General features: G+C 36.6%; 3 protein-coding genes across 3 annotated transcripts; 2 read left to right on the forward strand and 1 right to left on the reverse strand.

The window, feature by feature from the left end:
• The first annotated feature begins 23,675 nt into the window (after positions 1-23,675).
• LOC104242254 (phosphoenolpyruvate carboxylase-like) lies at positions 23,676-31,223 on the forward strand. Its single transcript, XM_009797282.2, has 10 exons — positions 23,676-24,173; positions 25,671-26,062; positions 26,237-26,321; positions 27,163-27,385; positions 27,860-27,963; positions 28,071-28,158; positions 28,344-28,498; positions 28,996-29,994; positions 30,291-30,677; positions 30,803-31,223. The coding sequence occupies exons 1-10, from the start codon at positions 24,009-24,011 to the stop codon at positions 31,097-31,099; spliced, it is 2,895 nt and encodes a 964-aa protein (XP_009795584.1). The 5' UTR covers positions 23,676-24,008; the 3' UTR covers positions 31,100-31,223.
• A 2,464-nt stretch (positions 31,224-33,687) lies between these two features.
• LOC138873067 (uncharacterized) lies at positions 33,688-36,597 on the forward strand. Its single transcript, XM_070151501.1, has 3 exons — positions 33,688-33,977; positions 34,068-34,150; positions 36,371-36,597. Exons 1-3 carry the CDS (start codon positions 33,688-33,690, stop codon positions 36,595-36,597), a joined length of 600 nt encoding a protein of 199 aa, XP_070007602.1.
• An 8,571-nt stretch (positions 36,598-45,168) lies between these two features.
• On the reverse strand, positions 45,169-54,237 carry LOC104242255 (protein CONSERVED ONLY IN THE GREEN LINEAGE 160, chloroplastic-like). Its single transcript, XM_009797284.2, has 10 exons — positions 53,700-54,237; positions 52,612-52,661; positions 52,456-52,531; positions 52,271-52,366; positions 52,083-52,163; positions 51,893-51,984; positions 47,658-47,753; positions 46,314-46,382; positions 45,604-45,786; positions 45,169-45,453 (listed from the first exon to the last, which is right to left on the reverse strand). The coding sequence occupies exons 1-9, from the start codon at positions 54,042-54,044 to the stop codon at positions 45,648-45,650; spliced, it is 1,044 nt and encodes a 347-aa protein (XP_009795586.1). The 5' UTR covers positions 54,045-54,237; the 3' UTR covers positions 45,169-45,453; positions 45,604-45,647.
• Between the last annotated feature and the right edge of the window lie 17,852 nt (positions 54,238-72,089).

A 72,089-nucleotide genomic window follows, 5' to 3' on the forward strand; every position in this document is an offset into this window, starting at 1 on the left:
TTAACATTTAGAGGGACACACGTTTGCATGATTGGGGCCATTAATTTTGCAAAACTCTTGCTTTTATGGCGATGATGACGGACTTCCCGATTCTTGTTCAATAGTATTTCTCTTAAATAAAAGCCTTGTCCTTGTCCTTGTTTTTCTTTTTTCTCTTTTCCGTTCTGGAGCTTTAGCCTTTTAGTTGAAACGTACTTTTGTCTCCCCTACTTTGATTTTTGATATAAAACATGCTGTGCAAGTGGAAATTTTGATGGTTGTCATGCTCCATTGTCCTTTTTGTGTTCCCTTTTCAAATTTTATTTTGTTACAATTACAGCTAAAGAAAATCGACACACAAAATATCTCGTATTCATACATAGTCATAAAATCTCTAGTAAAAAGGCAAAATTAACTCATGAAGTAAGCACGGGGTCTTTCCTTCTAAGCATTTTACGAGGAATTTGGAAGATGAGTCAACTTTGCACTTGCCTTGCATGTCCTTAGAAGAGCTCTTCAATCACTTGCGCTAGAATTTTCACATTTATTTAGTACAAACTTTTTTATTTCTCATATAGTAAAAAGGGGGACAAATACCTTGTGACACTACGGTATGAGTTCTGGTCTCATTTTCTTAAAAAAACAATTTGTACCGTAGACTTCTTGATTCTTTACTGAATAATAGCTCAAGCTCTAGTGCTATATATATATATATATATATATATATATATATAGTCTAAGTGAGAGATTGTTGGGATATACTATTAACCATGCGGTTTAGACATAATATTATATTTTATTCTTTATGGAACAATTATTTATTTAATTTATTCAATTCAATAAAGTACTATTTTAAATAGATCATTTGTTACATGCGTGTCATTTTAGTTATATAGTAGACAATTTAGTGTATGGAGTTTTAGCTCATGCACAGAAGATTAAATTGTTGGTTCTCATAATTAATAAACTATGTTCACAATCAAAGATATTGCTAGACAAAATATCTTGATGATTGTAGCACAAGATTATCGTATAATTTGTCTTGATTATGGGAGTAATTTTACTCCAACTTCTTGTGCTAGTATACTCAGTGTATATTGAACGGACCAAGTAGAGAAAAGATGTTTTTGTACTGAATATATAAAACATTTTCTCTAATTCATTAAATGAGCTTATACTCCTAATCTTGATATAATTATTATGATCAATGTAATTTATTTATTATTTTGATTTATCAAAAGGTACGACTCTATTTAGAGTTAGTATATGCCTAATAGATTGGACAATAGCGAATAACATTTGTGAATAATAATTAGTTGATAGAATCCATGACTCGGGTTTGGGTTTGATGATACCCCTTTATGTAAGCTTATAAGTTTTCATGTGAAAACCCGGCCGGTGGATTTTGTATCCGTCACATGAAATAGTTTAAACAGGGTTATAAAGGATTTAATTAGTTAAATGAATTAAATTTTCAGTGATTTAATTTAATTAACTGGTATTTGAAATATTAATTTGGGGAGTTAAAATAAGTGTTAATGAATTTTCGAAATTCATATTGAGGAGTTCAATTGCAGTTTTTTTAGTGGAATAAATTACAATTAATTATAGTAAGAATAAATTGCAATTAATTATAGTAAGAATTAATTCATGCCAATTTCGAATTAATACTATAATTAGTAACCTCTTATTATTTTTGTGGTCTCTGCTATACCTAGTAAAAACTTGGACAGACTTGGGTAAAAAGTAGCTTTGGAGAAAAGTTATCCTTTTGAGTTATCCTTTGGAGAAAACGTGCAGAATCCTACACGTTTTTGATCCCCTATTGTGGCTTAATTTCGGGTCTATTAAAGGAAGACTAGTTTCACCTAATAACTCACCTTTCAGTTGTATTGTTCTTGCCCACCCAATAGCAAAATCGTCCAAGGTTTTACTAGGCAAATAGCAGAAGACTGCAGCCTTGGATTTTTGCTGCTTGGAAGGTTTGTGCAACTACTTCAAGAGGTTAGTGCTTCTAATCTCGTTATTATTACGTTGTCTAGTTCACATGTATTTGATGTCTGAATTGTATGTTTGCTTCCGCTGCGCATGTTCTAACAATATAAAGGCCCAAGCTTTCACTACATGGGCTAGGAATGGGTTGAGCTTCAATTTAGCCCAATATGTGCAGCTAATAGTTCGAGTGGTGCCAAGTATTTGTGTAGAAATCAGATATCCGCTCTAAAGGGCTGCTATTTAGGAATTAGCAAGTAATTCATGAATTTTTAGTTTTTCAGTTCAATTTTTTCAGGACAAAAGTGTCATGAATTGTCCTAAAATTAAAAAAATTGTTTAAAATTTCAGGACAAAACAAGTATTGGCTAATAACTAAATAGTATCCCTGAGAATGACTATCTGGGCACTTGCCCCCGTATTTATTCCTTTATAACGTATACTATGTAGGTGGTTAATTTCAGGTTATAGCCCAATTTTGCAATCCAAGTGATGACCCAAATAGCAGCTAACAAGCTTCTAATTGGAGAGTGGAAGCAAAAAATTATGTAGTAATGGTCGTATTTTGTAGGAGTTGAATTTTTTTAATAATTAATTACTTCATGTATCCATTGGATATAAATCAATAAATATCAACTGGGTAACTCCATTATGTTTCCTTAAATTTAAAAACCTCCTAATCAATTAATACGTATTTTTTGAAAATTTCGATTTTATTTATTTAAACTGGATAGATACACGAGCGAGCAATAGGACTCAAAAATTATATTTGGAATCATGAGGTTCTTTTCTGGATTCATTTTTGAAGAATAAACTTATGCTATATGCTATCGGATTATTGTCATTGATTAACTTTGCATCTTTTTTTAATCCAATTATCATGCTGTTCAAAGCCAAATCATGACCTGCTAATAATCTTTATTTATACTGCTAAAAGGATGCTTAAAGGATAACATTTATATGGTGTTAATACATGAACGTAAAATTGCTTTAATTTTTTTTAATAGCTAGATGCTAAAGGAATAATTATTCTTTGACTTTGTTTACGAGATGCCATTCTTTAAATGGAAAAGAGAAAATATTAAAGCAAATAAATTTTAGGATAAGAAATGCGGATCACCTGAAGAACATTACTAATGAAATGGAGATGCTTTCTGTCGTTTCCAAAGGTCGAAAAACAAAAGAAAGAGGTTATGATCCCAAAGAATTAAGGAAGATCGTACTTAATAAGTACAGCAACCACTTTAGCAGGTGAAGGAAGAATCATACAATTGGGAGAAACCACTAATAAAATGTTAATCATTCTTGCTTAATCAAATTAAATAAATTAAGAAGAATTATTCTAAAGAGCCACACGCCCAATAAACTAAAAATAGCCGACGAATGTATAATATATGTGTAATCCATACATGTATAATATATGTGTGTGTGTATAACCGTATATAACCAATGTATAATCCATGTATGCAGGTAAGAATAGTAAACAGTAAATCCAGACAGTTATTCGTGTAAAGATTCTATCAATTAATTAGTATTCTAAATGCAAATTAAGATGTAATGTAACAAGTATTAGGCAGCCGCTAATACTTGTATTAAGGGTAAACTGTCTATAGCACCAGGGGCGGACCCACGTGGAGTCAAGTGAGTTCATATGAACCCGCTTCATCGGAAAATAACACTGTATATATAGGTATATTTTTGCTGTTTTCAGACAAGTAAAGGTATAAATATAATTTTGAACCCACTTAAAACAAGTAAAATGCCTAGCCTGTTGGTAAAGAGGGTTCAAATTTTCCACATGGTCCTGAGTTCGAAACTAGCTAGTCACATATGACCTCTTATGTTTTTTTTTTAACCCGCTTGATAAAAATCCTGGGTACGCCACTGTATAGCACACCCCTTAGAGTGCGATTCTTATAATATATGATGCTTTATGTAAAGAGCTACTTTTTTTTGTAACAAGTATTCAAGGTAGAATGCTTATGAACCGGATGCCTCTTCCAGCATCTTTTTTTTTCCAGTTTAGCTAATATGGAAAAGTTCACTAAAAAGTTCACTAATATGGAAGAGAAATTCTTTATTAGAATGTTAAAAAAAGTATAGTGACAAGATTTTAAAGCCACATAGATGTTACGATACAAATATAATGACTATTTAATATCACAAGTTTCAAAAGTTATCATTCTTTTTTTTAACATATCATACAAATTGAAATGAATGTAGTAATATTCGTAAGTTCACATTTTTTCTGATTTCATATCATGTATAAAACCTTTTACATTATATTGTTGCATTCCATTGCATGGCATGTAAAAACAAGTGTTACTTCATCACATTCACGCGAGAACATTTTTGGGATTTTATTGTTGAGCGGTCAACTTCTTTTATCATGTGTAATATGATAGAAAAATATTTTTGATATCTCAAAAAGAATATTCTAAAACTAGGTCTGGATTTATTTTCTTACTATTATATTAATGGATCTTTATTATAATAATTATTTTAAATATATTTGTAACAGAAATTAGTTTAATGTTGAATTTAATTTGGGACAAATAATCTGGCCAATGAATGTGAAACGTTTCAATTTTTTAAGAGCCTTAGTGGCCTTAATTCTTGAACGGTTATGCCAACAATCTGAAGCTTACGTTTTTGTATTCAATTTGGATTATAACGTTTGTATATGTTTAATTTTAACGTTCTTGAAGCTTACGTTTCTGAAGCTTTAAAAGGTCTTTATGGCTTGGACAATTTGATATCAGAAAGTGCAGAGGATGCACTATATGTATATATATATATATATATATATATATATATATATATATAAACGTCTTTGCTTTTACTTTAATAAGAGTGTCTGTAAAGTAAAAAATTTCTTTCTTATTTTGTTTTGAGCTGGGTTGAGTTCTTAATCTTTGTTGTTTCTGCTCCTAGTTATACTAGAAGAGCTTGTTGAATCCTGGAGATACGCTCAATAATATTCATCTCAGTTTGGGCGAAATATCCTTAAGGACAGTGTCTTTGACACGCCTCAAACTAAATCTTTTGTTCTCCATAATCATCTTATTTTACAACAATCTTAAGGATATTTACACGTTGTTATTATGGAGAATAACGCTACTAATATTGTTGTTGTTGCTGCTACACCTACCGCGCCTACTGTTTCTATTGTTGTTCCCTCGCTAATTACATGTGCCAAACCTTTTCCCGATGTTTCAAAAATTGTGTTTTTTGGTGGAGATAATTTTTACTGTAAGCACGCTATTATTGACAAAGGAAAAGAAATTGCTACTAGAAGCAGCCTTGTGGAGGACAACAACCGTCGGAGAAAATCAAGTAACAGGTATGATAAAAGAGATGGTTATAAGCCTAAAATCAACAATCAAACCTTCAAGGAAAAAGGCAACTGCTTTGTGTGTGGCAAACCTGGCCACTATGTTGCTCAATGCCGAAAAAGGGTTGGGAATGACAATCTCACTAAGGCTAAAGTAAATTTGACTGAAGCCACCTTGTGGCCAATGTGAAAGATTGGGTATTAGATTCCGGTGCCACTAGGCACATATGTGCTAACGAAAAAGACTTTGTGTCTTACATCCAAGTTGAGGAGGGAGAAGAAGTTGTCTATCTTGGTGATTCAAGAACTACTCAAGTTCTTGGAAAAGGCAAAATTCTTCTCAAACTCACATCTGGCAATACTTTGGCATTGAATGACGTGTTGCATGTTCCTAGTATCCGAGCCAATTTGGTCTTTGTGAGATTATTAGGAAAAATGGGGGTGAAGGTTTCTTTTGAATCTGATAAGGTCTTGTTGACCAAGAATAATAGTTTTGTTGGCAAGGGTTATTATAACCATGACTTGTTTGTACTCAATGTTATCAATGAAAATGCACTTCTGCTTACCTGATTGATTCTTTTAATTTATGGCATGCTAGATTAGGACATATTAGTTTATCTTATATTAAAAAAATGCATTCTGAAGGTCTTATTTCAAATATTAATTTTTCGAATATTGATAAGTGTGAAGTTTGTGCAGAAGCTAAACAAACTAAGAAATCATGTGCTTCAGTATTTAGAGAATCTGAATTGTTAAGTTTAATTCATACTGATTTAGGAGACTTGAAACAAACTATGACTAGAGGAGGGAAAAATATTATGTGACTTTTATAAACGATTTTTCTAGATATACAAAAATTTATTTGTTGAGAAATAAAGATGAAGCTTTTGATAAGTTTTTAATTTATAAATCTGAAGTAGAAAATCAATTGGATAAGAAAATCAAAAGAGTTAGATCTGATAGAGGTGGTGGATTTATTTTGTTGAATGATTATTGTGAGAAAGAAGGTATAATTCACGAGATAACTCCGTCATATTCTCCACAATCAAATGGTGTAGCGGAAAGAAAAAATAGGACTTTAAAAGAAATGATAAATAGCATGAATGTTAGTTCTGGTGCTCCGGATAATCTTTGGGGTGAAGCCATTTTATTGGCTTGTCATTTACAAAATAAAATTCCTTATAAAAAACGGGTAAAACTTCTTATGAGTTGTGGAAAAGGTATCCACCTAATTTGAAATATTTGAAAGTGTAAGGGTGACTTGCTAAAGTTATATTGCCTGATCCTAAGAAAAGAAAAATAGGATCTAAAACATCTGATTATATGTTTATTAGGTATGCTGAAAGCAGTGCAGCATATAGATTTTTAGTAGTCAAAAGTGATGTACTTGAAAACAATACTATTGTTGAAAACAAAAATGTTGAATTTTTTGAAAATATTTTTCCTTTAAAATTTGAGAAAATTTTTGATGCTCATATTATTCCAAGTGATAATATTTCACATGTTCCAATTATTCAAAATGATTTTAAAAGTAAGGATTTAAGAAGAAGCAAAAGACTAAGGAAAGAAAAATCTTTTGGTAACGATTTTTATACGTATCTTGTGGATAATGATCCTTTAACATATTCTGAAGCTATTTCTTCATCCGATGCCTCATTTTGGAAAGAAGCTATTGATGTAGAATTAAATTCAATTTTACAAAATAAAACTTAGATTTTAGTTGATTTACCTCCGAGGGCTAAACCTATTGGTTGTAAATGGATTTTTAAGAAGAAACTCAATCTGGATGGTTCCATTGATAAATACAAAGCTAGACTTGTTGCAAAAGGTTTTACCCAAAAGCAAAATGTTGATTATTTTGACACTTATGCTCCTGTAACTAGAATTTCCTCGATTCGTGTTTTACTTGCCTTGGCTTCTACTTATAAACTTTATATTCACCAAATGGATGTTAAAACTGCATTTTTAAATGGTGATTTGGAAGAGGAAATTTACATGGAGCAACCTGAGGGTTGTATAGTGTCTGGCCAAGAAAACAAAGTATGTAAATTGCTAAAATCTTTGTATGGTCTAAAGCAAGCACCTAAACAGTGGCATAAAAAATTTGATCAAGTATTGATTAATGATGGTTTTTCATCAATTGAATTAGATAAATGTGTTTATACAAAATGTATAGATGGTACATGTGTTATTATTTGCCTTTATGTGGATGACATACTTATTTTTAGTTCTAGCCTTGATTTGGTACATAAAACCAAATTTTTCTTGTCTTCTAATTTTGAGATGAAAGACATGGGAGAAGCTAGTGTTATTTTAGGCATAAAAATTATAAGAGATGACAATAGTTTAATGCTTACTCAAGAACATTATGTTGAAAGAATTCCTAAAAAATGATAATTTTGATGTGGTACTTGTAAGCACTCCTTATGATGCTAGTAATCAATTAAAAAAAGAGAGATGTTATAGATCAAAATAAATATGCTTAAATTATTGGTAGTCGTGCATTTGATGAATTTCACTAGACCTGATATTGCATATGCTGTGTGTAGATTGATTAGATATACTCAAAATCCGAGTCATGATCATTTGATTGCATTAGTAAGAGTAATGAAATATTTGAGAGGTACCATGAACTATGGTGTTAAATATAGTGGATTTTCCACTGTACTAGAAGGATACAGTGATGCTAACTGGATCTCTGATTCAGATGAGACAAAATCCACTAGTGGTTATGTGTTCACCCTCAGTAGGGGTGATGTGGCACGGAAATCAGCTAAACAAACAATAATAGCTAGATCTACCATGGAATCAGAGTTTGTGGCATTGGAATTAGCTGGCAATGAGGCCGAGTGGTTAAAGAACCTTTTGGCAAGTATTCCACTAGGAATAAAGCCGACATCTTCTGTGCCGATGCATTGTGATTGCCAAGCTGCAATAGTCATTGCTAAAAATAAATCCTTTAATGGGAAGAGTAGACATATCCGATTGAGACATAATGTGATAAAACAACTGCTGAAAGATGAAATTTTTTGCATAGATTATGTAAAGTCAGAAGTGAATTTGGCTAATCCTCTGACTAAACCTTTTGGGAAGAAAATTAATATCTGAAACATCGATGGGAACGTGACTTTTGCCAATTTGAGTTATATCAACTATGATGGTAACCCAACTTATGTGATTGGAGATCCCCATGAAGCAGGTTCATATGGGTAATAACAAGTCATTAGTTGATCAAATGTGCACTATTAATTATATTCCTTCCTATGGTGTGTGTATATACAGTACAAGACTGCAAGGAATGTGAGGCTGAGTTATTAAACTCTTAATCTAATCTATAGCCAAATTTTAAGTGGTGTATTGCGCTGCAGAATACACTTGATGGATGGACCTATACGAGTGTGGAGTGGGGCCGCTCCTATGAAATTTATGGCAAAAAGTTTTTAGAGCACTCATGAAAACCAGGCGTGCACATGGCCTATTAGCGCAAAACCGCGACAAACAACAAAGTGTGTGCGGGTATAATGTGATAGGTAAGACACTAAACTTATAAAAGAATTCTTGGTTCATAGAAGTTCTAAACTTCGCCAATTGTTCTGTAAGTTTAATCTTATTTTATTTAGATCTGGTTCATAGTCCAAGAGACACCAGATTCGACGCATTATGCTCATTTGTGAAAACCCAACAAGTTATTTATTTTTATTATTTTTTAATATTCTTTTTGAGATATGTGGGGGATTGATAGAAAAATATTTTTGATATCTCAAAAAGAAATATTCTAAAACTAGGTCTGGATTTATTTTCTTACTATTATATTAATGGATCTTTATTATAGTAATTATTTTAAATATATTTGGAACAGAAATTAATTTAATGTTGAATTTAATTTAGGACAAATAATCTGACCAATGAATGTGAAACGTTTCAATTTTTTAAGAGCCTTAATGGCCTTAATTCTTGAACAGTTATGCCAACAATATGAAGCTTACGTTTTTATATTCAATTTGGATTATAACGTTTGTATATGTTTAATTTTAACGTTCTTGAAGCTTACGTTTCTAAACTTACGTTTCTGAAGCTTTAAAAGGTCTTTATGGCTTGGACAATTTGATATCAGAAAGTGCATTTCCATTGCACTATGGGGTCGTTTGGTAGGGCGTATAAGAATAATGTAAATAAGGTGCATTAGTAATGCAGGGGTTAGTAATGCATAGGTTAGTAATGCAAGCATTAGTTATACAGAGATTATTTTTTATGCATTATTTGGTGTGGTGTATTAAAAATTAAAATGCATTGCATAATTTTTAAGAAATTTAATTGTTTACAAAAATGCCCTCCATATTCTTTAACTTAAGGGACTTTAAGGATAATTTTGTGTTTAACCATGCTAATGCATGCATTAATAGCTTTTGTATAGCTAATGTCATGATTTTATATGCATTAGCTATACATAGGATAATACCAAATAGAGTGTATAACTAATGCTTGTATTAGTTATACATAGGTTAAAAAAGTGTACCAAACAAAGTATTACTAATACACAAAGTTAATGCATGCATTATTTTCTCTAACACACTCTACCAAACGACCTATATATATATATATATATATATATATATATATATATATATATATATATATATATATACGTATTTGGTTTTACTTTAATAAGAGTGTCTGTGAAGTAAAAAATTTCTTTCTTATTTTGTTTTGAGTTGGGTTTAGTTCTTAATCTTTATTCTTTCTGCTCCTAGCTATACTAGAAGAGCTTGTTGAATCCTGGGGGATACGCTCAATAATATTCATCTCAGTGTGGGCGAAATATCCTTAAGGACCTCAAGCTAAATCTTTTGTTCTCCATAATCATCTTATTTTACAACATAATATACTTATGTTAAGTTTTATATTTTGCCTTTTTCTTGACTGAGCTCCAGTGGCGGAGGCAGGATCTCCACGAAGGGGTTCAAATTTTTTTTTTTATATCTAGTGGGAATTGAACTCATGACCTTATGTAGATTTTGAACCCCCTTGACCACTAAACTACACTTTTAAATTGTGTTAAGGGGGTTCAAAACTTAATATATAGAGGTAAAAAACAGATTTTATCTTATATATACAGTGTATTTTTTCGGCGAAGGGGGTTCGGATAAACCCCCTTGCGCCCCTAAATCCGCCCCTGCTGAGCTCCCGTCAAGATGAACATGGTTGTGTTGGGAAAGGTTGTTTTCGTTCATTCAAATGGCAAATTAATGTGAATTGATAACAAACTGTTGCAAATTCGATTTTTTATTTCCCAAACTTTGTTTGCAAGTTTGAAAATATTGAACATGCCAAATTGGTGCTGAAATTTGAGCTCATTTAGAGCACAAAATTTGGTACAATTCGAATCCAATTTCTTCTCTGAATAAAATCATATCTACCATTTTGTTTGCATAGTATGTTGCCAAAAGAAGTGTCATTTGCCCCTTCATGTAATTAGAAGTTGCCATAGCCCCAAAAAAAAGTGGAGAGATTGACTTTTCATAACTTTGTAAGGACAAATCATACTCCTACTTGCATGGTCAGTAAAGACAAGTACTTTTTCAGCTTTCTTCTTTGCTTCATATTTGTGATCTTAGCTTCTCTGTCACTCAGCTATTTATGGCCATATTTTCCTTTGCTGGGAGGGGGTGGGGTTGGGGGAGAGGAATGAGGGGTCCGGAACTAAAATGTGGTTCTTTTGGACTCAAAGTACACAAATAAGTGGTAAACAAAATTACATTTTTATGTATAGTGCCACAATATCTAGCGCTATACATTAACGGTAACCACACTGTTAATGTATAGCGCCAGATATTGTGGCGCTATACTGCAAAAGTTGACATGGCGCAGGTATAGCGCCACAATAACTGGCGCTATACCCCTTTTTTAAAATTCCATCCGTCTTCTTCATCGTTTCTTCCTCCATTATTTAACCCCTCTTCTCTTCTTGGTCCCCCTATACCCGCTGCTGCCCTTCATTTTTAAAAAAAAAATTGGGTCCCCCGGCACATAAAACTTGAAGAACGTAGGTCCCACATTCGAGTAGAGCTTCGTGTTATTGTTGATTCACACTTCCGAAGTCAAAATTTCAATCTTTTTGCTTTCCGAAAATTCTAAATCGAGGTATTTCGATTTATTTTAAGTTGAAACATTTATAATAATGCATATTATTTGATTTGTATGTGTTCTATTTCGGTTTGTGTTTTCTTTTTCGAAACTAGCATGTTAAATTTATCCGGATTTAATATTAGTATTTTCGAAAAAAATATAAATTTGTAAAATAAATTTGTCTGTTAATATCCTGATTTACATATATGTGTTTTCATGCCGTTTTGTGTTTTATTTGCAATTAAATTTATTTGTTGTTTATGTTTAGTTTAGATTATTTTTTAGCGTAGTAAATCTAGACCTTTTTAGCATAGTAAAACGTAGACCCTTTTAGCGTAGTAAAATTTAGAGCCTTGTAGCGTAATAATGTGTAGTATTTTAGCTTAGAATTCCTTTTGTTTAAGTATCTTATACTGGTTCTTGAAAATGCAAACTTTGTACAATTAAGTTAATAATTGTATCAACACACATAATTAGTAATTTGTACAATTAAGTTATCAAAAATATGAATTTAATATAAAAAGACATATAATTATTAATGATAGTTTGGTACCATTGGGTCTCAAAATATCGAGCCCGGAACCTATAGGTATATATATAATTTATACAATTAAGTTATTAGAAATATGAATTTAAATTATAAAAAAAATACATAATTATTAATGATAGTTTGGTGTCATTGGGCCTCAAAATATCGAGCCCGGAACCCATAGGTGTATATATATATATAATTTATACAATTAAGTTATTAAAAAAATATGAATTTACAGTTGACAATATGGACGCTACTATATATCCCGGCCCTCGGACGTCGGATCTATTAGCCATACAGCCCCAGCATAAATCCGAGTATATATGGAACGGACAGTTGCTTACGCAGACTTTCCGGGCTAGGAGAGTGGATCTATTGTGGGAGTTTTTGAGTCCTCCCCGCGTTCTACATCCCCACGTGGTCCATTACCTGAAGGAGATGAGATTATACAAGATTATTAGGATTGGCCGCATACAGCTCGACTATGCTTTGATCACGGCCTTGATTGAGCGGTGGCGATCGGAGACACACACTTTTCATCTGCCCATCGGCGAGGCCACCATCACACTCCAGGACGCTGAGATTTTATACGGCCTGTCCGCTGATGGCTTGCCAGTTTTACTGCCTGTGACGATGGGATATTATTCGCGCCAGGCATATTGGGATATGTTGCACATGTTCACGGGTTTCATGCCGGAGGACGAGGAGGTAGCGTCTGGGGTCAGTTGTATGCAGTTGGTCCCCATTAGAGACCACCTGGTGCAGATCCACCATACTATCACCGACGAGTCAGCGGAGGTGAATGTACAGCAATATACGAGGCTATTGTTGCTCCTTCTATTTGGGGGGGTCTTATTCCCGAACACTTCGAGGAACCTAGTGAGCCTCCGTTTTCTACATCATATTACCCGGTTCGAGGATACAGCCAGCTACAGCTGGGGTGGTGCTATCATCTCATTTTTGTACAAGCAGATGTGTCGGGCTTGCATCGGCACACAGAGAGACGTTGGTGGCTTTCTGCCGCTTCTACAGGTGACAACATATTCAAATAATATGTCAATTAGTTACAATTCTACCAAGTTATAGTTAATCTTATACTTTACGTCAACTTTGTATGTTAGGTTTGGGTTTGGGAGCAATTTTTGCAGTTTCGGCCATCTCTACCACAGCTACCGGCTAATGTAGAAATTCTGAATCTCCCTCTAGCACATAGGTGGGTTATGCGTCGTAGACTTGCACGAGAGTATGATGCCCATCATAATCTCCCCCTCTGCAGGGATGTGTTGGATTTGCTGGAGGACGCACAGGTGAATATCTAACTAAACTTACCTATTGTTGATTAACTTAGTGTTGTGCATTCTAACGGTTTGTGTTCTTATTTGATAGTTCATCTGGACGTCGTACAACGATGTGGTGATAGGTACCCTGCCAGCGTACTGCACGTTCGGCTGACATATTTGGAGGGCTTCTGTCCCGCTCACATGCCTCGATATTGTCGAGCATCATGCCTCCGAGCGGGTATTTCGTCAGTTTGGCCTGCCACATCCTATACCTGATCCGCCTGCATGGCATGCTTTACATTATGAGAGGGATGATCGGTCCAGGGCGGACGACACATTTATGGCATGGCTTAACGACCAGTTGGGTATTTGGGACAGGCGAGGGGACTTGACCCCACCTCCGTAGCACTTTCCTATTGAACGCTATATGGCATGGTACCGCACTGTTTCCCGACTTTTTATTGGGAACCCAGTTCATCAGGTACACGGTCGGTACGTCCCATACGCCGGGAGACACGAGGCCCTGGTATGTTTTCTGTTATTATTAATTATATAGCTGTAATTTAGTGTCAAATACGTAGTTTATATTTTTTTACTTTGTGCAGGCGATTGGATTGCATATCGTCTATCGTATGGGGAAACAGATGCATTATGTCCACGATCATGTGGTCATACAGGAGTATAGTCGTCGATTCATGGATGTGGCTGCCTAGACACTGCAGCGAGCCCGATCGGATCAGCATTTGGCACACGAGGCTTATTATATGGACCCAACCACGTACCAGCGAGGTCGTGGTATCCAACAAACTAGTGGTGCCCAACAAGCTGGTGGTGCTGGACGACGTGGTCGTGGGCGGAGAGAAGGTGGTCCCCAGCAAGGGACGTTGAGGCTCCTGCTGATGATGTTGCTGCTGATATGGCAGGTGGCATGCATGAGACCGACATGTCACCTTGGAATTTATCCTCCTCCAGTGCCTTCGCAGGTGATCCCATCGGGTCAATTATTGATCATGGGCTCGGATATTCAAGGAGCGCATTGGGGTAGATACTTCCCAGACCCGTATACCACTGATGAGGATCGACCGACCTGAGATTTTACTAGTGGGCGCCGATTGAGTTATGGCTCCTCATCACATGCGTAGGTATGAGTTTATTAGTATTGAATTTGAATTTGTTTTAATTGTAACTTATTTTATTTTTTTAACTTTATTAATTTCCTTTTTAAGGCTTCATGCGATGCTGCGACAGATGACTACATTCAGGATCCAGACACGATTATGGTAAGACAATATAAATTGTTGTGACTTGTTATCTATTTTTCTATACTAAGTTTCATATTATTATGTAGCCTTCTACTGGACCTGACAACACCACTGATACATGTCATCCTGCACCGCATCCGGTGATAAGGAGACGACTTGATGATGATGATCCTGATAGCGTACCCGAGCAGGAGGGGATGCACCTCAGGCCAGCGGCTGCATTGAGACACACCAGATGCGGGACACATTGATTCGACCTTGCTTTTTTTTTATTTGTTGTAAATAATATTTTTGTATACATTAAAAACAATATTTAATCGAATATGCCCATTACTTTATTTAGTTCTCCATTCGTTTGATAGTTTCATATAACAACACAAACACTTAAACTTAACTTCCACTTCAATTAAAATAAAATTGAGTACAACACAAGCACTTAAACTTAACACAAGCACTTAAACTTAACTTCCACTTCAATTAAAATAAAATTTAGTACAACAAACAAGGAAAATATTACAACAGCACAAACACAAGCACAAACACAAACATAGCAGGCCAACATAATAAAAATACATGAAATATGAAAAATACACTAAACACATACATGCCAATGTTTAGCCCCGGTTGCCATTTAATCTCCGCTCCAACCACTTAAATCGTTCTTCCAATTGTTCTTTTTCTTCTTCTACCTCTTTCAGTTTCGCTTTCACCTCCGCAAGTTCCAGTTTATATTTTTTTATATTTCTTTTGTGCTTCACAATTCCATTGTGTTTTCCATTTTTCTTCTCCCACCTCCTTTAGTTTCGCCCTCAAGTCTGCAATTATTCTATTGCTTTCTTTTTCATGTTCCCGTTGTCTTAAACACATATTATGAAGAAACTGCAGTTGTTCTCTATAACATTCCTGATAACATGGTTCATCAACCCATTCCTCAAAATCACAAATAGGTTTGTCAGGAACCTTGTAAAACTGGTTCATACAGTGCCAGTAGCGGCGTCCAACTTCACCACCGTCCCAACAATTTTGCATCAAGCATGCTTTTCCACAGTTGCACTTTGGTGGACGAAAAGGTTGAGCCATTTGTGAAATGTTTGCTTTTAGTAAAAAAACCTTACTTTTAATGAAATATTTGTTTTTAGTAAATTTTGAGCACACAAAATAACTACAATGAGCTCGTTATTTATAGGCGAGACAACACACACATAACGTACTATCTAATGGCGCTATATTTTGCGTGTTAAATATCCTGATGTTGATAAGACAACTTTATGTCAGCTGGTCAGCTTTTTCAGTTCGACAAGACAACACACACATAACGTACTATTTAATGGCGCTATATTTTGCGTGTTAAATATCATGATGTTGACAAGACAACTTTATGTTAGCTGGTCAGCTTTTTCAGTTCGACAAGATAACACACACATAATAAATATACAGATAATTTTATTAAATTATTATTTAAATAGGTAAAATGGGAAAGTACAAATCATAATTAACAAGCATAATTTTATTTCATAAATCTTGCAACATAGACATAACAACTAATTATTACAACATCAACTCATGGGTAGTTAGGTACACTAGAAGAACACCCACCCCGAGCTTGATTACTGTTGCCACTCAAAGGACATTTTCTATGGTCGTGTCCTGTTTGCGAGCATATACCACATTTGCGTGCATAAACGGTGTCACTAACATCCATTTGGTTTCGTATACGCGTTCTCTTCTGCACCTGTCTTTTACGCAAATAGGACTTGTTACACACTATTTTAAATGGTTCCGAAGGCCAATAATGCTCAGCACTCACTAGCTGCAACTGACCACTATATGTGTTTAGGTACTTGGAAACACTATATTACTGATCAACATAGTTGTTCTCCGTATAACCAACACGTTGAAAACACTTGATGGCATGTGAGCAAGGCATGTGGTAGATAGACCATTTCCCACAGGAGGATAACCTTGCAGATTCATTTACAGTATGTACATTATTACCCCGATTATTATGGATAGCAGTGCGAACTTCAAAAACACCACTTTCGTTATCATACTGCAAAAATGAATGCTAATGTGCTCGCCGTCTGTATTTCTCAAATCTCTTCATAGGCACTGGCATAAATTCAACAACTCTCTCCATCAATTCTGTTGCATCTGCAGACCGTTCAACAAACCTCTCCGCCATCTGCTTGAACGATATCCACACCATGGCTGTGACGGGAAATCCTCTTGCCGAGTTCAATAACCCGTTGAAGGACTCTGACACATTTGTAGTAAGAATTCCCCATCATCTGCCACCGTCCGCATGCAACGTCCACTTTTCTGGGTCATGTCGCATTAACCAATGATAGGCTGCCTCATCTTCTTGCCTGATAGAATCCATATGCCTCTGGAATTTATGTTGTTGGTGGTCTGTTGCTGCCATCCACATCAAATCATGTAGATCCTTATTGGGATGTGCCTTATGGAAATTGGCCTTCAAGTGCCTCACACAGTAACGGTGGTATGCATAAGGTTCTTCCATGCAGGCAAGTTCTCCACAGAACATGATATACCACCGTGCCGATCAGATATTAGACAAATACCTGAACGCTGTTTCACAACGTGCTCATTTAGGTGGTTCAAAAATAGCGTCCACATCTCTGTGCTTTCATTGGCACAAACAGCAAAAGCTAGAGGAAATATCTGTCCATTAGCATCTACTGCCACGACTATCAATAGCTTGATATTGTACTTTCCATAGACATGAGTTCCGTCTATGGATATTACGGGCCGGCAATGCGAAAAACCATCAATTGCTAGCTTAAACGCCCAGAACACGTAATTGAATATGTATTCTAGTGTTCCCGGACTCTGCTCAAGCTTCCATTCAACAACTGTCCCGGGGTTAAAGTGTTGCAGTGCGGCCATGTACTTTGGCAGAGATGCAAATGACTTATCCCAATTACCGTAGACAATTTCAAACGCTCGTTTGCGCCTGAGAAATGCCTTTCTTTTCATAATGGTATGGCCATATTCCTGGTGGACTAATGTAATGCACTATTTGATTGTATACTTTATGGACGCTTCGAGGTGCAGAATAAGTACAAGAGAAATCAAGTCAATATCCAAGTTGAAGTGATTCCCGTTGAATGTTTCCATTTCGCATGTGTGGGTGGGAATGTATTTACCCACTTTCCACATACCTGTCTTCTTCTTGGTCGCATGCAACATCCAATTACATGGCCAAAACCACTTGCGGCAAACAACCTTGTATACCATCGGACTTGACTCCCATACCTGCATCTCACGACACTCTTTTACGTTGTGCATTTTACAAGCCCTGCTTAAGCGCGTTTTATCAGGAAAAAGCATCCCCTTTGCAAGCACCGTTGGTCTAGACTCATCCCACATTGCTGTCCGGATTTCATCAAAATCCCTTGTGAGAGCTTCCACATCTGGCACAGTTGGCAAGTTATCAATGTAAGGAATCTCCCTTGAATGAAACAACACTTCGGACTCGTACACTCTTCGTCTAGGGGGTCTCTCTTCAAATCAGGTCCTTCCTCCTCATCTTGCTCATCACCATCCTCATGAGGAAAGGGTGTCTCATCTTCGGATTCATCGGCATTGTTATCGTAATCACTGTTCTGTTCCTCACTCTGTGCATCTGCCAGATCCCGATGTAATACGTTGTTTTAGGTCAATTGAGTGAGTACGGGTGGTTCAACTTGCTCGTTTTCACTGCACAACCAACAAAAAATATAAGCTACTGAATTAATAAATGCTTTCCATATGGCTATATCACTTCACTTACAAGTCGTAATATGATGAAATTCCATGATGGACGTTTTCAATTAGGTGATGACTACCGGATGGGGCACTTATAAAATTCATATCTGGCCGGTACCCCCTATTAAATATATGAGCTTTAATACAAATTCAATACGCCAAAAATATACATAATTAACACAAATGAAAATTGAAGTTTACCACTCGTCTTGTGAATTATGGAAAGCAGGGTATAAATTATTTTCTCGCTGCTCATTCGCCGGCGGTGATAAGTTTAAATCAAGGAAAACTCTTTCATCCGGAACCTGTCCGGCAAAAACTGCTCCAAAATAACCTCCCGATGACTGGGAGTTATCTCTACTACTCACAACCTCGTTTTTTGGAACGTCTTCGACCTTCACGTACATCTCCAACATTGTGATTACAAGAAATTCCCGGTATTCGTCTGGAGTCCTTAGAAAATCACTCAAAGTTTCATCATCGTCGATGTTAAACTCTGAGTAAAAAGCAACCCCTTGCGGAGTGACGGAATACGGATATTTTCCGGTTACTTTAAGTATCACTGAACGTTTCCTCACACTTATTTTCTTGCATAACAACGATATCAATTTATCGTACTCCATTGTAAGTGAAAATTTAACATGACACTGAGCAGATAAACTGTAGCCCACGGAGTTATTCTCCATCACAACCTCACCCCCCCAATATAATGAAACTCTTATTCTATGCTCTTCAGACATAATAAAAAAATATTGGAGAATTTAACAACAATAAACGTTTCAACAAGAGTTAAAATTTTTTTTGAATGAATTTCTATACAATCCTAACCTCTTTATATAGGGAATGGCTAGCAGATTTTTTTTTTATATATATATAGCGCCCAAAAAGTTGTCACTATACGCTTTTGAATCATTGAAGCCAGGAATTATTGGTGGGGCCAGGAAAAAGGAGTATAGCGCCAAAATACCAGGCGCTATATATAAAAATTTGTGTCTAGCGCCAGTTATTGTGGCGCTATACCTGTGCCGTGTCAGCTTTTGCAGTATAGCGCCCCAATATCTGGCGCTATACATTAACGGTGCAGTTACCGTTAATGTACAGCGCCAGGTATTGTGGCACTATACATAAAAATGTAACTTTCTTTTCTTGATTGGATTTGTCTGGACTTTGAACCAAACTTCGAAAGTAGAGAACATTTGTAGGGTGGACTGGTCCAACCTATTAATTTGGTCTGCTTAATAACTAGACACATATTGCTTGTTTGGTACGCAAGATAAGGGATAATTAATTTTGAAATGAATTTATCTCATATTTAATTAAGATAAAATTATTATATAACTAATTCCGAGATTGTAGTGTTATTTTTATCTCTATGGGAGGGTGAGATAACAATCCTGATGGTAGGATAGAAATCCCTATTTTAGTCATAGTTTGCACTCTAATCACTGCATTTTACTTGTACCTGAGCTTAAATAATGATGATTTGCGCTTATTAAGTGTTTTATGCCTTGCAGGAAATGATTCCAAGTTATTAAGATAATTTGGAGCTAATTTGAACAAGTTGGAGCTTTGAAGTCCGAGTAAAAGCGCAAGAAATTAAGCTGGGATTACGTTCGTGGGTCGAGGACCCAAGTCTGGATATCAAAAAATGAGAAAATAAAAACTACTCTGAGAAAATTGCACTATCGCACCGCGCCATGTGTAGCGGGGCGCAGGGCGCTAGTGCAAAATTCCTGCAAAGTATAAAAATCAACTCTCTGAACTTCTCCACTGGCGCACCGCGTGGGGCGGTGCACCATTCGCCACGCATGTGAAAATTTTACAGAGTATTTCTCCTACTTCGGCTTGGAAAGGATAGTTTCGTCCAGACCCATTCCTACATGGTATAAATACCAAAAACACAATTTTTTAGAGGACTTTTGACCTGGGAAGCTCTGGGAGAGCTTGGAGGCTACAAGAAACATGATTTCATCATCTTTCTATCAATTAAATATGGGAGGTTGGATTGTAACGTTAGATTGATACTTTTTTATTCTTTAACTCTTTTTGTGATGACTTCCTCCATAGTTTACCTTAGGGTTTGACGTGATTTAGTGACTTGGTTATTATTTATGGATTTGATTACTGCTTAATTGCTTGAATTTATTGGAAGAGCTTTAACTCTAGTTGTGATTTTATTCATTACCTTGTTTAATCGGAAGAGAAGCATAATATTGAATATTGTTGTAATGCATGCCTTAATTTATTTTGGTACTTTTTTAAAGTAATGGAAAGAGCTTTGTGATCTACCTCTTAAGTTAAGATTGAGAAATATTCGAGAGAAGTTTGTTTTAGACCATTCTTACTAATATAGATTCTTGCAAGTTTCACCGCACTTCACATTAGTTTATTTGAAAGATTTAGATTTAATTGAGAGAGGAGTCTGAATCGGAAGCATAAGCTAATTACCTATTGAATTCGTGAGAATCAATAGAACTTCAAGAGTGAAATATAACAGTATCATATCCAGAATAACAACCATGCACCTATCATGTCAAAACCCTTATTTTCTCATATTGATAAGGACCCAACTCTGCTAATCTCTAATTCTTTGCAGTCAATTGTTAATTGCTTTACTTTAGTAGTAAATCGTAGTTCGTAATCATTCCAAATCAAGTTTTGATCGTCCTGAATAATGTTAAACCAGAAATTACTAGAGCATTGTTTAAATCCAATCCTTGTGGAGACGATAATTAAACTATACTATCTTTGGTTAGCGAGCGTCAATTTCATGTTGTGTTTTGTGCTCGTCAAATTCCGAAATAATTAATTTTAAAATAACTTGTTTACCGATCAAACAATCCCATATAATATTACAAATTAGAATGAAGGTTTGATTTATGAATTAGAATTAAGATTCAGAGAATAGCAAGCTTCTTTTCATCAAAATAAGATGTAATATTAGAATGTTTAATAGAGAAACTGATTTGATAACAATAAAATAAGTTCCTAGGTGAAGTTGTACCCAAATCTGTTATACGTACAATAGATCAGTTGAAAAATAAGTCAGAATATGTCGCGCAAGTTATTTAAAATATATCAAAATTGTAAGTACTAGAAACTAGAACACCGACCAAACATGTGGTTGTTAAAACACGAATAAGACCTAACTATTGGCAAAAATTAAGACTCTGATTGTAAGGGTTGGGCACAAGCAATTAATGTCGCATAATATCAACATAACATAGCTAAACCAGTCATAAATAACCGATTGCTTGGACTATTTGTCCACAACTCGTCTTGTTCCAAAAATTCGTACAATTCGATTTTTATTTGGTGTTGAGTAATGGGAAAAGTGTAAGAGCTCAACCAACCACTATTAGTGATTTACCGAGAAAAAATTTATTTGTTCCATAAATAAATTATTAAAATTATAACCCAGGAAAATAAGAATAAGAAGCTTTATGGCCTTCTAAGAGCTGTGATCCTTCCACTTTTAATCAGAAGTTTTTGATTCGAGATTAAAACAATTCTAATAAAGTGCATTTTTCTATTTATTGAACCTTGTGCAGTATGAATTTGGATTAGTCGGGACCCTAATATGAATATCAATCATTGAATTAAATAAGAAAGTGTCTCATTAATTGATGTATGTATGCTTTCTTAAATGATTTTACATGGTCATTGAGTAGACCAAAACGTCTTTGATTGACACTGTCTGAAATAGAACTTTGTATAATAGTTTAGAACGTTTGTGACCAATGGCCTGTTTGATCAAGCTTTTCCAAAGTCAAAAGAAAAAAATATTTTCTCCGGTTCAAAATAAGTGATTTTTTAGTTGTTTTCACACATATTAAGAAATTTATTTTTTAACATTAATTAGCAATGAAATTGATCATACTAATCTTTACTATCTCTTCACATAAACACTCCTAATACATACTCCAACATTAATTACTCCAAAGGCAATGTAGGAAAAAATAATTAATTCATTCTTAAAATCTAAAAAAATCACTTATTGTGGACCACAAGAAAAAAACCAAAAAATACTTATTATGGACCGGAGGGAGTACTTTCTTTTTTCCAAAGTTGATGTGTTTGGCCAAGCTTTTAGAAGAAAAAAAAGTACTTTTGAGTAGAACCAGAAATAGTTTTGGAGAAGTAGAAAAAAGTAGTTTCTCTCCGAAAGCACTTTTTTTTTTAAAAATATACTTCGAAACAGTTTTTAAAAGCTTGACCAAACACTAAACAGTTTGTTTGGATGGTTGTTCCCCATTGTATGGTATTGTATTGTTATCCCAAAACAATGTTTGTTTTGATTGTTTCATTAAAATTGGTTGTATTGTATTGTTAAATCCATTGTCCCGGAAAAATTAAAAGTCTCATTTTTTTAAACAACCGATTTGGTATGGTGGGATTGTTTCCTATTTTTCTTTCCAATTATGCCCTAACTTATTACTCCATAATTCCATTTTACCCTTTAAAATTTTTTCATTTTAACTCCAAATCTCCAACCTATAACCTACTTTATTTGTTTCCAAAACTTTTGCCGTGAACGTTAAAGGTATTTTACCGCCTTCTATTTGATTTTTTCTCCTAATTTGCTTTTAACTCAATTCTAATTAGTTGTGTTCCTTTGTTTTGCCTTCTTTTATCTCACTCCTTTATTCTAGTTTCTTAAGGTGTTTTGCCTTCTTCTATTTTGTTTTTTAAAATTCTTTTTATGTATAATTTTTGATAAATTTAATATTTAAACAATTGAGGGTATTTTAGTAAACTTATCAGTTACCGTACAGTACGATACACTCAAATCAAACAACAAAATATTATTTAACAATAACAAACAATACAATCTATCCAAATTGTATTCATAAAACGATACGATACAATACAATATTATATAATACAATACATTATAAAACGATAAGGAATTACTGTTAAGAAATATTTTTCACTAAAAGTATTTTTGAAAAAAGTACTTTGGAGAAAAAGCACTTATCAAAATAAGCTGATTTTTGCAGCTTGGCCAAAGACTATTAAATATTGAATTACAAAGTTCAATTAGTCAAACATTTTACAAAGAATATATAGTGCTAAGTATCAAATAAAATAAATAAAAAGAAGATTATATTATGCCAATAACTTTGGAACCCAATCCAAGACCTTTTCACATGCATATAACTAAACAAATGATATATAAATATAAATATAAAGAAAAAGAATTTGGAATAAAAACTTTTACACTAAGATAAAACCAGATAAATGCGAATTAAATTACATAAAAAGATTCTTTTTCTTCCATGGAATATTCCACAGTTTATCTGAAAATTCCTTCATTTCAATTTTCAACCCAAAAATTTACCATAATTAGACAAAAGACACCAGTAATGCGATAGTAAGACTTTGATTTCTAGTTGAACTAAACTTTCCACTCTGTTCTTCACAAACCTTCTTCTATAAAGCTACCAAATCCCAAATACTCTGCAACTTTGCTTCAAAATCCCTTCTTCTTTTTCTCTCTCTCCTATTTCTTCTAGATGTTTCCTTCACAGGCATCACGTGATACCTATAATAATTGAATTTTTCTTTTTCCTACTACAATAATTTTGTTGAATGTTTTCAGTTAATGGTTAAAACTGTCAAAGGCCCCTAGTTTTCTCCGTGATTGTGGGTGTAAGAATCCGTAGAATTCTCGTGTTAACTTTTTTCTTTTTCTTTTAACTTATATAAAGAGTGTGTTTTTTGAGGAGGAGAGGATGAGTAGGAAAATTGAGAAGATGGCATCAATAGATGCACAACTGAGGCTATTGGCACCAGCAAAAGTGTCAGAGGATGATAAACTTGTGGAGTATGATGCTTTATTGCTTGACCGTTTTCTTGATATTTTGCAGGATTTGCATGGCGAGGATATTCGTGAAACGGTAATTTTTTTTACTTTTTGATTAGTTTAATTTTGTGTTTATTAACTTCTGTTGAACTTCTTAACTGTATTTTCTTCTAATTGTTATGTGGTGTGAGTGGAAAAGACTGGTAATTTGTTCATAATTTGTGGTTTGAATGCACTATGCCAGAATGCCAATTACACATTATGCTTAGTTTAATTTAATTTTGTGTTTAATCAACTTCCGTTAAACTCTTTTACTTCGTTTGTTTTGATGATTAACTGGTGTGAGTGGAATAGACTGATACTTTGTTCATAATTTGTGGTTTGAATGCACTATGCTGATTACACATATTGTTTTGCTGGTAGTTAGTTTAATTTTTTGTTTGTCAGATAGATTGATAATTTATTCACATCTTACATTGTGCGTAGTTTTGTTATTCCGTAGTTTTTAGGTGTTTTCAAACTCTTAAACTCTGTTGCTGCATTTATTCTGATGTTTGTGTGGTGTGATTAGTAAAGAATGGTACTTTGGTCATAATATTTTGATTTATTACTGTTAAACTTCTTTTATGCTTAATTTTTGTGCTTTTTGATGTTAATGTGGTGTGTGTGGAAAAGATTTGTACTTTACTTGTATTGTAGTATGGATGCACGTACTAGGCTAATTTCCATTATCTTTGTTTTGTTAGTCCGTAGACTAGTTTACAGCATATAAAAAGTTTTGAGCTGGGTGTTCTTTCAAAATCAAACTTATGTTTTTTTACTGTTTTGGGATGAGGTGGTGGATTCAGATAGACTGGTAATGCGTCGCTAGGCCAATTTTCGTGCCGTTGTTAATTTGTTAATCATTAGTTTTATAGAGCGTATACGAAGTTTTGAGTTGAGTGTTCTTCCCAATCCAAACTTATCTTTCTTGTTTACTTCTTAGGGGGGAGCGACCCCCCAGGCAAAAACACCCATAGCCTACGCGAGTTGCTCCTTAATCTGCATACAACCAATAAAAAGGATGGAATGGATTGTGAGGGCGATGGAGCTACTTTTAGTTTGACTAAGACATAGAGTGCTGTTTTGAATTAGTTCTGTCATGGTGAAATTCTCCTTACTCATTAAGGAGAAGCCTCTATTATCCCTTGAATCAGGGACTACATTCTTTTTCAATATGTGCAAAGTATCTTTCCTTGTGAAAAGAAGGGAAAATTTTACTTCTATCCACCTTGTTCCTTATCTATTATGATCTGATTTGGCACTGTCTGTTCTTCTATTAAGTTAGTTTTAGCTTTTGTAAACTAACCCGTTCCTAAGGGACTAGCTTTGGGCCTTGGGTAGTGCTCACGTTTCCTTTAATATTTTATTCTATCAAAGAATATTTAGCTGGGATAAATGTTAGTCCATGTTTGACTTTCGAGTGTTGAATGCTGTTTTTATCTTTGCAAGGGCGCATGATATTGAGGGTTCTGTTGTCTTAATTGTTACAATGTGTTTGCGATTGCTGGTAGAAGTGTTTGGAACTTACTTCTGTGCCACATTGTGCTAGGTTCAAGAGTGTTATGAACTTTCTGCTGAATACGAAGGGAAGCATGACCCTCAGAAGTTGGAAGAACTTGGGAGAATGCTTACCAGTTTGGATGCTGGAGATTCCATTGTAGTTACTAAAGCTTTCTCTAACATGCTTAACTTGGCAAACCTTGCCGAAGAGGTTCAGATAGCATACAGACGAAGAAGCAAGCTAAAAAAGCGTGATTTTTCGGATGAGGCTTCTGCACTAACTGAATCAGACATTGAAGAGACCCTTAGGAAGCTTGTTGGACAGCTAAACAAATCCCCCCAAGAAGTTTTTGATGCTTTGAAGAACCAGACTGTTGATTTGGTGCTAACAGCACATCCTACTCAGTCTGTTCGTAGGTCTTTGCTTCAGAAGCATGCAAGGTTTGTTTGTTAGAATTGCTGAAGTTAACTAAAAATGAGTGCCGAAATAAAAGCATGTCCTGCTCAATCTGTTCGGTTCATCTATATTTTCATCTAGAGAGCAGCTCTTGTTTTTTCAATTTATTTGTACTTAACTAGACAAGAGAAGATTCTCATTTCTCACTTGCTCTCCAGGGTTCGTGATTGTTTGACACAGTTGTATGCAAAAGATATTACTCCTGATGATAAGCAGGAGCTAGACGAGGCTCTACAAAGAGAGGTATGAGGTTCAAAATGTTGGTTTTGTTGTAGTCTTCCTCTCTTTTTTATGATGTCGATTCCCCCCATTTCATCTCGGCTGTAATTTTAAGTTTCAAGAAAAGCTTAATTGTTTGGCATATGAAGTAGTGTACAGAAATGTTGTTTAGTGAACTTGTACCGAGCTAAAATGGATGTGAGGAATGCTTGCACAGATACACTTTCAAGAACGAGCTTTAGTGAATTTCTGCTAGTTGTAGAGTATTCTCTTAGTGTTTTTTCACTCCCCTGATGCATAAATATTGATATTGGAGTTTTTTCTTCTTTCCTTCTTCATGTAAGGCAAAGATGATATATAATGCTGATGACAAACCTCGGATAGGCAGATTAGTTGTATACAGTGAAAAATATAGGTCCAATTGTTAAGGAAGCTAGTCCTTTCAGGGACCATATCTTAGCTTTTAAATGGGAAGAAACAGATTCACCTCCATACAGGTGTTTAAGCTGCCAGATTACCTTTTTTTTGTGCGTTGCAAAGGTTGTAAGCTGTTAGATACACATAAAAGCAAAGTTCCTTAGAGGGGGAAAAACTAAGAAGAACTAATGTACCTCTATTAGTATTAAGAAGGCTAGCTGGCAGGTATTTAGTTTAAAACAGATGAATAAATAAGGAGAATACACTAAAGTCCGTTAACCAGATGTCAGAGCTATTTGATTTCTAGATTTTTACAACTTATTTTTTGCCCCTTTCACATGATTTTGGGTATTAAGCATTGCCGGAATACCCATAAGTCCTCACTCCTCTGCATAAAGAATATTAATAACTTTAAATTCCTGTGACTCTGCTCTTTCGCTGCATACAGATTCAAGCAGCCTTTCGCACAGATGAAATCAGGAGGACTCCACCAACTCCACAAGATGAGATGAGGGCAGGGATGAGTTACTTCCATGAGACAATATGGAAAGGGGTGCCGAAATTCCTACGCCGTGTTGACACTGCTTTGAAGAATATTGGAATAAATGAGCGTGTTCCCTACAATGCCCCTCTCATTCAGTTTTCCTCTTGGATGGGCGGTGATCGAGATGGTATGGTCTTTCTTTACAAGTAGCGTTGTCTTCTTTTTTTGTTCTCTCTTTGAGTCAGAGTAAGCACATATTAATAGGAACTAATTCTGATGCAAGCGGAATTTATAGTTGATTAAGATGGTTCAGTTTATAGAAATGCTCAAAGGTCAATGAATTCGGTGTATCCTTGTATAAATCCATGGCTCATATGTTGCAAATCTAACCTTTGAGGGACAAAAAGATGATGTTTGTTTAGGTGAGGTGTTCTCAACTCATTCACGATCGCATATTATCTGCAAATCATAGCTAGATGGTAAAATGGTACTTTTAAAGCTTTACAGTACGCATTAGCTTAGAACAGTAGAAGCATCTTCCTTTTGATTCTCGAGTGACATGAGAAAATATTCTCCCTGAAGCTCAATATAATCGCATGCCAAGTTTGAATAAGGTTTGAATTTATTTGTAAAGGCACCGTGATTTTTGATTTGCATGCAGGCAACCCTAGAGTAACCCCTGAAGTGACAAGAGATGTGTGCTTGTTGGCTAGAATGATGGCTGCAAAATTGTATTTCTCTCAGATTGAGGATCTTATGTTTGAGGTGACAAATTGGTTCACTGGATATTGTTGCTTGCACTTTACCCTGATCCTGTAACAGTGACTTAACTAACAATTTTTATCTGTCCCTTTTTATTTTGCCTATGACAGCTTTCAATGTGGCGATGCAATGATGAACTCCGTGCGCGTGCAGATGAGCTTCATAGGACTTCCAAAAGAGATACGAAGCACTACATTGGTATTCACCTCTGTTCTTTGGTCTGCTACCAGACTTGTTTTCTGGAAGTGTATTGCATCTCACATATTATTCTCTTCCACATTTCCTTTCTCCTTTCATGATTGTTGTTGCTAATATTCAATAGTCTCTGTCCCTCTTACCCCTTCAATTACTAACTGCTCTTTTTGCTTAATTTACTAAAACAGAGTTTTGGAAGCAAATTCCACCGAATGAGCCCTACCGTGTTCTTCTTGCTGATGTGAGAGATAAGTTATACAATACACGGGAACGCGCGCGTCAGTTACTAACCAATGGGTACTCTGATGTTTCTGAGGAGTCAACATTCACAAATGTTGAACAGGTATTTTTCAGAAACTCTTTTTATTTCTGACCACCTCTTCTGCAATAATGTAGAACTTGTTAGCTCAACTTCCAAATTTACCAATGCTGAAGAAATATCCTATCTATTTCCAATATGTGTGTCAATGATACTTTCTATGTGTGACTTTTAGTATTTTTAATTGAAGGTGGATTTGGCTAAGTATCAAACTGAGACAATTTGTGCGCTAAATGTTTTCTGTAAGATAATACGCAAATGAAATCAAGCGAACTTTTGAAATTGTTGTTTGACAATATTCATCTTGCTTTTAAGACAAAGTTCTAGCATATGCTACAACACCGAATTTGTGAGCCAAGTCCTACAGGTTATTTTGCGATTTTGTTAGAATTAACCAAAATAGCATGGTTCTCATTTCTTAGATGTTTAGACATAATTCTTGGTATTCAGATCTGCTAATATGCATGCCTATTTCTCTATCATTTGAATATGTGAAAAATATGGTTGTCCTTGTCCTGCAGTTCCTGGAACCTCTGGAGCTGTGCTACAGATCTCTATGCGCTTGCGGTGACAGACCAATTGCAGATGGCAGCCTTCTTGATTTTCTAAGGCAAGTTTCCACCTTTGGTCTCTCGCTTGTGAGACTTGATATCCGGCAAGAGTCAGATAGGCACACTGACGTTCTAGATGCTATAACAAGGCACCTGGGTATTGGATCCTATAAAGAATGGTCTGAAGAGCAGAGACAAGAATGGCTCTTATCTGAACTAAGTGGAAAGCGTCCACTGTTTGGACCTGATCTCCCTAAAACTGATGAAATCGCTGATGTTTTGGATACCTTTAGTGTCATTGCTGAACTTCCCGCCGATAATTTTGGTGCTTATATTATTTCAATGGCCACGGCACCCTCTGATGTGCTTGCCGTTGAGCTTTTGCAGCGTGAATGTCATGTAAAAAGTCCATTGAGGGTTGTTCCATTATTTGAAAAGCTTGCTGATCTTGAGTCTGCACCTGCTGCCGTTGCTCGGTTGTTCTCCATAGATTGGTACAGAAACCGTATCGATGGGAAACAAGAAGTTATGATTGGGTATTCTGATTCGGGTAAGGATGCTGGCCGGCTATCTGCAGCTTGGCAATTGTACAAGGCTCAAGAGGAACTTGTAAACGTGGCGAAAGAATTTGGAGTAAAGCTAACAATGTTTCATGGCCGAGGAGGGACTGTTGGACGGGGAGGCGGTCCCACCCACCTTGCCATTTTGTCACAGCCTCCGGACACAATCCATGGTTCACTTCGTGTGACTGTTCAAGGTGAAGTTATTGAACAATCGTTTGGGGAGGAGCACCTGTGCTTCAGAACTCTTCAGCGTTTCACAGCAGCTACACTTGAGCATGGAATGAACCCCCCTGTGGCTCCAAAGCCAGAGTGGCGTGCCCTATTGGATGTGATGTCTGTTGTTGCTACGGAAGAGTATCGGTCTTTGGTGTTCCAGGATCCACGATTTGTTGAATACTTCCGCCTTGTAAGTATATTCAAGATACTTCATAAGTTGAGTTGAACTGCTTTTAGATGACTCTTAATGGATCATTTAAAAAGAGGTAAAAGCAAAGAACATTTAGAAACCAACATATACAAAGAATTGAAGGACATGAACAATAGTTGTTATAGGTGAAAGCGGCCAGTTTCTAATATATAATTAGTCAAAACAGACATGGATGGCATTTACATTTCAGACATTGATGACTTATTTGCCTTCAGCCCTATGCATAATGTGCCTATGAAACTAAACTTTCTATTTTCCGTTTGTCAAAAATACAGGCAACCCCAGAATTAGAATATGGTCGCATGAATATTGGAAGTCGCCCGGCAAAAAGGAAGCCAAGTGGTGGGATCGAATCTCTTCGAGCAATTCCATGGATCTTCGCATGGACTCAGACAAGGTTTCATCTCCCAGTCTGGCTTGGCTTTGGGGCCGCATTCAAGCATGTTATTGAGAAGGATATAAGAAATCTGCAAATGCTCAAGGATATGTACAATGGATGGCCTTTCTTTAGAGTGACACTTGACTTGATCGAAATGGTTTTTGCTAAGGGAGACCCTGGTATTGCTGCATTGTATGATAAGCTTTTAGTATCCGAAGATCTATGGCCGCTTGGAGAGCGCTTGAGGTCCAAATATGAAGAAACAAAGAGCTTTCTCCTTCAGGTACTGAAAACGTTTCTTAATTGATTCACCAGAAAGTCTACTATGCTTATTAGTGACTTTTGGATTCTTGAAATCTCATCAAAAGCTAGGCTTGATATTTTATTCAATGCTGCTACTTTTATTAGGTTGCTGGGCATAAGGATCTTTTGGAAGGAGATCCATACTTGAGGCAAAGACTCAAACTTCGCGATTCTTACATTACCACCCTCAATGTTTGCCAAGCATACACATTGAAGCGAATTCGAGATCCCAGCTACAATGTGAAGGTGAGGCCACATCTAGATAAGGAGATTATGGAATCGAGTAAACCGGCTGCTGAGTTAGTGAAGCTGAATCCTATGAGTGAGTATGCTCCTGGATTGGAAGACACACTTATTTTGACGATGAAAGGTATTGCTGCTGGAATGCAGAACACTGGTTAAGGCTAAGGCTTCATCGAATTATGTATGTAGAATAAGTTATGCTGTTTAACTATATAAATATTTCTGTTAAAGAAGAATAATGATGTGATGTTTCTGAAAAATTGAGTGTCTTGTTTATGATTCACTATTTTGAATGTTATGCATGGAGTGTAAAATAGAATGGAGAAGTAATTAGAATGTTCTGTAACTTCTCTTTCTGGCTAGCTTACTGCAATTTAAGCCTCAATTAATCAACAACGATTTAATTGCAACAAAGTATTTCTGGAGTAAAAGAATTTGGGATTGTCCATCTTTTCCTTAAAGATTTTGACGAGATGATTTTCAATGTGATGTTGAATTTCAAAAGGTAACAACAAACAGTCCAGTATAATTTTACATGTGGGTTCTAGTGAGGGTGGTGTGTACGCAGCTGCACATTACCTCTACTTCTAAAATAGAAAAATTGTTTTCGATAGATTCCGGCATAAAAAAATCCCAAAAAGTAGCCCAATATAATTCCACATGTGAGTTTTAGTGAGGGTGGTGTGTACGTAGGCATTATCTCTACCTCAACGATAGAAAAACTGTTTTCGATAGACCCGCCTTAAGAAAATTTCAAAAAGTAACAAATATTGAATATTTTCATACTATTGATCATTAATATATCATTACTTTTCACTTCATCAAAAAAAAAAATATATATCATTACTTTTCCAGTTTTCCTTGTTCCACTAAAACAGGATACGATATGCGAAATTCACATAAATCAAAATTTAAACTTTAAGAAAAATCTGAAGAAATTTCGGTGGTAAGAACTAAGAACTAGAATTTTAGTTTTCTTTGGTCAAGATTACATTTTCTTTTTTCCAAACTCTTTCTGACTGAGCTTGCGGTTCTTTTAAAAACATTGCACGGTATATCTAGATAACAACTTGTCATTTACTCTCGTTCGTCAATAGTTTGTTTTATTCTGCCATCAAATTTTCAATTTTACCTAAATATAAGGATAAGAAAGAAAGTACATTCTCACCTAGCAATATTGAAAGGGTCATGTCTTTCTCTAATAAAGTAGGACTTCGTTACATTGTTGATCTGCATGTGTAAAAAGGAAGAAGTTTATTGGATTTTAAGTATATGATATGCTTAAAATAGGGTGAATGGAAAATGGAGGGAAATAAAATTTTTAAGTTTCCCCCATTGGCAAAGGGACATTGTCCCATATTGGAAGAGGAAGAGGTTTTTTATGGGTATATAAGCAATTGTTCTTCCTCTAGCTCTTAAAGAATTGAGAAGAAGACAAGCCTCGCGCTGTCGTCGTCGCTCGGCTCGGATTCGGTCAATTGATTGATTAATTTTTTGGACCAAATTTATTTGTTAATAGTAAAATATTAACAGAAATGTTATTAAATATTTGTTTTAATAACAGAATCCAATCTGTTTTTCAGTTGTGTAACTGAAAAATAAACTACCCTCTTCAAATCTTTATTGCTGAGTAAATAGCCATTTATGTCTTCTTCTGCATACTTTTAACATCAAACAAAGCAACAATAAGTGTGATTTGCTATCGAACTTTGTGTTCGCTGAAACACTGGGAAATGAAGTACCACTATACCAGTGTGTAATTCATTTTATCATGGGAGGAAATAATCCATAACCTTGGGTGCTAGGAGGGGATTAAATTCCTTAAGAAAACATTGTGAATTTAGTGGGCTTGAATTGGTTTTTGTTATTTCGTTTACATTTCTGTTTATGTTATTTTATTTTCTCCAGAATTATTTTACAAATACAGATTACTAACAAGCTTAAGGAATTTACTATATTTTCTGTATTTGTACTCACTGTTTCTGGAGAGTAAAACCTTTGTGGTTTTGTACTCTATTGGAGATTAAAATCTACGTGATTTTAAAGTTTGTGTCATTCTTTTACAGAAATGACTAATGATAATGTGAACCAAGTTATTCCAATGGTGACTGCCAATGCCTCAACGAGCCTAACAACACCGACAACATTGGCACCGGCGGAGAAACCCAAAAAAAATTTCGGGATTGATTTCAAGCACTAGCAGCAAAAGATGTTCTTCTACTTGACTACTCTAAGTCTCCAGAAGTTCATCAAGGAAGATGTTCCTGTACTGTCCGATGAAACTCCAGAGACTGAACTCTTTCTCGTGATTGAGGCGTGGAAACATTCAGGTTTTTGTGCAAGAATTATATTCTAAGCAGGCTGGAGGATGCTTTGTATAACGTCTATAGTGGCGTGGAAACGTCAAAAGAACTGTGGATTGCGCTTGAAAAGAAATACAAAACAAAACTGAAGATGTCGGGTTGAAGAAGTTCGTTGCTGCAAAATTTTTGGATTACAAAATGGTAGATAGCAAGTCTGTTATTACCCAAGTCCAGAAATTGCAAGTGATTATTCACGATCTCCTTGCTGAAGGTATAAGTAGAATTAATACTAGTGTTGGTAGTATTAATTTTATTATGTTTACTAACAGAATTTTCATTGAAGGTCTTGTCATCAATGAAGCATTCCAAGTAGGAGCGATGATTGAGAAGTTGCCTCCGTTGTGGAAGGACTTCAAAAAATATTTGAAACACAAACGCAAGGAGATGTCCCTTGAAGATCTCATTGTTCGGTTGAGAATCGAAGAGGACAATAAAGTTGCTGACAAGAGAGACAGTGGAAACTCAACAATAATGAGAGCAAATATTGTTGAAGAGAACAAAAAGAGGAAGAAGACTTCTGGACCGAAATACAACCCAAGCAAGAAGCGGTTCAGTGGAAATTACTACAACTGTGGAAAAACCGGATACAAATCTACAGAGTGTCGTGCTCCGAAGAAAGACAAGAAGAAGGGTCAAGCAAACATGGTTGAAAAGCATGATAATGTTGATGACTTGTGTGTCATGCTTTCCGAATGCAACTTGGTGGGCAATCCTAAAGAGTGGTGGATTGATTCTGGAGCCACTCGCCATGTTTGTGCTGTTAGAGAAGCTTTTGCTACTTATGCTCCTGTTAGACCCGATGAGACACTTTCTATGGGAAATGCTGCAAAGGCCAAGATTGAAGGATGTGGGAAGATATTTCTTAAAATGACTTCCGGCAAAGTGGTGACTTTGAACAACGTCATTCATGTTCCCGAGATTAGGAAGAATTTAGTCTCTGCTAGACTTCTTGTTAAGAATGGTTTTAAATGTGTATTTGTATCCGATAAGGTTGTAATAAGTAAGAACGAGATGTTAGGAAAAGGTTACCTCACCGAGGGCTTTTTCAAGCTGAACGTAATGATTGTTGAAAATAATAATAAAATTTCAGCTTCGTCTTACTTACTTGAGTCAAATAAATTATGGCATATACATTTGGGTCATGTCAATTATAAAACCTTGTAAAAAATGATTAATTTGGAAGTATTGCCTAAGTTTGAATGTGACAAATCAAAATGTCAAATATGTGTGGAATCTAAGTATGTTAAACATCCTTATAAGTCAGTTGAAAGGAACTCAAATCCTTTAGACTTAATTCACACAGATATTTGTGACATGAAGTCAATACCATCTCGCGGTGGAAAGAAGTATTTCATAACTTTTATTGATGATAGTACTCGATATTGCTATATTTTCTTACTTAATAGTAAAGATGAAGCAATAGACGCATTCAAGCAATACAAAAATGAAGTTGAAACGCAACTTAACAAGAAAATTAAAATGATAAGAAGTGATATGGGTGGTGAATATGAATCTCCTTTTGAACAAATATGTTTAGAATATAGAATTATTCATCAAACAACGGCCTCTTACACGCCCCAATCCAATGGGATTACAGAAAGAAAGAATCGTTCATTAAAGGAGATGATGAACGCATTATTGATAAGTTCTGGTTTACCACAGAACTTGTAGGGGGAAGCCGTTCTTACGGCTAGCCGAATACTAAATCGAGTACCCCATAGCAAAACACAATCCATTCCATATGAAAAATGGAAAGGAAGAAAGTCCAACTTGAATTATTTTAAAGTATGGGGGTGTTTGGAAAAAGTGCAAGTTCCTAAACCGAAAAGGGTAAAAAATAGGACCGAAAACCGTTGATTGTGTTTTCATAGGATATGCGACTTATAGTAAAGCATATTGATTTCTGGTTCATAAATCAGAAAATCCCGATATTCATAATAATACGGTTATAGAATCAGATAATGTTGAGTTCTTTGAAAATATATATATGTATAAAAAGGAATGTGAGTCGATTGGTGAAGGATCTAAACGACCCCGGGAAGAAACAAAAGAAAGTACACTTAATTAGGATCCAAGACGTAGTAAACGTCAAAAACGTCTACTTCATTTGGACTAGATTTTGTGATTTTCTTATTGGAAAATGAGCCTCAAACATTTAAAGAAGCTATGTCTTCTTCGGAATCATTATTTTGGAAAGAGGCAGTCAATAGTGAAATAGAATCCATACTGAACAACCATACATGGGAATTGGTTGATCTTCCTCCTGAAAATAAATCTTTGGGTTCTAAATGGATCTTTAAGAGGAAAATGAAAGATGATTACACTATTGACAAATTTAAGGTAAAACTTGTGGTCAAAGGGCATAGACAACGAGAAGGTCTTGACTATTTCGATACATACTCTCCAGTTATAAGAATTACGTCCATGCGAACGTTAATAGTGTTAGCTGCAGTTTATGGTCTTGAAATTCATCAAATGGATGTTAAGACATCCTTCTTAAATGGAGAGTTAGAGGAAGAAATTTACATGGAACAACCTAAAGGGTTTGTGGTTCCAGGTAAAGAAAAGAAGGCATGTAGACTTGTTAAGGCCCTTTACGGACTAAAACAAACATCCAAACAATGACATGCAAAATTTGACCAAACAATATTGTCAAATGGTTTTAAAATAAATGAATGTGATACATGTGTATACATTAAAAATGTTCCAAATCACATAGTCATTGTTTGTTTATATGTGGATGACATGCTGATAATGAGTAATGATATTGCCAACATAAATGCGACTAAGCGCATGTTAACTAGCAAGTTTGATATGAAAGACTTGGGAGTTGATGATTTAATTCTGGGAATTAAGATTCATAAGACTTCTCAAGGTCTGCCATCGTCACAATCTCATTATATTAAGACAATACTTGAAAAATTCAAGCACGTGGGCTTTAAAGTTACAAAGACTCCAATTGACGTGAATCTTGCATTAGCAAAGAACAAAAACCAAAGCATATCACAATTGGATTATGCTCGTGTGTTGGGTTGCTTAATGTACATCATGAATTGTACATGACCAGATATAGCTTGTGCTATAAGTAAATTGAGTCGATATACAAGCAATCCAGGTCAATCTCATTGGATGGCCATGAAACAAGTTTTGGGGTATTTAGTACATCCCCAGGACTTTGCTTTGCACTACAGTAAATATCCTGCGGTCATTGAGGGATACTGTGATGCTAATTGGATCACCGGATCAACTGATTCCAAGTCCACAAGTGGATATGTATTCACTATTGATGGATGAGCGGTATCTTCGAAGTCGTCCAAACAAACTTGTATTGCCCGCTCTACAATGGAGGCTGAATTCATAGCCTTAGATAAAGCCGGTGAAGAAGCTGAATGACTCCGAAATTTCTTGGAAGATATTCCATTTTGGCCCAAACCATTGGCACCAATATGCATACATTGCAATAGTCAAGTGGCAATTGGAAGGGCTGGGAGCGTTATGTATAACGGTAAATCTCGTCATACACGACGAAGACATAAAACCGTTAGGCAATTACTCTCTTGAGGAATTATCACGATTGATTATATAAAGTCAAGTGATAATGTGTCAGATCCACTTACAAAAGGCCTAACTAAAGAGGTAGTTGAGAAATCATCAAGGGGAATGGGACTATGGCCGAGAACAAGTCATAGTGGCGGTAACTCTACCTAGAAGACTGGAGATCCCAAGATCTAGGTTCAAGGAGATCAAACAAAGTCATTAATGACGGTTCAACATTGTCAACTAAACTTTTGGTCCGTTCTGGTGATGAGACAATGTTCAAGTACCAAGGATAAAACATTAAGGCTTTTTAATGATTTCTAAATTTGATACGAGGTATATCAAATAGTATATTTACGGGATGACACGTTTAGGAATCACCTATGTAAGTGTGAAGTGTTAGCCGCTTCAAGGAGAACTTTGTAAGGTCAGTTCTCTACGTACTTATGAAACCAGGCGGTGTTCATGGCTGAAACGAACACAACAATGAGAACCAAAGGCGGTTAAGGGTTGGTTGTGTGACTTATGGTTGTCTAGGTATACACCAAAGTTCGACGGTTCAAAGATATCAAATCTACCGATTGACCGAGTATATCCGACATAAGTTCACTACGAAAAGTTCAAAGGGAAACCTACTTATTCAGATGCAATTAATCCTTGCGAATCACATAGTTTTTCATGCATATTTCCGTGATATATCCATTCCCCATTCATGTGGAGGATTATTGAGATTTTAAGTATATGATATGATTAAAATAGGGTGAATGAGAAATGGAGGGAAATGAAATGTTTAAGTGAAATTTTAAGTTTTCCCCCTTGGCAAAGGGACATTGTCCCATATTGGAAGAGGAAGAGGTTTTTTATGGGTATATAAGAAAATTGATCTTCTTCTAGCTCTTAAAAGTTGAGAAGAAGGCAAGCCTCGCGCCGTTGTTGTCGCTCGCTCGGCTCGGCTTCGGCTTTGGTTTCGGATTCGGATTCGAATAATATTAAATCCAATCCATTTTTCAGTTGTGTAACTGAAAATTAAACTACCCTCTTCAAGTTTCCCTCTTTATTGTTGAGTAAATAGCCATTTATGTTATGGCATTTATGTTGTGGCCGTTTTGCATAAACAGCCATTCTGAAGAGTTGCACCTCTTCAGATTTCAGCCCAACTTTGGCTATAAATACAAGACTATTCTACTCAGAATTTTCATACGGTTTTCTGAGTTTCTCCTCCTTCTTCTGCATACTTTTAATATCAAACAAATAAACAGTAAGTGTAATTTGCTATCGAACTTTGTGGTCGCTGAAACACTGGGGTTTGAAGTACCACTACACTAGTGTGTAATTCGTTCTATTCTAGGAGAAAATAATCCATAACCTTGGGTACTAGGAGGGGATTAAATTCCTTAAGGAAACACTGTGAATTTAGTGGGCTCGAATTGGTTTTTGTTATTTCGTTTACATTTCTGTTTATGTTATTTTATTTTCTCCAGAATTATTTTACAAATGCAAACTACTAACAAAGTTTTATTTTGTGCCTCACACAACTGACGTTAGTTGTGTGGGGCCTCTTTTTATCTCACAAATTCGTGGACCCACCTTACACCTTTGGGTCCACAAAATTCTGGGTCCATAAAATTGTGAGATAAAAAAGAAGCTTCACATAACTAGTGTCAGTTGTGTGAGACACGAAGTAAAAAATTTCGTATTTTACACAGGCAAATCAACAATGTAACGAAGTCCTTTATTAGAGAAAGACATGACCTTTTCAATATTTCTAGGAGAGAATGTACTTTCTTTCTTATCCTTATATTGGGTAAAATTGAAAATTTGATGGCAGAATAGAACAAACTATTGATGAACAAGAATAAATAACAAGTTGTTATCTAGATATATCGTGCAATGTTATTTGATTTATTACGGGTTTTAAGTTCCGCTATTTATTATGCTAGTAGTAATAGAATAAAACATGATAGTGACAGTTGACATATTACTTAATTAGTTTGACAGAGAAATATCGCATCAAAAGCTTTAAGTTTGAATAGTTAAATGAATTTTAATCTCCAAAAACTAAAGAAAGAACGGCAATTTTTATATTACTAGTGGAATGATATCACATTTTTAGAAAATTCTATGATGGAAAAAGTGTCATTTAAATAGAACAGATGAAGTATTTAACGATGGAATATAAAGCAACGGTTTCCACCAGGTTCTTTTAGAATTCGTGTCTTAGCTTCCGTAGTGCAAATTAAAATCAACATATTAATGAAAAATTGTATGACGCTACGAGTTGCAAATTTCTAGAATTAAGAAGACTACATAGGAAAAAACTGGGGACGTTAGAACTTTTATGAATTGACATTGTTACATTAGTTCTATAACACATCGTATTCTGTGATAAGGGTGCTTGGACTATTGTTTGACTAGCATTTTTGAAAAGGTGGTAGAAAATGAAACATAATTATGAAGCTCCAGAATTTTACTATTTTAGAAAATATCCATTACAGAACTCTTGATAATTGTTCACTAATTTGCCATTATCACATCAACTATTGTTAACCATATTGAGCAACAACCCATCAGTAGGTTGAAGGCCCAAGTAGCTAAGCCCAACTTATAACTCAATTTTTATTTGATACTTTAGTCAAGTTACATTACTTAGATAGCCATTGTACTATTGCATAGATAGTCACCTCAAGTGTAAATATATAAACAAAAAAGTGCTGAATAATAAAGTTGAACAGTCATTTCATTTTATTTTCTTCTAATATTTCTCTTTCTAACTTCCAGTTCTTTCTCTTCTCTCATACAATGGTAGGGTTTTCCTTCCATGGAAATTCCACCATAACTGGGTCGAATTATATCATAACATGGTATCAGAGCGGGAATTAAGCTTCAGACCTATCATCTCGTCAGTCCGGCATTACCCTCACAGCTGATTTGAGGATTTTTCTTCGACAAAGTCTGAGCCCTAATTTCTGAGTTTATCCATCAATTTTCAGCCTTAGATATGGTTTTCTTTGCTTCGATTGTGTGACACTGGTTCACTTTGTTGTGAATTTTGATTACACTGCTTCGTACTATGAGATTGGCTCCGACACCGGTTTAAGATTTTTGCACCTCACCTGCATCAAAAGCTATTTTTTTCGGAAATTCTTCAACCTCTTGAAGAAGATTAGTAACATCTACTCTCACTTTCTGAGTTTGCATGTCCCAATTCCTTAGGTATAAAGTTTTCTTTTTGTGGCATTTCTGTACTTTGCGGTAGAACTCTGCAAAAATGGCAATTGATAGTGATACTGCGAATTCTACTACCTCATCCGAAGGATTTGCACCTTTTACTGTAGATCCTTCACATCCTTTTTACATACACTCTTCTGATAGCCCTGGTACTTATTTAGTCTCTCCACCTTTCGATAGAACTGATTTTGTATCTTGGCGTAAGAGCATCCTAGTTTCCTTATATGCCAAAAACAAATTAGGACTCATCAATGGTAGACATGCTAGACCTTCTGTTGACTCACCATATTATCCTCATTGGGAGAAATGCAATGATATGGTGATCGCTTGGATTACCAATTCATTATCCAGGAACATTACTACCTATATTTTGGAATATGACACTGCTAGAGAAATCTGGTTAGATATCAATGAGAGATATGGGCAGTCCCATGAGTCCAAGTTCATTTAGATTCAAAAATAAATTGGCTTGATGTCTCAAGACAGTTCTGATATAGCTACCTATTTTACTCGAAAGCACAATCTATGGGATGAACTACATACAACATATGTAGGTCATGTGTGCTCTTGTGGAGCTTTGCCCAAGTTCCTAGAAGAATTAAAACTCTATTAGTTTTTAAGTGGACTAAATGAGTCATATTCTTCTGTAAAGAGCAACATTCTACTCATGTCCCCTGTTCCCTCCGTTAGTAAGACATACTCCATGTTATAACATGATGAAAAACAGAGGGAGTCTTCATCTTCATCATTCCCATTAGCCTTCTCCAATGATTTTGCATCATTTTCTGTCAATTCTGCACCTGTGGAGGTTAGATAAATTTTAATCAGAGGGTTAACTTTAAGGCAAAGAAGCCAAGGCATTCTATCTCATGCAAGTACTGCAAGAAGACTGGGCATACAGTTGAGAAATACTACAAGTTACATGGTTTTCCTCCTGATTTTAGATTCACCAAATCTAAAAGATCTGCCTCTTGTGTTCAAGCTGACAATCACATTCCTTCAACTTCTGGTTTCCATCCTACTGAACATTCAGCCCATGGGATTACTCAGGAGCAATATCAGCACCTCACAACACTCTTGCAGCAAACACATGTTTCTTCTGGTCCTCAAGGTGATATGTCATCCAAGGAAAATATTGGTTATGCAAATTTTGCAGGTTTGTTCAGCTTATTTAGTAGTACTGTTTTACTTTTGATGGCTATCATGTCTGTGCATCCACTCGGTTAAGTGTTGGTTCTTAGATATTAGACTCAGGGGCTACTAACCATATGACACCCTACAAACATCTTCACAATGGACAATCATTGCCCAAACCATTCTAAATCACTTTGCCTAATGGATATAAAGTTAAAGTTATATCAACTGGTTCCTTGTATCTTTGGACTGATATAACTTTGCATAATGTCTTGCTTGTTCCCTATTTTTAGTTGAATTTGAATTTCATTTATCAACTCATCTGTCAACTCCATTGTTATGCAATACTTACCAATTCTAATTGTTTCTTATAGGGCCCTTCTCTGAAGAGGCCACTGAAAATTAGTAAAAGCTGCACATGGGCTATATTTTCTTCACACTGAAGCTACTGATTCATCTTATAAATCTAGTTCAGAAAATACACATAATGTTTTTTTACCTTTTGACAGTACATGTAATGTTTCTGCTTCTGTTAACAATCCACTTCCCCTTAGTCCTTCTTGTATCCTATCAGTCGCAATAAACAAAGCAGACTTGTTTTGGCACCAAAATTTGGGGCATATGCCTTTTCACAGAATGAAATCAATTCCTTTTCTTTCTAATAATTTCTTCTAAGCAATCATTTTTGTGTCCTATTTGCCCTATGGCCAGGCAACAAAGATTGCCTTTTAATGATAATTCTACTCATTCTTCAGCACCTTTTCAATTAGTACATATTGACATTTGGGGGCTTTACCACACAAATACATATAATGAATTCAGATACTTCTTAACCTTCTTATATGACTATACTAGAGTAACATAGACTTACTCTCATGTAAAGGAAATGCCTTATCTATTCTTAAGGCTTTCACCTTCATGGTTAAGACTCACTTTCATACATCAGTTCAATCTTTTAGATCTGACAATGCTTTTTAACTTGGGAGTAGTTCTGAAGCAAAATCCTTTTTAAATTCACAAGGTATTCTACACCAAACCACAATTTCCCACACTCATCAACAAAATGGTGTTGTTGAAAAGAAACATAAATATTTACTTGAAACTTTTAGTGCTTTGCTATTCCAATCTAATCTACCTACAAAGTTTAGGGTGATTGTGTCCTTACTTCCACCAATCTTATAAATAGATTCCCTTCAACTATTTTGAATAACATTTCACCCTATGAGAAATTGTATGGATATCCTCCATCATATGATCATCTTAAGTATTTTGGTTGTCTATGTAAGGCCACTTCTCCCAAGGTTGGAAGGGACAAATTTCAGTCTAAGGCACTCTCCTGCTTATTTCTTGGGTATCCTTGTGGCAAGAAAGGTTATAAGTTGTTCAATTTGTCCAATTCCTCAATTTTCTACTCCAAGGATGTTGTGTTTCATGAGCACATATTCCTTTATTCTTCTTCTTCTCATTCCTCCTCCACTCCTATATTTCTAGCTCCCTCTTCTGATTTTGTCCCTATTTCTACTCCTCATTCTCCTCCTTTATCCTCCCTGCCCAACTCTCAGCCTACTCCTTAGTCCCTTTCTTTATCTCCCTCTACTTCATCTCCTGCCCCTTCTATTCCTTCTCTCTTACCTGCTGTCTCATCTCTTGTCCCTGCCCCCCACCCTTCTAATCCTCCACCCCTTCCTCCTGTTCCACCTCCCAGACATTCTACCAGAACTTGTCACCCTCTTACATGCCTTAAGGACTATGTATGTTCTTCTATTGTTCCTTCTGCCCCTGCTTCTGCTATTCCACTTTCCACTGCTGATCTGCACTCACATGAGCCTCAGTATTATCATCAGGCTGCTTCCTCTCCTGCTTGGCAAGAGGCCATGGTTAAGGAATTTTAGGCTCTTGAAGCCAATCACACTTGGGACATTGTTCCACTCCCACCTAACAAGAAACTCATTCATTGTAAATGAGTATATAAGATAAAACAAAAATCTGATGGAACAATTGAGAGATACAAGACTAGGTTGGTCATTCGAGGTGACACACAAAAGGAGGGTATAGACTATACAGAAACCTTTTCTCCTGTTGTCAAATTTACAACCATCAAATGGCTTCTTTCCCTTGCTGCTAAAAGACAATGGACTGTGTATCAATTGGATGTCAATAATGCATTTTTTCATGGGGATCTCCATGAGGAAGTGTATATGAAGATCCCCCCGGGTCTGCAGGTTTCTCTACTCTGTTCTTCTTCTACTCCTCCTTTGGTTTGCAAGCTCAAAAAGTCCCTATATGGTCTTAAGCAAGCCTCAAGACAGTGGTTTTCCAAACTGTCTGAAGCTTTGTCTACCAAAGGCTACATTTCTAGCAAGAATGACTACTCTCTCTTCACCAAATCTGCTGGAGACTCACTCACTGTATTGGCTGTTTATGTTGATGACATCCTCCTAGTTGGGTGATATTTCTGAGCTAGACAGTGTGAAGGCTTTCTTGGATGATCAATTCAAGATCAAGGATTTGGGCACCATTCACTATTTTTTGGGTTTGGAGGTTTCTCACACTGCCAGGGCTTTCTTGTCAGCCAGACTAAGTTCACCAATGATTTGCTCTATGAATTCAATTGCCAGAACTTCAGTCCTGTTAATACACCACTGGATTCTTCTCTCAAGCTCACTGCTGACATGGGAGAGGCTCTTTCTGACCCTAGTGGTTATAGGAGGCTGAATTTTCTTCAGCACACTGGACCAGATATTGCTTCTTTAGTCCAACACCTGAGTTAGTTCTTGCAAGTTCCTTAGATTCCTCACATGATGGCTGCTCTCCATGTTTTGAGGTAATTGTCCAATGCTCCAGATTTGGGCATACTTCTGCCTTGTTCTTCTGATTTGGATCTCAAGATTTTTTCTGATTCTGACTAGGCAGCTTGTGCTCAGTCTAGGAGATCTGTTTCTGGGTACTAACATTACCCTTGTTGGTTGTCCTGTTTCCTGGAAAAGCAAAAAGCAGCCAACTATTTCTTTGTCCTCTGCTGAGGCAGAATATTGAGCCTTAAGGAAAGTCGTTGCTGAGATCTCTTGGTTGGTCAGAATTTTGGGTGATCTTGGCTTATCTATCACCAGCCCTGCCCCTATTTTTTTGCGACAGTCAGGCTGCCTTGCATATTGCCAAAAACCCTGTGTTTCATGAACGTACTAAACACATTGACATAGATTGCCATTATGTTCGGGACAGCCTTCAAGCTGGTTTAATCTCTCTTTATTTTGTCCCTAGTTCTGCTCAACTGGCAAGTATCATGACCAAGGCCCTTCCTAGATATCTCCACCATTTGATTCTTGGCAAGCTTGATGTTGCATCACCCTCAAGCTTTGGAGGGGGGGGGGGGTTAACCATATTGAGCAACATCCCATCAGTAGGTTGAAGGCCCAAGTAGCTAAGCCCAACTTGTAACTCAATTTATATTTGATACTTTAGCCAAGTTACATTACTTAAATAGCTATTGTACCATTACATAGATAGTCACCTCAAGTGTAAACATATAAACAAAGAAATGCTCAATAATAAAGTTGAACAATCATTTCATTTCATTTCACTTTCTTCCGATATTTTTCTCTCTAACTTCCAGTTCCTTCTCTTCTCTCATACGATGGTAGGGTTTTCCTTCCATGGAAATCCCACCATAACTGGGTTGATTTGTATCATAACTATGAGTCAGAAAATATGGTTGAAAGAATTTACACAGAGAAATCACGATATTCTCAATCTTGTATTGTACCCATTATGCGACAAATTGAGAACACAAGTTATAACATTGGGCAATTCCCAGATATTTCAATATTTTGGTGTTTAATATGCCAATTGGAGTTTCATTAGAAATGAAGGGTATATAAAATATGTTATGATAATGAAAAGGTCATTCTTTAAGCAAACTTTTGATGAAGGATATGGATAAATAATTTCACAAAGTTCAAAGACAAATTTGGACATAAACTTGTGAATATGAATTTGGCCATTATCACCTTAAAGTTTCTTTTCTTCAGATATTTCAATTAACACTCAGAAAATATAGCTGAAAGAATTTACACGAGGAAATCACGATTTTCCCATTGTTCTATCTATTCTGTGACAAATTGAGAACTCATTCGACTTCCCCCACAATTTCAATTGTTTGGTGTTCCAATCGCGGTATGGAGAGATAAACCAATATAGACGTTCTAGCTGATCTTTTGAATCCATGTTTAAAGATCTTCGTGAAGTTTGCCTCTGCAACAAGAAATATAGAGTATGAGAGCAAAATATGCTGGCAAAAAAGATGGAATGTGAGAAAATTTAAAGGCATTTTGTTCAATGTAGATTCCTAGTAATTTGAAATAAAGATAAAGAATGAAAATGGACAGTCGAATCGAATCATACCTACTATTTTCATCAGAAGTGGATGTAAATCATAGAAACTAGAGCTAAGCTTGTGTTTTATTTCGAACAATTGTTACACCTTCCTCGATTGCTTGGACAAAAGTTGCAATCTTGTAAGTGAAAAATCCAACTAGCATGGGTATCAACTCGAGGTGCATGAATCCATACTCGGGGACTAGGATCCTGCAAAGAAACAAATATAGCAATTTGAAAGACCAGATGCTTAAGCGACTCTCCACAATGTAAAAACATTAATACTTGCTCTACAACAACGTAAGAGAAGTCATTAAGGTATCCTTTAGTTTGCAAAGGCAGTAGGAAAAGGGAAGTGCGGATAAAGTTAACTCTCCTACATTTTTATCCATTGAATGAGCAGAAAAATTGTGGGAAAATGGGTTTAAAATATTCAATGGGAATGACTCTTCCAACTTGAGTCATGCAAATACGGTAGGAGGTTTAAAAGAAACTGGTTTTTCTTGTGTAATCTTCTCTGAAACAAACAAGTGGAAGAAATATGTTTTCCTTAACTGAAATTTTCTGAAGAAATACATTTTCCAACTATTTACTTGACGTCCACAAGGAACTTAATGGTTTTTATTGTCCTCGATGTCAAAGAACATATTCAAGGAGGGGAGTTTCATTAACATTAAATCTCTATCCATATATATATATATATTTTTATTCAAGATGGTAATAGTGGTAGATCTTACCCATTCCACCGGTTAAAAATCATGACCAAAGCAACAGGAACCAATAGCCTTGGCTGCCCAACAGCTCCCCTGCAAGTAAAAGCTTCTGGTAAGATCATCAATAAAAGCACAAAGTAGTCCTTTTCTAGGGATACAGCTACTCGTTTTAGTCCAAAACAACAGACTCATCTATTGTGCAAGCCTTTGGTTTCTATTTTGTCTGTGGGTTAATACTTCCATTCATGGAAAAATGAAGCTGGCAAGCCGGGAAGAAGTATAATTTAACTGATCAAGTACAACTCAGATTCAAGAATGATGTTATTGATATAGCTCTGAGAAAGTACTAACAGATGCTCCATAAACAATTTCAAAAATGAATTGGACTGTGGGATTGTAACACATGCAAATGCATAGGGATAATTTGCATCCTATTATCAACTGGCATCAGTCGCCATACATATAAATACAAAGAAACAAGTATTGCTATGTTATGAGGTAATACAAGACCAATCAAGACAGAACGCATAATGAGGTTATCCGATGTAAATTCTCTTCTTTATTTTCAATTGACTAAGTTTTTCTTCTTTGTATACACAACATGCAGTATAGAACTTTATACCTTTTGGTTGTTCAGTGTAGGATGAACAATGTAAATGGTATGGACTTTTGGATTTCATGGAATCCTTGTGTCAGTAAAAGGAGTACAGGTTCCTTTGGCACACATCTTCGTAATGTTACTTTGTAAGTAGAATTACTAAAACAGTACACTTACCTATTAAAATTTGACCAAGTGTTTTACTTCATTGAATGTTGGCTTATTCATTTACAACCTGCTGATCAAGATTTGTTTCTTCAGCTCTTCCAGATAAGTTTGTATTGTAAAATGGCAGCTTATTTTGAACACTCTGGAGAAACTATACAAAAATGATACAATTCCAGTTAGGATCCTATTTTTTCTGGTGGTTCCCTGACCGATCAATGGATAAAACACACCTAGTGTGAAAATAGTTTGACCCCAGTCCTTCTCCTCTTCTTCGTATTTATATTTGTATTTTAATTCTTAATCATCTTCTTATGGAGTAGTTTATTGATTTTCTTGCCGAAAGGGCAGACAACGGAGAGAATGTTGCAAGCAAGGGAACAGGAATCAGAATGCGCACAAGACAAACAGACATACTTTGCTTTTTACCCTGGACTCAGGACTCTTATGATGTCCTTTATTACTTAGGTACTCTTAACATGCTGATCAAGCAGGACACTAAAACAAATAAATTGTGACATAGAAATTGGAATATTTCAGTTTCTTAAGCAAAACTACTGATATATGTTCATTTAGGCTATGATAAAAATAAATGAAAAGTGTACTTGATAAGTGCTCTGGGTCCATCTGACTGCATAGAATCCACACTGTTCCCAAGCATACGCATGTACATCAATGAACCAATAAACCCTGCACCGTAACTGCAACAATGGTATATACCACAGTTTATTAGCACCGCCTTTTCAAGCTTGTGTGCATTAGTGCAACATCGCGCCAAAATAACAGAACAAGATAAAGATTCCTTACATTAATTGAAGAAGCAGAAGTATATTTAAGGTTTAAGCAAAGAGAAGCCATGAAAAATCCAGTTCCGATGGAGGAAATTGAAAGAATACTAACATGCTACCAACTGCACTGACATAAGGAATCTTTGACATATGCTCCACCTCATCCTCGGACTGAGGCATTTGTAACTCTGAAAGTTTAAAATGAGGAGCTAATGGTGTACTTACAGGCTTGCACGTATGCATATTGAATCTCTTGAGAACCCTTTCAATATACCTCTTCTGAGAAAGATGTACAACACCGTCTTCTCTTGAAATCTCCATACCAAGGATTTTCTTTGCAGCTCCTAAATCCTTCATGTCAAATTCCTTACTCAACAGTTTCTTCAAAGCATTTATCTCTGTAATGTTGTTAGCAGCAATAAGCATATCATCAACATACAACAGTAAATAAATCATTGAGTTACCAGACATCTTCTTGTGATACACACAGCTATCAAATGCACTCCTTGAGAATTCATGTGTAGTCATGAATGCATCAAACCTCTTGTACCACTGTCTAGGGGATTGCTTCAAACCATACAAAGACTTCTTTAGTTGGCATACGTGATCTTCTTTTCCCTCAGCTAGGAAACCTTCAGGCTGATCCATATAGATTGTCTCTTCTAGATCACCGTGTAAGAAAGCAGTTTTGACATCAAGTTGTTGAAGCTCCAAGTCAAATTGGGCAACCAATGCTAGTAGCACGCGAATTGAGCTATGCTTCACGATTGGAGAAAAAATCTCATTGTAGTCAATTCCCTCCTTCTGACTGAATCCTTTTGCAACCAATCTCGCCTTGAACCTAGCATCTTCCACTTCAGGAATTCCCTCTTTCTTTCGGTTAGACCCACTTGCATCCAACTGTCCTCTTCCCCTTTTGTCTTTTCACTAAGACTCATGTCTGATTCTTGTGAAGAGACTCCATCTCTTCAGTCATGGCTAACCGCCATTGTACAGCATCCTTACAAGAAGTTGCTTCAATATACGAGGAGGGCTCCAGATCCTTAATCTCTTCTTGTGCAGCTACGAACGCATATGCAATCAAGTTTGCTTGATCTATAAGGCGTTCCGATTCTCGTGTCTGCCTCTTCTCCCTCCCCTTTGCAATTGTGTATGGTTCATTGACAGCAAGTTCTTCAAGGTCTACATCTTCTGACTCATCTTTAACCTGAGTCTCTTGATCCTTTTCCTTGGCAAGCTCCACCGGAAGCTCCACCTGCTCGTCGTTCTTGTTTCCTGAAAACTCCACGGAAACTTTACGGGGATCAAGTATAGAGGATTCATCAAAGGTGACATCTCTACTAACTATAAATTTGAGTAAAGACAAACACCAAAGTTTGTACCCTTTTACTCCATCCACATACCCTACGAATATGGCCTTCTTAGCCCTTGGTTCAAGCTTTCCTTCATTAACGTGATAATAAGCTGGACACCCAAATACTCGTAAGTATGAATAGTTAGAGGGTTCACCTGACCATACCTCATTCGGAGTCTTAAAGTCAATTGCCGATGCTGGAGATCGATTGACAATATGAGCAGCAGTGTGAACTGCTTCAGCCCAAAATACTTTGGACATTTTGGCTTGTAGGAGCATACAACGAGCCTTTTCAAGAAGAGTTCTGTTCATTCTCTCGGCAACTCCATTCTGCTGTGGGGTATGCCTGACAGTCCTATGTCTTGAGATCCCATGAACCTTGCAGAATTCATTAAACTCTTCATTGCAAAACTCCAAGCCATTGTCTGTGCGAAGATACTTGATTTTCCGCTCCATTTGATTTTCAACCAAAATCTTCCACTCTTTAAATGCTTCAAAAGCATCACTTTTTGCCTTCAAAAAATGCACCCAAACCTTTCGTGAGAAATCATCAATAAAAGTGAGAAGATACCTCTTTTTGCCCTTCGATGGAAGTTTAGAGGGACCCCATAAATCTGAATGGATGTAGTCTAGCACTCCTCTTGTCTTGTGTTTGCCAGTGCTGAAGCTGACCTTCTTTTGCTTCCCTAGAACGCAGTGCTCACAGAAGTCAAGTGTGCTGATCTTCTCACCTTCCAAAAGGTTACGATTGCTCAACATCTCCAGTCCACGTGCGCTCATATGACCCAGTCTCATGTGCCATAGTCTTGCCTTGTCATCATTAGATAACTGCACTGTAGATGCATTTGCAGAGCCAACAATGGTGCTTCCGGCCAATGTGTAAAGGCCGTTCTCCAGCTTGCCTTTCAGCATGACTAAAGAACCTTTAGTCACCTTTATAGTTCCTGCTTCGCTCATGTACCTGTAGCCTTGTTCATCCAGAGTACTCAGGGAGATCAAATTCTTCTTCAGATCAGGAACATGACGGACTTGTGTAATAGTCCTCACGACTCCATCATGGCAGCGAACCCGAACTGAGCCAATGCCAACTATTGCACAAGTTGCATTATTGCCCATTACTACGGTTCCTCCACTTTTCTCATAGCTGCTAAACCAGTCTTTTCGGAACGTCATATGCAGAGTGCAAGCAGAGTCTAACACCCATTTGTTTCCATAACTACTATTATTATTACACGATGTTGTTAGTACATAATCATTATCAAAATCATGTACCTGTTCAACTGTGGATGCACTCGCCTTTTCCTTGGACTTTGACATTGGGCAGTCTCGTTCAAAGTGCCCCTTCTTGCCACAACCCCAACACTCTGTATTCTTCTTGTTCACACGAGACTTTGATCTGTGCTTTGATTTGGTCTTTCCCTGTTGGCTAGTCCGGCCTCTTACAAAGAGGCCACTTGCCTGGTCATCTCTATCTCCTTCAATGTGCCTCCGCACATCACTAGAGTTAAGTGCCTGCCGCACTTGCTCAAGCTTGATAGGCTCCTTGCTATACATCATTGAATTCTCAATATCACGATATCCTGAAGTCAATGAAAATAGCAAAGCACATGCAAGCGTCTCCTCCTCCTTTTTAATTCCTGCAATCTGTAAGTCCATGACAAGTTTATTGAACGCATCTAAATGATCTTGTAACGAAGTACCTGACCCCATCTTAAATGTGTGAAGACGCCGTTGTAACAACATCCTTGTTGTCACTGATCGGTCTTGGTGTAGCCCTTCTAGCTTTTCCCATAACTGTTTGGTCGTCTCTTCGGTACCCGTACTCACTTCACAAAGCACGTTAGGTGCAAGGGATAGTTGGATTGCACTCAATGTATCCCCTTCAATCTTCTCCTTGTCGGGAGTTGATATATCCTTAGGATACTTTCCGTCAATAGCATGGATTGAACCTTCCCTCCGCAGTAACGCCATCATCTGGATCTTCCAGATATTGAAGTTGTTGCGTCCACTGAATCTATCAATTTCAAACTTCATGGAACTCATCTTTGCTTGTTCTTCCTCCTTGGATCGTTAAAGAATCATGTTGCTCTGATACCAATTGTTAGCGGAAACGTAAAAGAAAGAACACAAGATTTAACGTGGTTCGGATCAAAATAATCCTACGTCCACCAGAGAACAGTTGCCTTTTTAATATTAACAAAGGAAGGGGAGAGTTCCCAATTACACTTAAGAGAATTTCTCTCTTAACTCTCTACTCACTACAATGTGTTGTATTATTTTTGGGATGGTTTCTACAAATGAAGGAGTGCATCTATTTATAGAGGTAAAGACCTCCTCTTGATGTCATTGGTGACATCAAACTACCTCCTCTTGATGTCATGGGTGACATCAAAGGAGGAAGCTTCCTCCTAGCATCCACACCAACTCTTTCCACCAACTCTTCCAATTGGCATGCCATTGTTGACTAAACATAAACCAACACCTTCAATCACAAACATCATATTCAGAAGAAATAAGCATATTAAAAGTCCCTTCATCCAGAAATTCTACCGAAGTGGCAACCTTAAGGGACCAATAAACTAATTGGAGGAACGATTTGCAATAAATAGGGGCCATGTCCCTCTACAGCACTAGTAAATCAAACATGAGTAAATCTAAGGTAGACACCTCAAGGAATTGAAGCATGTCGTAGGATTACCTTGCTGCTATTTCAGGAGAATAAGAGATATAAGCTGAAATCACTCCAACACCACCAATCCCAAGTGTGAGGAGTTGCAATTTATTCTTTAACTGCAAAGACGGAAAAAAGGAAACAATCAAAAGGTGAACTGGAAACTCAACAGAACTCAACCAAGAATGATTTATGTGGAATAATTGCTAACAAGAACCTTAAGATACTGTTCCCTTGACCGAGCAGCCAAAACCTTTGGATCCCCTTTTGGCTTTCTTAATTCCCTGAACATCACTTCCTGGGTGATCGAAATTTCAGAATTATAAGTTAGAGAAGCATATTGCACAATATATATTATGAACCAAGTTTCAAGAAATGAATTAATTGCAAGTTCCGATGACGTACACTGCCCCCAGTTGCAGCCTTGGCAGCTTTGTCCCACTGCTCCTGCTCGCGTCGTGTTGGTGCTGGCCGCCATCTTTGAGATGCACTTAAACGTGGCTGAAAATCAGTTTAGTTTTCAGCAATGCAAGTAGAGAAGTTTAATGCTTAAAGTTGCAAAAGGCAGATGTTTTAAAGTTACTACATACTTGAGTATTTTCAACTTCTGGTTCTTGAACAGGTTCTGAAGGGGCTGTTAGCTCCTTGGTCAAGTCAATTTCCAAACTACATTCTCCATATGCGATTAAATTTAAGAAGAAACAGAATTTCTAAAATCTCTTAAAGAAAAGAAGAAAAAACCACACCTGTCAAGACTCATGACTCTGTTTAGGCTGAGAAATCCCGATGTCTCTTCCTGTAAAGTTATATAAGTCACAAGTAAATATGGGGACCATTCTAAAATAACTGGTATGCATAATGTTTTTACTACCATATAAAGCAACAGCAAATTCTGCAGTATCTTTTTAAAGAAAATTCTATCATACATAGAGGGAGCGGGAAATGGAAATGGGGAAGGGGATTACAAGGTGGCAAATAGAACCGCCACCAATAGGGTGACAGTTTAAGTAGCAAATCAGCTGGACTAATGAGATTCCTACACAACTTCTTCAGTATAGAGTACTACACATACATATAAAACACATTCGTGCAATTGAGATTCCTAATAATTACTCCCTCCGTTCACTTTTGAACCTCCTAATTCTCTGTTGTGTTTCTCTAAGATCAGTACATATGTTCTGTGATGGACTCTTTTTTTAATTGGTAGGCTTCTCTTTATTGGTGTATATCCTGGTTTTTCTGCATGATGGGCAGTTAGCTATCTTGTTCATTCAATGGCTTCCTCCTCTTTTTTATACTCCCTCCATTTAGTTTTAGTTGTCCATTTTTGACTTTGCACTCCCTTTAAGAAAAAATTAATGACGTATGTATTTTACGATTTTATCCATAATAATGGTAGCATTTCAAAAAGTATTGGAAAATGATTTGGAGAATGAGTAGTTAATGATAAGGGTAAAACAAGAAAAAAGATTTGTCGTTCTCTTGATTTGCTAAAATGGACAAGTATTTTTAGTATAGTGGACAAGTAATAGCCAACAATCAAAAAGTACACGTGAAAAACTTGTTGCTTCAAGAACAATTTGTAAGACAATTTGCCACAACAGTCCAAATTCTAAAGACAAAGATAAAAGTATACTTTCATTTAACAATGACCGTTTTCTATATTTAGAAGCAATTTAACTTTAAGCTTCTCATTCTGCCCTCAAACAAATATCTATCAATTACTTTGAGAGCACAAATTTCAAAATTGTTTCTTTATTTATTAAACTCCTCGCTCAGATAAACTATGCCACATAAAATGGGACGGAAGTAGCTAATTAGTTAAAGATTATACCTTTACAGGAGCAGAGGGAGAAGAAGGGGAATTTTGTTGAGGGTCCTGAATATACTTCTTCATACGACCCATAAATTCTTTGTTCCAGATATAATCATCAGAGGTGAGAGGATCCACATCCTCGCCCCAGTACTTCCTGAGCTTAGTTGTAGTGGGTGTACTGGGTGGGGCAGCATTGTCCCCAGGAACCACTCCAGTGGACAATTTCACAAGTTTCTGCATAACCTTGGTCTGTGTTGGAATTGAAGATGGGGTTAAATTATTTGCAGAATCTTGAGATATGGGTGTGGGTGTGGGTGTGGCTGCAGAGGTCACTGAGAGAAAGCAGTAGTTTAGGACTCCCATTTTAATTCCTTCAAAAAAAAATCATGTGCTTTGTACTTGTTGGCCTTATAGAAAGGAAAAAGCCCAAATGATAGGTGGACCTGGTGTTGTTGATAACATTCTTTGGCCAATGCAAAAGTTTGATTTGGATATTTTTGTGGAAGTAAACAAAATGTAAACTTGTATAGGTAAAAGTGGTATGTGTCATTATGTGAACTTTTTGTCAGATGTGATTTATTTAAATGGTAAAAATGGGGTTTATGTAACTACTCGTAAAATGTATTTTTTAAAAAGAAAAGTAGAGTTTATTTTGAGGCATAAAAGGAATACATTTACTTTTTAATTTATTTGCTTGCAAAACAGCAGCATTTTCAAAAACCAAATAATTTATCATCAGGACAACCAAAATATAGTTTTGACCATAAACAGGCTTTGGAACATTTTCATAACGTTATTCATCTACTTCCCTTAACATGCATGTTCATTTATAGGCATCTGTAACATGAAAGGAGATTTCTCCAAGTAAACAATATTCAAGAATCAATATTGAGGGAAATCAGATTTTATGTCAACAACAAGGACGCAAGAATTTTACATCACTTTTAGATAGACGTCTTATCAACTATGGACTAAGTAATCCATGATCTAACTTTCTCAAATAAGCAAATTCTGGTTCATTAGACTTCAACATTTTAAGTATATATTTTTGTCAGGATCTCATACTAAATCTGGTGATAAAGGACAAAGTAGTAAACAAAGAAACTTTACCCCAAGAAAGAGAAGAAGTAGATCAAAGTATAAAGAATATAACAGCAAAGAGAGGAACTTTAATTTGCAACTATCTAATATCAGATTAATGAAAAGAAGTAGATTAATGTATACAACATATCTCCGGTTGATCTTGTGAAACCCAAAAGAAGAAAAAGCTCAGCTAGCTCTTTAAAACGAATACCATTTTAAGGCCACAAATTTCCAAAGCATATGAAATCTACAATCCCTAATTATAAGATTCCTTCAAATGTAGACAACATATATATCATCTGAGAATGATTTTTCCAAAGAGATATATAGGAAATGCTCCACAGAAGACAGCTCTATTCATAGGCTATACACTTTTTTGGTAATTAAGTAAAGATATTATTATTAAAACATACTCAGCACCAAGCTGGTATTGAGACGAAGTAAAATAAAGCTAGATTGGGTTCCTCTAAAGCCGCAAGGAATACAGAAACTCTAGCATTACATTAAGATCGTAAAAATATCAGCATTAAATTATGGATGTATTTATTCTTCAAAGGCAAAATGCCTCAAAACACCTTATGTTTCTCTTGAGCCAAACATTTCAAAATATACATAAAGGAGTGGTCCTCCAAGTCTTCTTTTTTGATTTCTCAGCTATACATGCCATACTTTCATAATATACTTGTCAATACTCCAGTTCATTAGCCTCCTATTATAGCACTACCTTATTACTAATTTTGAAGTATAGTATTTATATATACTCTATCGTCTTGCAAAACAGAAAAAAATATTTTTTTCTTGCAAATTCATTCTCGAAGGTGTAATTGTCAAAAAGAGGTAATCCAAACAAGAATAATAGAAACCAATCACATGATTATTATAACTCTAAACTACCAAATAGGCTAAACTCCCTGCAATTAAGCTAATCGCAGGGATGAAATATAATGTAGCAGCACCATAAATTCCTTAGAACTGTCTCATTAGAAACTAAAATGATACACGTACACTTCTAAGGAAATTATTCCTTCTTTTCACAACAAAAGCTGGCATAATAAAATAAATAAATGATTAGATAGTTAGGCATTTGTCAAGTCTAATGTAGCTCGCTTAGTTGAGTAACCTGAATACGTCTAGCATCTATATGATCTTTATGGGATATTTTCTATATAGAAAAGTCAATCAAAGTCTTAATCCAAGCAAAGTTTCTGTAAAGTAAACCAACTTTGCTTTTTTCACTAGCATACCTCGTCTTCTAAATTCCAGATACACAAAATGAAGTGTTATAAAAGCTCCTTTATTGTTGAAGGACATATCACACCTTTTTGCATTAATTAGTAAACAGGACACTGAGGATCACGTGATAGGGAAGAAATTCAGTAAGAATAACAAATAAAATGGCACCCAAACTTAATTTGATCAATCCATGTATAAATAAGAACTGTTTAAAGTTCTTCACTATACACAATGTCTTAAAATCTGTGTAATGGTACAGGGTGCTTGATGAAAGACTGTATGAGATGAAGAAAAAGAAGGTATGAAGCTTACCATGATACTAATTTTACCATGAATAATCACTCTCTGAATCAGGATCATTAACCTTACCTACCACACTAAGTGCAATAAGATAAATATATATCCAGATAAAAAATATCATAGTCTAAAGTATTTCCACTAAATAACAAAATAATGACGTGCCTTCTTGGTCATCTCAGAAAGCAGATAATCAAACTGTTTAACCAAAAATCTGAGTCTTTGGTCAAAGCTAAAAAGAAATTCGGGTTACTGATAATCAGGAGACAAAAATAAAATACTTTTGAGAACGATGGTAAAGAAGCAAATAGATGTATATTTCAATAAATTCTCAATAGTATTCCGTGTCCTTACAAATGATGATACTTCTTCCTTTTATAGATAATTCTAGGTAAAGGAATGAAGCCTCAGCTTTAATGATATAATCATGAGTAATAAATGATATTAAATAAGCCGTTATACAATCATTCCTATTAAATACCGACTTCATAACGTATCAAGTATTTAATAATGAATTTGGACTCCTTTCTGTCACCAGATCTTTGCTTTCAATGCCTTCTATCCGTTGGCTGTAGATAATTTAAATTGGTACGAGACTCGTATCTATACGTTGTCTCGTGCCTATTTAAATTCTTCTTCCCGTGGCTGTTTCCATCCGTGCCTCTTAGTCAATTGCTGCGCTTTGACCATTTAACTAATCCACGTGTCATGCCACATCATCTTTTAATATAAACTCAGTTTTTTCCCAATACAGATAGTCCCCCCACTTTCCATTTTTTTATCAATTAAATAATTGGGAAGTGGATCTTCATGTAAAAGGAATTTTTACCGCAATTAATGCTCATGACAGTACTAACGTCTCATCAGTCTTTTCCATTTAATGTTCTGCCCATGTGTCATTTTCTAATTGATTCCACTATTCATACTCTTTTTCGAGACTTCTTCACTCTCACTATTTATGAAGTGATAGCTGCCTTTATTATAGGTTTCTCATCATTACACTTAAAAAGTTGACGGTTCCCATTTTACACATAACTTTGTCCTCCTTTGTCTTCTTCACAAATCTTCAGCACATACTTCCTTCTTAACAATGTCTTCTTCATACCCTAACCGTAAAAAAGTTCCAATTTTAGATCAATTCCCCAACGCCCCTGTTATACACAGAAGAGGCGGAGGAGGTAGGCTTCGAACAGGGTTAGAATCTACGCGAGGCGGCTCCTCTGGTTCTTCTTCAAGGAGTTCCATCCCAAAAGCCCCTTCTTCTAAGAGTAGGGAAATTCTTGATCCTTCTCAGGAACCCTCAGTTGATGATATAGTTCCCGACGATTTGTCTTTTGAAAGTGACAAAACGTCTCTTCAAAAACAAATTAAAAATTTAGAAAGAGTCGATACTTACCCAACAATAGTAACCGAACTTACAATCCCCACCATAAGAAGAGATTGTAACTGGAAGGATAGTCTCCGAATGTCAATTCCTTCCCCAAATCAAAGAATTTCCTCTTTTAGAAGTGGGTATTCTTCTGTTTACACTTACCCCTTCACTTTAGGTTTCAATCCTCCGATTGACCCAGTTATTCTCGATTTTTGTCGTTTCTTTACAATTTGTTTGGCCCAAATCGGTCCATTGGTGTGGAGAACAGTGGCTTGTTTGAGATATTTATCTTCCAAGGCCAATGTCAATTTCACCTTTTCTCACTTCATTCATCTATACCATCCTAACTTAATACGCCATGGGTTTTTTACCTTAACTGCAAGGAGCAAAAAGGTTTTGGTAAATCCCGAGGATGATAAAGATCGTGGATGGTATATTCGTTACGTTGTTGTCCGTACAGTGGACTTGATTGGTGAAACAAATATTCCCTTCCCTGAGAAGTGGAATTTTGAACGTAGGTTTCCTTTTATTTACCGTACTTACTTTTGAGAATTTCAAAAGAAAGTTGTTTTTTAATCTCGTCCCTTCTTGGTTTTTTGTAGCAACCATGGGAGATGTGGAACCTATTCCCAACTTTCGTGGTTGGGTAGATTCACTTTTGAAGATTGCTTCTAGGGAGCAGAGAACTTGGAAATCAATTTCTTCCTTACATGGCTGGAAAGTCAAAACACACGGTATCCTCTCTTTTATAAATTTTTTTTTTACATGTTAAGTGTTTTTTCCTCAACTTTAATCATGTATATCCATCCTTTAATCAGGATTTGACATTAGAGGAATGACGGCTGAAGTAGATATGGCCATTCGCATGTCTGCGAATGCTGCTCTTGATTTGGATAAGGCTCAAGCCTTGCTGCCTAAAAGGAAAGCTGCAAAGGAAAGTTCTGAAGAAGAAGAGGAGAATACCTCCCTAATTACCAGGCCAAGGGTCAGGAGACGAATAATCATTGATGATGAAATTGAAAACACTCCTGCTCGTACCTCCGCCACCGAGCCTGTTTTGATTCAATCTGATGAGGACACCGAACCAAGAGATAATGATGAATCAATTCAACATCTTTTTGATAGTGGTTTCGGAAGTGGCGAGCTCGACCCTGTTTTTGATGAAGCTCCTCTTTCCTCATTTGTTCCTATTTCTTCCATTCCTCTGCCAGCCGTAAGTATTTCGTTACCAGTTTTGACGACTTCCGTTCTTTTGCCAGTCTCTACTGCTCCTATATCTGTTCCCTTGGATAATTCTACCGCACCTTCTTCTGCTCCTGTGGTTTCTACATCTTTTCCTTCCATTCCTTCCACTGCTCCTCTTCCCTCTGTTCATCATACAGAGACAGGTTCTAGCAGTGGAAGTATGACTATGAGAAGTGTTACTTTGGAGGTTCCTGCCAATCATAGCCTCTTGAGGAAGACCGGCAGAGCCGATGTTTGGCTCGAACCTCTAATTGGAGATATCGAGAAGAAGAAGATGGAGAGCCATAGTTTCTTAACTCTGATGAATGACGTAGTTCATTCTACTTTGAAGGTATTTTTACCAACAAGTTTTTTTTAAAATTGTCTTCAATCTCTCATTTCCATGACTTACCTCTGTAGGCTAATCTTATTGGCACGGAATTAATGGGAAGAATTTCCCTACTGGAAAGAAGAGCTCATGAGTCTGAAAAGACTATGCACGAGGCCGAGGAAATAGCTAGGGGAGCCCAGCTTGAAGCAACCAATTGGAAGGAGCAGTTCGAGAATGCTCAAGGGACCATAGAGGAGTTGCAAGAAGATAAAAATCTCCTGGAGCAGCAAAACTGTGGTTTAACTTCTGAACTGGCAACTGTCAAAGCCTCTTCAAGCCAATTGAAAAGAGACAAAGAGCTTTTGGAATGCTCTTTGTCAGAACAATTATCCAGGGCTAGTGAAGAAGTTAGAGAGCTGAAGGCACTTTTGGCTAGGAAGGAAGAATATGCAGGAGAGTTAGTGCAAAGCTTGACTCAAGCTCAGGCTGACTTACAGACTTCTTCTGACGAGATTCATGCCTTGAAGAGTTCTCATGCTTCTCTTGAAGCTTCCCTTGATTCCCATTTAGCTGAATATCAAATCTTAAAAAACGATCTTGCTATGTGGGAAAAGGAATATGGACTTCTAGAGGAAAATTTTAACATAGAAGTGAGTTGGGCTTTCCTGAAATCTCGTCGTGATGCTTTGACGGAAGCTGCTCAAGAAGGTTTTGACTTGCAGTCTGAACTGGCCAAAGTCATAGATACCATCGAGAAAAGCCAACAGTCTGCTGATACTCCTTCTCCTGCACTTGAAGTTCCTAGAACAGAAGAACTTTTAAATAAAGAAGTGCATACTGCAGCAATTGGGATTACAATTCCTGCTTCAGCTGAAAACGTTGCAATTCCAGCTTTAGAGGGTGAAACTTCTATGACCTAGTCTGTGGAAGTTGAAGCTTCCGTGACTCTTGTTTCCCTCATTGATCCTAACATCTCAAGCTCTGCTGAAATCGTTCCTGTTGCTGCTTCTTCAGAAGTTGCCACCGTGCCTGTGGCTGAAAGTGAAATAAATATTGCAACTTCTGATGTGCTGACCCCTTCAATTGAATGATGGTTTTATCCCTTAGTTTTTTAAGGGATTTTTTGGTGAAAGTCCCCAGTTATCCTAATGGGGCACTTGTATAAACTTTAATTGACTAAGTTTCTACTTAGTCTTTTTAATTATATTAAGAAGTTTTGTTAGTACTGCAATGTGTTCTATTCTTGCCTTTAGCTTACTTATTTAGGACTTATAGAATAGTTTAGCATTTTTATCCTTTGAAAATGCTTTATGATACTTCTCATGACTTATTAACATGAGGATTATAAAAGAGGGCCCTTTTATTTTATCGACACTTAATGAAGAAGACGTCTCAACTTCATAATGGTGTTATAATACGATGAAAGTAATAGGAAAACACACGTTTTATATGAAACAACTTTGGCAAGTTTTTATTCATAAACTTTTAACAAGTGTTTGACTGTTACATGTATTACAATACATCTACAACTTTCTCGTAACTGTTTTTCTTGTAACAGATTTGTAAATAACATAAAATAAACAAGGTTTTTCTTCATAACCTGTTTCAGTACATAGTCATGACCCTATCTTTACATGTTAAGAAGGGTTTGAGAGGTGACTTTGTTTATGAGTTTGAGAGATGACTCTGTTGTTCTCATGAATGCTGAAGACTTCGTAACTTTTTCTCAACACTTGCTTCTTTGTAGCCGATTTTTGTTCGATACTCGTATCTGTCTCTTTCTACACATATCTGTGTATAATATGTAGTCCCCCAAGTGTTTGAGCGGTGAAGTATGAAGCCTCGAGCATTTGTTTGTTTCTTTTACTTTGGCCCTTTTCCTGAAACAGAAAGATATACGGGACTCGACGGTGCGATTATAGATGAAGACTGCCTAACTCGTGTGTATTTCCATCAGATTAATTGCAACCCTGGGCTAGGAATTTAAGAATACTCCATTTTGCCTTGCAGGTTGTGACTCATCATTTGGCACGAGTTAGGATATTTTGCCTAGCATCTAAAATCGTTAGTAAAATATTAATAAACCAATAGAGAAATTTTAACATGATGATACCTGACCGTAGGTACTTTCTTAAAAGTAATATCTTTTTAAGTGGACAGCATTCCAATGTGAGGGTAAAATTTTACCATCCATTGTTTCCAACTGGTATGCTCCTTTTCCCGCAATGCCACGGACTTTGTATGGTCCATCCCATGTTGGACTTAGCTTTCCTGAGTTAGCAGCTTTTGCAGATTGGAACACCTTTTTAAGCACGAAGTCCCCAATTTTGAAAAATCTGAGGCGTGCTTTCCTATTGTAATATCGTTCTATTACTTGCTTTTGTGCTGCCATTCTTATCAAAGCAGCTTCTCTTCTTCCTTCAAGTAAATCTAGGCTAACCCGCATCTCTTCATTATTAGATTCCTCCGTTGCCTGATCGTATCGTGTGCTTGGCTCACCTATTTCAACTGGAATTAAGGCTTCCGTACCATAAACCATCGAAAATGGTGTTTCTCCAGTGCCTGTTTTGGTCGTTGTACGATAAGCCCATAGTACTCCAGGTAACACCTCAGGCCAATTACCTTTTGAATCTTGTAACCTCTTTTTCAAGTTATTAATAATAACTTTGTTAGTTGATTCTGCTTGTCCATTCCCCATTTCATAAAGGGCTAAGGGGCTAAAACAGGATGTAGTAACTCAGCTGGTCTGTGCATATTATTGTCGTACCTTTGACATTTATCACATTTGGACACGAAACTGGTTGCCTCTTCTTCCATCTTAGGCCAATAATATCCTGTGCGAATTAACGTTCTTACCAGTGACCGTCCTCCTGCGTGATTCCCACAATGTCCTTCATGTACTTCTCTCATGACATATTCGGTTTGAGAGGGACCGAGACACCTTGCTAGTGGTCCGCCGAACATCTTTCGATAAAGATTACCTTGATATAAACAATATCGTGCAGCTTTTTTGCGAAGCGCGTAAGCCTTTCCTTTGTCATTAGGCACGGTTCCGTGCTGTAAAAAGGCAACAATTTCATTTCTCCAATCCCATGTTAGATGATTAAAATTTACCTCGTTTTTATCAGGTTCAAGAACAGAATGAAATAGATGTATGACTGAAGCATCTGTATTGTTTGACACGTCTGCTGCGGACGCAAGGTTAGCTAAAGCATCTGCCTCTACATTTTCATCCCTTGGGATCTGCACTACTTTCCAAGTTTGGAATTGCTTTATTAACTCCCGTACCTTTGCGAGGTATTCTTGCATTCGTGACTCTCTAGCTGTATAAGTCCCCAGCATCTGATTAACCACGAGTTGAGAATCACTCTTGATTATAATCTGTGTTATGCCGAGTTCTCGTGCCAATTCTAAACCTGCAATTACAGCCTCATACTCTGCTTCATTGTTAGTTATAGAATGACATTTTATAGCCTGTCTAATGGTCTCACCCGCAGGTGGTACGAGGACTATTCCTAAGCCTACCCCTTTTACATTAGATGAACCGTCAGCGTATAAAATTCAAGTCCCCGGGTTCGCACCATTAAAAACTAATAATTCTTTTTCTGCTTCTAAATGCATCCCCTGGCTAAAATCAGCCACGAAATCAGCTAGTACCTGAGACTTTATAGCGGTCCTGGGTTGATAAATAACTTCATACTCACTTAGTTCTATAGCCCATTTTGCTAATCTTCCTGAAAGTTCGTGTTTATGCAATATATTTCGAAGTGGAAAAGCAGTAACTACTACAATGGGATGACATTGAAAATAAGGTCTTAACTTTCTAGATGCCATGATCAAAGCTAATGCTAATTTTTCTAGCTGTGGGTATCGTGTCTCAGCTTCCAATAAGGACTTACTTACATAATAAATAGGAGATTGTTTACCTTGGTCCTCGCGGACTAAAACAGCACTTACTGCGACTTCAGATACGGCCAAATAAATGAGAAGTTTTTCCCCCACCTTCGGTTTTGCCAACAACGGTGGTTTTGACAAATAAGCTTTCAAATTTCTAAGAGCTTGTTGACAATCTTCATTCCATTCAAAATGATCTTGCTTTTTAAGTGCAGAGAAAAACTTAAAACACCTTTCCGAGGATTTGGAAATAAATCTCCCCAAAGCTGCAATTCTTCCCGTTAATCTTTGTACTTCCTTTTTATTAGTAAGTATATCCGGGATTTCTTCTATTGCTTTGATCTGAGAAGGATTCACTTCAATACCACGATTAGAAACAAGAAAACCCAAAAACTTACCTGATGCCACCCCAAATGCACATTTTTCTGGGTTGAGTTTCATATTAAATTTTCGCAAAATTTCAAAAGTAACAGATAGATGAGAAACATGGTCGTGAGATTGCTGGGTTTTGACGAGCATATCGTCTATATATACCTCCATTGTTTTCCCTAAATGTTCTTGGAACATTTTGGTGACCAACCTTTGATAGGTTGCCCCAGCATTTTTGAGGCCAAAGGGCATTACCTTATAACAGTAAGTCCCCCTGTCTGTGATGAAAGAAGTTTTTTCTTCATCACCAGGATCCATTTTAATCTGATTATATCCTGAGTATGCATCTAAAAAACTTAAAAGTTCATGATCTGCGGTTGCATCAATTAGTTGATCTATATGCGGTAAGGGAAAGGAATCTTTTGGACAGGCTTTATTTAAATCGGTATAATCTACACAAACACGCCACTTACCATTTTTCTTGGGTACGACCACCGTATTAGCTAACCAAGTAGCATATTTTACCTCACGAATTGATCCGATTTTTAATAACTTTTGGACTTCCTCCTGAATCACCTGGTTCTTGAAAGCACCTTGTTTCCGTTTCTTTTGCTTTATTGGTGTGAAAGAGGGGTCCTCATTGAGTTTGTGAGTGACCACATTTGGTGGAATACCTGTCATGTCAGCGTGGGACCAAGCAAAGCAGTCTAAGTTAGCTTTTAAAGATTCGATTATCATACCTCACATGTTCGTGCTTAAATTGGACCCGACATAAACCTTCCGTTCAGGCCACTGATCAAATAACATCACTGCCTCAAGATCTTCAATTGTCGTTTTGATGCTTTCATTTTCTTCAGGTTCTTGAATTGTGTCAGGTCTTGAGTCCAAATCCGTCTTTTCCTGTTCAGTTGAAGTTTGATCTTTTTTACCTTCAACTGTTTCCTATAATTGCTACTTTTCTTTATTCTCGGTGCTCGTACTTGTTACAGCGTTGACACTTTGAGCCATCTGCCGATCCCCACGAATTTGGCAAATTCCCTATGGTGATGGGAATTTAATAACCTGATGTAGAGTTGATGGGACAGCGTCCATATCGTGTATCCATGGTCTCCCCATGATCATATTGTAGGCCATTTCCATATCAACTACCTGAAATTTAGTTTCCTTCACAACACCCATAGCAAAAGTTGTTAGAAATACCTCACCTTTTGTTACTACACTTGAATTGTCAAAGCCTGACAAGGTGTGCGCCTTGGGTATCATTTTGTCTTCAGCTTGCATCTCTCGTAGTACCCTTAATAATATAATGTTTACAGAACTCCCTGGATCAATCAAAACTCGTTTTACATTAGTATCATGTACAAGTAAAGATATTACCAGTGCGTCATTATGTGGAGTTATTACTCCTTCGGTATCTGCGTCATCAAATGAAATACTTTCATTTTCAAGGACCTGCCGCACTCGTTTCCCGTGTGTAATTGTTACCTTAGAAACCTTGTTGGAGGTTGTATAGGTTACGCCGTGAATGTCCTCTCCCCCGCTTATGACATTCACTGTCATTTTGGGTGAAGGAGGTTGTGGTGGCTCTTGTCTGTTTTTCATATAAGCTTGTTTTCCTTTCTCACTAAATAACTCAGTGAGGTACCCTTGCTTTAATAAATGATCCACTTCACTCTGCAGGAATCGGCATTCTGAAGTTTTGTGCCCGTGATCGTTGTGAAATTCTCACCAATGATCCAGATTGCGTCTACTTGGATTTGACCGCATCTCTTTTGGCCACCGTACCTTATCTCCCATGCTTCTTAAAACAGCTACGAGCTCGGAGGTAGAGACATTAAAATTATATCCACCGAATCGTGCCTTTAAACTCCTGTCATCATCTCGTGATTCTTGTCTGTTCCGATCATTCCTGAACTTTGAAGAAGAACCAGAATCCCGATTCCTTGATTTTTGATCATATTGCTGGCTATCTTGTTTCGACCGTGGGTCCTTTCCTGTGGGTCCCATATACGGATCGTACCTGTTTTTACCTGATCTTTTTTCGGTTTCTGACCTTCGAGTACCGCCCCTTTCTTCATGATGGAGCTTAGGTACGGTATCTTCTTCGATCCGCAGCTTCGTGCTATACCTGTTGTAAACATCATTCCATGTGGTTGCAGGAAATTCTCTAAGACTTTCTTTGAGCCGTCTCGTGGCTTCAGAACTTTTGTCATTTAAATTACTTGCAAAAGCTATAGCAGCCCAATTGTCAGGCACACGAGGTAGAGTCATTCTTTCACGCTGGAATCTATCAACGAAGTTTCTAAGCAACTCCGAATCCCCTTGTTTGATTTTGAAAATATCTTCCATCCTTTTCTCAACCTTTTGTGCTCCCGAATGTGCTTTAATAAAAGAATCTGCAAGCTCAGCAAAAGAATTAATAGAATTTTCAGATAAAAGAGAATACCAGGTTAATGCACCCTTGGTGAGTGTTTCTCCAAATTTCTTGACCAATACTGATTCAATTTCTTGTTTGGTCAAGTCGTTGCCTTTTACGCCGGTTGTAAATGCAGTTACGTGGTCACGTGGGTCTGTAGTACCATCATATTTTGGGATGTCAGGCATTTTGAACTTTTTCGGAATTGGAAGGGGAGCAGCACTAGGCTTCCATGGTTGTTGTGAGTATTTGTCCATGTCTACTCCTTTTATTACAGGTGGAACTCCAGGGATTTGTTCAATACGCTCATTTTGTTCCTTAAGCTGTTTCTGCAAGGTTAGTACTAAATTTTGCAAATACGAATTATTTAAATTACCTGGTCCCCCTTCTTGTGGTTCACTGGGGGTTGCTCCGTTTCCAGAATTATCAAGACCAGAACGGGGGTTCTCCAATGTATTATTATTAGGAGTTGGTGTAGGTGGCGCAGCAGGCAATCGACTAACAAGTGCCTGAAGAGCTTTGCCGACCTGTGCATCAATTAGCTTTTGCAAAGCTTCAGTTGTAACTCCTTCAAAATGTTCAGATTGCTCTTGTTGATCAGCACGGGATTCAGTAACAGGAGTGCCTTCACGAGATTGACGTGGTGAATTTAGAGGAGAGGGAACCACGTTATCTTGATTTTGATGTATTTGATTCTCATGGTTTCCCAATGTGTTATTACTATTGTTGTCGGCGTTGTTGTTTGACATGGTGACGACAATAGATAAGATATAGCTTAAAAGGAAAGATTATCAGATTCCCGGTAACGGAACCAATTTGTTTAACCAAAAATCTGAGTCTTTGGTCAAAGCTAAAAAGAAATTCGGGTTACTGATAATCAGGAGACAAAAATAAAATACTTTTGAGAACGATGGTAAAGAAGCAAATAGATGTATATTTCAATAAATTCTCAATAGTATTCCGTGTCCTTACAAATGATGATACTTCTTCCTTTTATAGATAATTCTAGGTAAAGGAATGAAGCCTCAGCTTTAATGATATAATCATGAGTAATAAATGATATTAAATAAGCCGTTATACAATCATTCCTATTAAATACCGACTTCATAACGTATCAAGTATTTAATAATGAATTTGGACTCCTTTCTGTCACCAGATCTTTGCTTTCAATGCCTTCTATCCGTTGGCTGTAGATAATTTAAATTGGTACGAGACTCGTATCTATACGTTGTCTCGTGCCTATTTAAATTCTTCTTCCCGTGGCTGTTTCCATCCGTGCCTCTTAGTCAATTGCTGCGCTTTGACCATTTAACTAATCCACGTGTCATGTCACATCATCTTTTAATATAAACTCAGTTTTTTCCCAATACATATACCAACAACAACAACAACAACAACAACCCAGTATAATCCCACTTAGTGGGGTCTGGGGAGGGTAGTGTGTACGCAGACCTTACCCCTACCCTAGGGTAGAGAGACTGTTTCCAAATAGACCCCCGGCATCCTTCCCTCCAAGAACTTCCCACCTTGCTCTTGGGGAGACTCGAACTCACAACCTCTCGGTTGGAAGTGAGGGTTGCTTACCATCAGAGCAACCCCTCTTGTCTATACACAAACCAAGACCTGTAATATCTCAAAGCCTTGAATAGAAAGTCCACATATAGTTAGGCTACACATTTAAATCTTAAGTTCACAGGTTTCTGTTCAACCCACTGTTGATCTGATCTAAATAAACATACAAAAAACATTATCGCCTTCAATTATGCTAGAATAGTTTACATAATAAAGAAAAACAAACACAATCGCCTCTTATTACTTAGAATGCTTCTGCTTCATGGATATCTTTATATTTGCAAGCAGTTTTATCCAGCGCAAGAAAACCTCTAGTGATATCCTGGAAGTTGTCTTTCTATTTTGGATTATTTGTGATTTGTTTTGGTGGCCTTTTTCCTACAAAATTTGTTTTTGCTTCTTCAGTAATCAAGTGTTTTCAAAGTAATGAATAATAGAATAGATAAAACTCACAAGTCGTAACTTCTAAAACACCTTAAAAGAAAAGGAATTAGCAAGATTTCTATCTCCATTTTAACATTAAACTTTAAAATTTAAGACTTCTTTAGGTCTGAACAAAAACAAACAACGGGAAAAAACGCATTAAATTTTTTAACAATAAACATAAAACTTATGGATACATCATGGTTAATATGCATATATTATCCAAGAAAATAATCATTTGGTGCATGCAACCAAGCATAGTCATTCGCAACTTCATTCGCTTATTCAATACTTTGATGTTCATGTCAAACCCAGAAATAGCAATTCTGTTCCTCTTTCATCTGGATTTAAAGTTAGACTTTGACAACTTCCAATAATATATGAAAAGCGACTCCACAGTTCTACCACATGTAGTCACACAAAGCTAAAGATATACTTAGTAAAATTGTATACGGTCAAGCACAGAAACCTATGATCTTGCACGTGACAACTAAAAGCAGAAGCCAGATAAACATCGCGTTCTTAAAAAGTGAATCTTCCCACTACCGAACTGCAAAAATATTCTTCCTTCACAAAATCAATCCACACAAATTTTCATTATTTATACTTGAAAAAGAGAGAGGAATTTTCACTCTTTTGATTATGGTAACAATAATAAAGAGGAATCTGCACTCTTCAAGAACTGAATTCTCCCCAATATTTGAGCTGCCAAATTATTTAACCTAAGTGGAGCCACATAAAATTATTAGAAAAAATACTCATAAAATAAAATAAAATAAAATGGGATTGAACTCAGACTGAGTATTTTTTTCGAGAACGACATCTTTCCCAACACTTTGAGCTGCCAAAAAATAATCTTGTCTTACATAAATGACCCACATACAACAATAACAACAAATAGTCACAAAAAATATAAAATAATAATAACCGAAACAATGAATGAACAAAGAAGAAAAAAAATAGCAATCTCCCCGTCTACGCGGGCGAATCTAGCCGAGGGAAGGGCACATAATATGGAGAATAAATCTGCAACTATTAAAAAGGGATTGCAGTTATGTGAGGATGACGATTAAAAAACCTTCACATCAGCAGTTGATGTTTTAAGCGTCAATACCACACAAGGGGAGTGATTTATGTGGCACCCAATTTTCGCTTAACTGAACTATAGAAGAACCTGATTCTTCTAGGTGTTCCAACTACTACTGTTTGCGGAATAATAAATACAGAAAATAAAGAACACAATAATTTTACGTGAAAGACACCTGACTCAAAAGGTGAAAAAACCACGACCTACTACTTAGTAGGATTTTCCCAAACTTCCACTAAAATCACTGAGCCAAAACAGTATTTACAAAAACTCTTTGTAAATCTAAGAATTAACTCTAATCCCGTTGTGGCACACAGCCTCAACTATTGCGACAACTTCAAGTTAGCTATAATTTGAACACCCTAGGTACCTAATACAATTGCTTCTATGAAAGCTGAAAGGTACAATGTTAAATCACCTACTACAATTGAACTAGAATAAAAGGTAGACACAATGGAACTGGTCCTTCAATCTCGTTCAAGTAGCTTCAGGATTGCACACTCAAATCACACATAAATCGCTTGCAAAATTGCCTTGCTCTTGTGCTCTCAATTTAAGTTTAACTTCTGCTTATGTGCATTACCTGTAAAAGAGAACAACACTGACATTTAATAGATTAGTAATCAGAGTTTGAGTGAGATTCAATTGCTACTCTTCTATCGTAGAATAATTCATGATGATCTCAAACTCTAACGCTATCTTCATCCTAAACTGTGTTCTCTTCATGTAAGGAGTCTTTCTCTCCTTATCCAATATGCAACATTTTCGATCAGATCAAGAGATATTGCAGCTTGATCAGTTAGACTTATCTCCTTCACGTGCATCTCACATGTACAGGCTGATCATGACTGTGCTTCACAAGATGGACCTGGTCCATGTCTGAGTTCTTTTGTCAGTCTTCAAAACATCACATGTTCTTGGGCCAACAAATTCCCCCTTTTTGATGATGACAAACTCTGTGCTTTTTACTTATATGGATCCTGTAAGAACTCAGCTTAACCATCAATACAAAGTTTAGTAAATTCATTTATTATCATCAAGGACCAGGTTAATTAAGTTATAAATATTACTTTTTCAGAATATGTAAAGCATAATATCTCTTCCCCCTTTTGACATCATCGAAAAGTTACATTGTGTAAGTTCCAGATTATAATAAGTACGCATGGCCACTGGGGCAACTGCAAGTGCACTCATGGTTTAATCATCAGTAATTAAGCAAACATATTTAAACTATCAAGGAAAGATTAACATTGAACAAGAGCAAAACAGTAGTTATCATTAATAGAGATATGTTGCCATTACAATCCACAACCAAAAAGAAAAACATTTAAACCATGAGCAAAAAGATAGAAAAATTCCTAATCTGGGTCACTGAGGTACTAGGCAAGTTCAGAAGACAAAAGCTAGGAATCCTAAGGCTTGGATGAGCTAGAGGTTGGTTTTGGGCTTGGAGAAGATTCAGCATATTATGAAGAATTCCATCATTCTTCTCCTTTTCTTTGGTAAGCTCAGTTCTGAGAGCATCCCTCTCAGATTCCACCTCTGCCACACGAGCCTTGAGCCTAGCTATCTCAGCATCCTTGGCTTCACATTCCTGAACCAGAGCCTTGACTTTGCTATTGATAGGAGTCTTCTTGGATGAACCAGGTTCATTTGGGATGGCACTGACTAAGTAGTCACAAGCAATTAAAGTGTTGATGCCAAAATATTCTTTGCTTGAGGCCATTTCCCATTTTTTCAGAGGCACATTGAGCCTATCCAGAATCGTGGATAGAATAAAGCCATAGGGAGTATCATGAGCCTTTGAGCCATTTATGACCCTGTTTAGCAACTTAATAATGAAGGCAGGCCAATTTATTTGCTTTTCACTCTCCAGGCACTCCATAAGAACCAGGTTAATTGGCGATGTGCCTTCTCTCCTGCCTGGGCAATAAGCATTTGTAGACAAATTCAAACAAGACCTTATGCTGAGGCCTCATTTCACTTTTCTGAACTGCCCTGGCTTCATTCACATTCTCTGCATCACAAAATTTCCTGGTAATCTCAAGTGCAGTAGGGAGGGAGTCTACACAAGGCCACCTTTGCCTTGTATAATCATCAAACCCTTCAGAGGGTATATCAAGGATTTCTCCAAGTTTTTCTGCATCAAAGGACACTTGGACCCCTTTCACCAGACTGCTGACCTTGCCATCCTCAACCTCTGCATTTGCCATGAACTCAATTATTTCATTCTTGGCTAGCCTACCATCCATCTGAAGGACCATGTCCTTCCACCTCTGAGTAGCTAAGGCGTCCACCAGTATCATCATCCCTGGATCCACCAGGTCTTTCAGTAGTCTACCCTTCAAGATCTTTTTTTGCCAAACATGGCAACCTTGTCCTTGTCGCCATCAGAATCTTCTACTTCTTCTCCACTCCATTCCTCATCTTCAGAAATTTTCACTTGTTTTCCTTTCACAACAGACCTTGTCTCTTGGCTAGGGAAGGTTCAGTAGCCTCAGACACAGAGGAATACTTTTTGGAAGAAGTCTTGGGCTTTTTGGGCTTGGGGGTCTGAACCTCCACTGGTTGAACTTCCTCTTGATGGACCTGTTCCATCTCCTCAACCTCCACATCCACTGAGGACTCTGCAACCTTTCCCTTTCCTTTAGCCAACCTTTTCTTCTTACTCTCATCTAGAGCTTTCTGGAGATCACTCTCACTCTGCCCCACCCTGCTTCTTGTAGCTCTACCCTTTGGTGATGGAAGTACAGTAGTTGGTGGGGGTAAAGCCTTTCTTTTCTTGGAAGGCTTAGGAACACTGAGGGCTTTTGGTGTGGGAGTTCTGCGTTTTTTTGGGTCATAGCTTGCCCCAACCTTTTTCAGCAAGTCTGCTAGGGTCTCTTCAGTAGATGAACCAGGTTCATCACCCTGTGTGCTCAGATTAATCAGCCCCTCAATAGCTTCCCCAGAACCACTTCCCCCTGACTTCTTGCCACTCGATTCTACCCTTTCTTGTACCACTCCACAGATAGCAAACACCTCTTTTTTCCCATTTCCCCTCTCTTCACCACATGCACTCTCTCTCTTTTTCTTTTTCAGAATTCTTTTTACCCCCACTCCTTCGT

Source organism: Nicotiana sylvestris, chromosome 7 (genome assembly GCF_000393655.2).
Source record: "Nicotiana sylvestris chromosome 7, ASM39365v2, whole genome shotgun sequence".
In the NCBI taxonomy this organism is placed as follows: domain Eukaryota; kingdom Viridiplantae; phylum Streptophyta; class Magnoliopsida; order Solanales; family Solanaceae; genus Nicotiana; species Nicotiana sylvestris.

What these genes read in the sequence shown, in the direction of transcription:
- LOC104242254 (XM_009797282.2), top strand. Translation starts at nt 24,009, where the DNA reads ATGAGTAGGAAAATTGAGAAGATGGCATCAATAGATGCACAACTGAGG. An exon ending in GATGGGCGGTGATCGAGATG is followed by an intron (nt 27,386 to 27,859) that starts GTATGGTCTTTC and finishes ATTTGCATGCAG; the next exon opens with GCAACCCTAGAGTAACCCCT. An exon ending in CAAAGAGCTTTCTCCTTCAG is followed by an intron (nt 30,678 to 30,802) that starts GTACTGAAAACG and finishes TACTTTTATTAG; the next exon opens with GTTGCTGGGCATAAGGATCT.
- LOC104242255 (XM_009797284.2), bottom strand. Translation starts at nt 54,044, where the DNA reads ATGGGAGTCCTAAACTACTGCTTTCTCTCAGTGACCTCTGCAGCCACA. An exon ending in AGAGTCATGAGTCTTGACAG is followed by an intron (nt 52,532 to 52,611) that starts GTGTGGTTTTTT and finishes TGGAGAATGTAG; the next exon opens with TTTGGAAATTGACTTGACCA. An exon ending in CAGAAGTTGAAAATACTCAA is followed by an intron (nt 52,367 to 52,455) that starts GTATGTAGTAAC and finishes ACTGATTTTCAG; the next exon opens with CCACGTTTAAGTGCATCTCA.
- LOC138873067 (XM_070151501.1), top strand. Translation starts at nt 33,688, where the DNA reads ATGTCCCTTGAAGATCTCATTGTTCGGTTGAGAATCGAAGAGGACAAT. An exon ending in CATGATAATGTTGATGACTT is followed by an intron (nt 33,978 to 34,067) that starts GTGTGTCATGCT and finishes TTGTGCTGTTAG; the next exon opens with AGAAGCTTTTGCTACTTATG. An exon ending in AAAGGCCAAGATTGAAGGAT is followed by an intron (nt 34,151 to 36,370) that starts GTGGGAAGATAT and finishes GTACATGACCAG; the next exon opens with ATATAGCTTGTGCTATAAGT.